Source organism: Mustela erminea, chromosome 9 (assembly GCF_009829155.1).
Source record: "Mustela erminea isolate mMusErm1 chromosome 9, mMusErm1.Pri, whole genome shotgun sequence".
In the NCBI taxonomy this organism is placed as follows: Eukaryota; Metazoa; Chordata; class Mammalia; order Carnivora; family Mustelidae; genus Mustela; species Mustela erminea.
In genome coordinates, this window is record NC_045622.1 from 103,924,255 (window position 1) to 103,993,653 (window position 69,399).

At 54.0% G+C, this 69,399-nt stretch overlaps 3 protein-coding genes and 1 long non-coding RNA gene across 8 annotated transcripts in view; 2 read left to right on the top strand and 2 right to left on the bottom strand.

Moving 5' to 3' along the window:
• Positions 1–654: 654 nt before the first annotated feature.
• On the top strand, positions 655–20,141 carry CD5 (CD5 molecule). 2 transcript variants are annotated; one of them, XM_032358780.1, is made up of 11 exons: positions 656–841; positions 9,269–9,307; positions 11,532–11,837; positions 12,316–12,378; positions 12,651–12,989; positions 14,910–15,203; positions 15,851–15,976; positions 16,690–16,743; positions 17,400–17,519; positions 18,108–18,199; positions 18,477–20,141. In XM_032358780.1, exons 1-10 carry the CDS (start codon positions 790–792, stop codon positions 18,194–18,196), a joined length of 1,482 nt encoding a protein of 493 aa, XP_032214671.1. In that variant the 5' UTR covers positions 656–789; the 3' UTR covers positions 18,197–18,199; positions 18,477–20,141. The 2 variants fall into 2 exon arrangements, with proteins under 2 accessions (XP_032214672.1, XP_032214671.1); XM_032358781.1 differs by lacking the exon at positions 9,269–9,307 and having other exon boundaries at positions 655–841.
• Positions 20,142–22,415: 2,274 nt separating this feature from the next.
• On the bottom strand, positions 22,416–49,388 carry VPS37C (VPS37C subunit of ESCRT-I). 4 transcript variants are annotated; one of them, XM_032358160.1, is made up of 8 exons: positions 49,077–49,388; positions 40,168–40,279; positions 39,833–39,942; positions 29,390–29,487; positions 26,254–26,425; positions 25,369–25,451; positions 24,133–24,751; positions 22,416–23,400 (listed from the first exon to the last, which is right to left on the bottom strand). In XM_032358160.1, the coding sequence occupies exons 3-8, from the start codon at positions 39,921–39,923 to the stop codon at positions 23,363–23,365; spliced, it is 1,101 nt and encodes a 366-aa protein (XP_032214051.1). In that variant the 5' UTR covers positions 39,924–39,942; positions 40,168–40,279; positions 49,077–49,388; the 3' UTR covers positions 22,416–23,362. The 4 variants fall into 4 exon arrangements, with proteins under 4 accessions (XP_032214051.1, XP_032214050.1, XP_032214052.1 ...); XM_032358159.1 differs by having other exon boundaries at positions 22,416–24,751; XM_032358161.1 differs by lacking the exon at positions 39,833–39,942 and having other exon boundaries at positions 22,416–24,751.
• A 5,705-nt stretch (positions 49,389–55,093) lies between these two features.
• LOC116599126 lies at positions 55,094–57,183 on the bottom strand. The gene is made up of 2 exons (XR_004289250.1): positions 57,070–57,183; positions 55,094–55,367 (listed from the first exon to the last, which is right to left on the bottom strand). It is a non-coding gene; the product is annotated as an uncharacterized LOC116599126 (long non-coding RNA).
• An 11,892-nt stretch (positions 57,184–69,075) lies between these two features.
• LOC116600247 (pepsin F-like) overlaps positions 69,076–69,399 on the top strand; it is a 7,211-nt gene continuing 6,887 nt past the window's right edge. Inside the window, exon 1 of the mRNA XM_032360378.1 lies at positions 69,076–69,128. Coding sequence (XP_032216269.1) covers positions 69,076–69,128 — 53 coding nt within the window. The remainder of the gene's footprint in view (positions 69,129–69,399) is intronic.

A 69,399-nucleotide genomic window follows, 5' to 3' on the forward strand; every position in this document is an offset into this window, starting at 1 on the left:
GCTCTTCCTGAACAGGCCAAAGGTTGATTCCAGCCCTTGTGGGAGCAACACTGCATGGAGATCACACATGCTGACATAGAAATCACGCAGACCGATGAGGAGATATCACACACACACACACACACACGCACACACGCACACACGTGCACACACACACATACACACACATGCCCAGCATTCCCGGAGGAGCCCTCTTCCGTGCTCTATGGTAAAATACCACCACCTGGGGCTTCACCTCAAATTCCTACCTCATCCCCGCAAAAAGGAGACAGAGGGTTTCATCACTGGTGTTTTCACCACTGTGCCTTTGGCAAGAACTGGTGTGGCACCCCCACACCCACTTGTCCCCTGCTAACACAGCTCCGTGCCATTTCAGTGAGACCCCTGCCTGGGGAGCTTGTCGCCCGCCCCCCAGTCCCCTCAGAACCACCCGCAGGGAGGCCAGGTCTCCTCGCCCTCAGCAGCCAGGCCCAGAGCTGCCCCACGCTGCGGCCCCGTCCCAGCACGGTGTGGACGGGGCCACTGCCCCAGCCTGGGCACCTCAGGCAGGAAGCTGTCAGAGGCCAGGGCCGCCATTCGAACTGGAGCAGATGGTTTTACCAGGAGGAAGTTGACAGTTCAACTTCAAACACGGCTGACGCAGGCCTCGCACCGCCTGCTTCCCTGTCACACCCCTGCCCGCGCCTGCCCACCCCACCCCCTCCTCCCCGAGAGGGAGACCCAGGACGAGACGCCTTTCGCCCACAGGTGCCGAGCTTGCCAGGGCTGAGGCAGGAGGAGGCCGCGCCCATGGGGTTCCAGCAGCCGTCGCTGGCCGCCCTGTACGTGCTGGGGGTGCTGGGTGAGTACCGAGGCACATACCGAGCTCCTGGGACTCAGGGTTCAAGTGGGGAGATGCCAGTTCTTAACTTGGTCTGCTGCAGGCACAGCACATGTCCCGTCTCAGGAGCATCAGAGAGGGTTGGGGCCACCTTGCCTGTCTCCCCACCGTCCCTTGACTACCTGTCCCAGCTCGGCTTTGTTCTTGTACTGTGGGGGTCTTCCTGCACCCTTCCAGGTGGGACCCAGGCAAAATCAGACTCTCAGCCCCCATCCAGCTCCCCCCGCCCACCTTGAGTGCCCAGACTTGACCTAGATACACCCAGACCCAGGGCACCCATGGTCTGCTGGGTCGTTCTGATGGCACTCTGAGCACAGTGGGCCGCCGCAGGGTGGGGGCTGCCTCTGAGAAGGCAGCTGAGCGTGTGTCAAAGATGCTCCCCTAGTTCCAAGTCCCCCCGACTCTGTCCCAGAGGAGCCGCAGCCCGGCGGGCCAGCCAGGCTGTGAGCGCATACTGGGTCTGCTCTCACTCCAGGCCCAGGGCAGGGGCTCCAGAACTTGGGCCAGTGTGGAAGAATCTGGGACCTCTGAGAAGCTTGGCTGGGGGTCAGGCTAGAGGTGGGCAAGCCTGGGGCCTCCTGTTTGCCGGGAGGGAGTCCATGGAAGCTGGCGGGCTCCCCACTTATGACACGTCGAGGGTGAACTGGATGAGGTCTGACCGCTTCGCAAGGGTTTGGAGGGTCTGCGGGGCGAGAGAGATGCTGACCTCAGGCCAGGTGGGAACAGGTGGGCTATCGCTTCCTGGTTTGGAGAGAAAGGACCTGGGGGCCACTGGCTACCTGATCAGGGAGGCTTAGTCCCTCCGAGACAGGCTGGTGAGTAGGGCGAGTAGGTACGTACGTGTGTGTGTGTATGAGAAGGGGTGTGTGTGTGTGTGCGTAAATGCAGGTTTACCATCCACCGTGCGTCTGTGATGATGTCCCGGTGCACATGTGTTCACACAGCTCTTCTCGCATGAGCGCAAGACACACAAAACGCCTTCTGTCCCCAGGGCAGAGGCCCAGAGATGGGACCCCCCTGAGGAGGTGCTGCGGCCTCCTTGGCCCTGGAGATTCCTCAGATGGGGGCCTTGACGCCACCAGGGTAGGGCAGCTGGCCAGGCTCCCAGCTGGGGATGGGCATGGGGTCCTGCTCCCTGGGCCTCTCATCTGAAGCCCTTCAGGGGTCCGGGCTCCCCGCAGGATCAGGCAGCTCCGAGAGGCCAGCAGAGCCCAGAGTCAGGGAGACTGGGAGGCAGCACCTTCCCCAGGAGTGCAGGAACCATCTAGAACCCCAGGAGCCCATGCTTTCCGGTGCGTTTGTGTGAACTGGCGGAGGGTAAACACTCCCATTGCTCCGTGGCCCCCAGCTTTCAAAATGCCTTTAAAGCCATTTTCTTCTGTAAGCTTCACAACAGCCTAGGAGGGAGGCGGGCCCAGTGTCCCCCATTTTATAGTCAGGAAACCGGAGTTCTAGAAAAGCTGAGAAGCCAAGCTCAGGGCTCAGCATCTAGGGAGCACCAGGGCCGACCCCAGCCCAGCACCCCTTCTCTCTTGGGGGCCCCTACAACCCTAAGAGCTCAAACACACCAAAGCCATTCCCACAAGTAGGAAAAAGGCTTCGAGTCACAATTACATTGTGCAGACATGTCCTCACCAAGGGCAGGGGATGATGAGGGCAGGGGACGCCGAGGGTCAGGGCTGGGGCTGCACGCCAACAGCACGCATACCCTTTGAGCCATTCCGGGAAGGGACGCCTGGCCACTGGAGCCCCGAAGATGCTGTGTCTCCTGGCTGGCCATCAGGGCTGTGACTTGGGGACCTTTGGGGCACAAAGATGCCCATGATGCACCTGGGGTGGTAGTAACAGCTGGTGCCCTCTGTTGCTGCCTTTAGCCCCGACCTGCCTGGGACTCACCTGCTGGGGCAGGGGGTGGGGGGCACAGGCAGCCCTGAGGGTCATGCCTCCCCACCAGGACTGCAGAAGCCAGCCCTGGGGTAAAGCCATGGGCTCTGCAGCTTGGATTCTGGTCTGCCGCTTGCCAGCTGAGTGACCTTGGACCATTCTGTAAGCCTCAGTTTCCTCCTCTGTAAAATGGAAATAATAAGAGTATATATCTCGTAAAGATTTGTAAGGGCTAAATGAATCAATGACTATAGGCTCTGAGTAGGAAAGTCAGTCCGAGTGCAGTTATGTGCCCAGTAAACATCGATGGTCCCAGTTACTATTACCATCATTGTCGCCAGGGTCGGGGTCAGCAGGGAACAAGTCGGGTAGGACGTGGTGGTGAGTGTAGCCAGATGCCAGCCTGGCCATCGAGCCTTCTCTTTCCCAGTCCTCTTCCCCGAGGGTCTCTCTGAGTGTAGTGGCGTCTTTTCGTAGACTCGGAAGCAGGAAGGAGTGAGGCAGAGAAAAGGGTGATGCGTCCCGTAGGGGTTGGCAAGAGCGAACACAGCAGGCAGGATAGGCCCAAGAAGGGCTGGGCACCCACAGGAGATGGCGGCCTCAGGGGCTCTAGCTTCGGGCAGTCTTCCCCGGCCTGCTTTTCTGGCCTGCAGAAGCTGAGGCCCTTGCTGGCTCTGGGTGAAAAGCATCCAGCACCCAGCAGCCCAAGCTCCCCACCCCCAGTGGGGAATAGAGGAATCTGGGGGCTCCAGGGCCGGCACTGGCCCTTCCGGTCACTCTGCCCAGCTCCAGCACTCCAGCGGGGTAATCCCCTCAGAGACCAAGGAGGGGTTTCAACCCCCTGATGGAACTGATTAAACACTAGTCTGGGTGTGTGCATGTGTGTGGGTACAGGTCTGAGCCCAGTGTGCATGCTGTGTGCGTGTGTGCCACGTGCCTGTGAGCCTGTGCGTAGGGGCAGTGTGTGCCTGCCTGTGTGCGAAGGCCTGTGGGGCTTGGGGTCATGCAGACTGGGGCATGATTTCTGTAGGGCCCCTCACCAATGACAAGAATGCTTCTCAGAATCTCAGCCTTCTCATCTATAAAACGGGGATGACCAGGGCGCTCACCTTCAAGGTCAATGCAATTGTAAATCTGGTTCATTCAGTCACCCCAACAGCAAGCCTTTACTGAGCACCTACTGTGTGCTAGCCACTATTCCAAGCGCTGGGGACACGACTGAACCTTCGAAATCCCCGCCCTGGCAGATCCAACGTAAGAGTCTAGGTGTGATGGGGAGACAGTGACGGCATGGGTGCTGGGAGGTCATGGGTGGGGTGGGGCTGGGGGGTTGGCAGTGTCGGGCGCCGTGCTTACCCAGGGAGGGTGCAGGGGGTCTCACGAGAGGATGATGTTTGAGCAGCGGCTTATAGGAAGTGAGTGAGCATGCCGTGGGGGCCCTGGCAGGACGGTAGATGGTCCCCCTTACCTTTCCAGGTCCACACACCCTCATCCCGGACCTCGGGCAAGATGTGTTTGGGAATTTTCCAGTATGGATCATACTGCATGTGTACTGTGTGCTCATCACCCACCAACGCGGTCTCCGCAACACCCGCTAACTGAACGTGTTCCCATTCAGTTGAACGTGAACTCACACCCTAAGAGAGACTCATAAGGGCTGCAAACATCCTCCCGCCAAGTGCACTAGAAAAGATTTCTGGTTTGGGGTTCTGAGGGGCAGATGAGGGACTGTAGCCCCAGATCACTTCCTCCGTCCATACTACCATCACCATCATCATGTCCGGTTCCCACGGGAACCCTGAAACTCCCTTTTCCCTTGGGGTTCCGCTGGGACAGATGCGGTGGGAACAGGATAGGAAATTGGTGGTGACTGTTAGAAGCAAAAAGTGTCCTGGGCCCCAAAAAACACCGATGGAAACACCCAGGGTGAGCCCCTCCCTCTTTTGCCTCAGTTTCCCCTATCTGTACCCTGGGGTGAGCTGGCTCCAGGTTCTCCCAGTGGTAGATTCCCGTAGGGTCCTGTAAAGTGATGGTGATGGGGTTTCATGTCCTGACGCTACCATCAGCAAGCTGTGTGACCTTGGCCAAGTCACTCGGCCTCTCTGAACCTCAGTTTGCTGATCTGAAAATGAGAATGAGCGTGGGCCCTTCCTCACAGGGCCGTGGGTGGAAAAAAACTTTGGGATACGTGAAGTTCTGAACAAAACAAAGAGCTCGTTTCTGTCACAGTGGAGATGCATATGTGGCATGAAATTCATGCAAATTCGATTGGACACAGCAGGCCACCAGCGAGAGAGCAATCACAATGTAGACCGTGACGGCCATAGTGCTTGTGATCGGCTCACATCCTCAGGTTGGCGCAGGCCCCGCAAGCAGGATTAGAGGCCCGAATCTGCCATTCCTTAGGCAGGCGCCAGTCCCCAGGCTTCTCCTGGCATAAGCTCGGTGTGACTCTCTGTGTGTCTTGCCCATAAAGAGACTCCTGATCAAAAACCAGCCAGTGCCTCTGGTGCTCCACGGAGAAGCAGAATTTGGGGCCTTTGTGATCTTTGTTTCCTTCGAGCTTGATACGGACGCAGGGTAGACCCCGCTCTGCTGACTGGTGTCGTTTCAGAAAAGGGGCTTTCCGATCTTCCAAGTCAGCCTCTCATCAGATGATGCAAGGAAGAAAAATCCAGAACTCCCCCAAAAGGCAGTCCGACGTGGGGTGTTCGCGTTGAATTGATGAGACGTTTGCAGACTATTAGACGGACTCATTATTGGAAAAATAGAACATCTGACTTCCAAACCGGACTAAGTCCTTCTGTTTCCTGATCTGGGAGACTGGGTGATGGCAGCCCCCTTCAGTAAGGCTGTCGGGAGTGGGGTCTCCCGCACAAAGGGCTCGCCCTGGGGTTGCACCAAGTAGGAGTGCCGTGAGGGTTCACTCTCACTGTTCCCATCAGTCACATCCCAGCTCCCACCAGGACCCCGCCGCCTTGCCTCTGCTTCCCGGCATGTGGCCACTGCAAAGGACGTGCGCGGGTCCCAGCAGGGTCTGGGAGCGAGCCCGGGGCGGCCAGCCTGGACCAAGCTCTAGCTCTGCCGAGTCCTGCAAAGGGGAACCGCGAACACGGAACATTCGCCAACAATTTCCAAACCCAAACGACTCTGCGGATCTCTGGAAAACGCCTTTGGTGCAAATCCTGACCTGAACAAACAGCAGACTATTTATAACCCCATGCCTCCCACATCATGTGAAAATCCATATGTTCTGCTGCAGAACCCATCACGAGTTGGAAGCTGGAGCTCCAGACACGGGAGGGACAGTAGGGTGCCTCAGAGGTGCTGGCCAGCTCTCTCAGGCTTTCTCAGCCCTGAACGCGGCCTGGGCTCGGCCACTCCAAGCCCGACATCAGGGGACTCCAAAGGGGGGCGGGCAGGGGAGAAAAGGGGCCTTTGGAGGATTCTCATTCCTGGCCCCAGCTGCTCAGCTGCAGCCATGGCTGGCGGATTAGGAAATGGCCATGGCGTCCCTCGTGGGCCTCGGGGTCTCCGAGCTTCTGTTTGCAGCTCCTGTAGCCACAGAGCCATGGGCCTCAGCCACACGCGGGGCTGGCGAAGCCACAGCCCCGGACGGGCCCAGAGAGAACCTGAGCCCAGTCTGCAGGGCTCCAGGGAAGGAGGCTACTGGTCACACCCCTGGGAGGAGCAGCTAAGAGAATGAAAATAGGTCTTGGACAATGAAAACCTGAGCATGTCTCTGGACGGACAGAAAGAAGAAGCATCCAGAAGGCTCCGGGTCAGTCACACATCTCACCGACCACTTCTGCCCAGTCCCTGCCAGCCACTGAGATACATCAGGACCTGAAGGTTATAGAACAGAGAAGTCTGAACAGAGAGGAAGCTGAGGATGGGGGCATCTAACTTCCTCATTTTACAGATGAGGAAACCAAGCCCAGAGAGGTTGAGTGACTTGCCAAGATCACAGAGCAAGTTCGCAGAAAAGGCTCCTGAAGGCATGTTTCACTAACGGAATGCAATTCCAAGTTCACTCCCGACCATCAGGTCCGTACACGGTGAACATACCAAGAGTGGTGAAGGGACGGGAGGCACCTTGGGCCAGCAGTCAAGAGCACAGAGTCTGGGCAGATGTCTTGGCTTTGAGTCCCAGCCCCAGCAGTGACCTGCGGCATAGCAAGTTAGTTATTCTTTCACCACTTCTTCAACTATAAAATGGAGATTAAAATAATAGTGTCTACTTGGGCACCTGGGTGGCTCAGTCAGTTAAGTATCGGGCTCTCGGTTTTAGCCAGGTCGTGATGTCAGGGCCAGGTGTTGGAGCCCCACGTCAGGCTCCGTGTTGGCTAGGAGGTCTGCTTGAGGATTCTCTCTCCCTCTCCAGCTGCCCCTCACCTCACTAGCACATGCTCTCTCCTCCCTCTCTAAAATAAATAAATCTTAAAAAAAAAAAAATAGTACCTACTTCATAGAGCTGTGGTGAGGTTTGAGAGAGTTAACATATGTAAATGCCTGGTACCTATGAACTCTAACAGTGTTTCCGGTGGTGATGATGATGGTGGTGAGGCTGATGGTGATGGTGATGGGTGTGATGGTGATGGCGGTGTTGTTGTTGATGGCCAACAGTCATCATGATGGTGGTGATGGTGAGGCTGATGGAGGTAGTGATGGTGATGGTGATGGTGGTCGTCATGGTGATGGTAATGATGCCGATGGTAGTGACGGTGAGGGTGATGGAGGTAGTGATGGTGACAGTGATGGTGACGGTGATGCTGATGGTACTCATGGTGACTGTGGTGACAGTGACAGTGATGGTGATGATGAAGGAGGGACAATCCAGGAAATGCTGCTCTACTGAGAACATCAGGTACCCAGAGGGAGCCAAAGCCTTGGGATTCCTAGATGCCCTTCCTCAAAGAGCATTTTGGGGATTTTACTTGGTTCTCCAGCTTGTTCCGTCTTTCCCAAGAATGTTCTCTGAAGTAGGTCATCCTGTGTGAGATCTGCGAGAATGGTCTGATCCAGTCCCTGTCCCCAAGGGCTCCAATGTCTGGGGGTTCAAGCGCCTCCTCAGGGGCAGGGTCTGGGCTGTGTTCATCTCTGCACCCCAACTTGGCACTCTGGAGACACAACTAGGTGGCCGCGAGCTTGGTTTTGGAAGGCAGACTCATGGTTTCAATCCAGACCCTGGCAGGTGCTGGCAGTGTCCCCCTGGACAGGGCATTCTCCCTCTCCCAACATCGACACCATGAATATATTCGACTCACATCATGAAGCCATGTGAAGAGTAACAATGATATCCATCAGGAGCGACCCTGAGTGCTGAGTACACAGTAGGTGCTCAATTATTGGTAGCTGCTATTAATAATGAATGTTGACTGGGGAGTATGAAGGTCTGAAGTGGGAAGCAGGAGTGGTGAGCCCTCTTGTCTGGCTCTCCACGCACCCCAGGCCGGCAACGCTCCCTGACTATCCTCCCTGGGCCTGCCCCAGGCCCCTCGGGCTCCAGCATCCCCAGCTTTGAGCACCAGATGCGGAAACCTCCTGGTGCGATGCGGGCGTTATTACCGGGAGCCTTGGCTGGGAGGAAAGGGCCAGCTGGCGGGGGCCTGTCTTCCCTTACAATTCTTCCACCAGCTCCAGAACACTCAGGGAAAAACAGGCTTTTTTAAAACACACTTTTTTTTTTCCTAAACACGCGGCAACAATTTCTCAAAAGCAATTTCAAGCGAACTATTTACTCCCTAAAGTCGTCACCCTGACTGTCCCGGCTCCCAGCTACGGAGCCAGCCCAGGGGTTAGACAGAGGGAAATCAGAGCCCCTACTTTAAGGCTGACAGAGCTAAATGACAAACATGGAGGGGAGCTCTGAGGCCACACAAATGCACCCTCCCCCAAGGCCCACCCAAATCCAACCTCCGTCCGCCCCAGGCACAGACGAGCACTGTGCCGCCCGGCTGTGTTGTCTCGGCACCCCGCCCCCATCTCCGAGCTGACTTCCTCCTCCAGAAGCTGAGCCACTGAAGATACGTTGCTGTCATGTCCATCCTGCCACCAGGATGCTGGAAAGTAGCAAATGATGCTGGCGGCTCCCACTCTTGGTCATTCCTCTGGTTCTCTATAGCTGCGAAGTTCAGACTCTCTTAGACTGAAAGCAGTGCTCACGAGGGTGTCACACTGTAGCCAGATGCAGGGAAAGGGCTCCCTTATCCTCACAACCAACCGTGTATTCTAACATTCTCTCTTCATAGACTATGCACCAGAGGAAAATCCTTTTTACTGATGTTTATATAAAAAGTAAAGCTTTAAAACGGGGAAAACATGGATAGTTGCAACCCACAGAGTTGGTTTCATGACCCACCTGGGGATTCTGATGTGTAGTATGGAACCCGGAACCCCATACCAGGGGGCTGCAGAAGAGACCACTACTCAGGCTGTGGGGGGGTGTGAGATGGGGTGGGGGGCAAGAGGGAAGTGTCTGACCCTCCTCTCTCCTTTCCGCAGTCACTTCCTGCCTCGGGGGGCCCTACCAGGAGAACTCAGGTAAGGAAGAGCCATACAGAGGCCTGGACCAGGGGGTGATGGTGGGGAGCCACGATTCCATCGGGCTGTAGGGGGACCTGTCAGAGTGAACCCCACCCCCACAGAGCGAAAGAGCGCCCCTGCACGCACAGATATGGACACCCACACAAGCGTACACATTTAGATGCCCGCGTGCCTATAGATGCCCTCAATGGCCATAAAGCTCCACCTGAATGCTGGTTCTCGAGGTAATTATTACTGGGACCCACTCACCACGCACAGAAAACATACTGGCCCATAACGCACCCTGCACAGTCCTGTTTCCTACTCAGTCCTGCCAGGTCTCCCTAATCAAAGGCATTGGCAGCTGACGCTGTGGAGAGGGGCTGCTCCAGACTGTAAAGTATGTGGAATGCCCTGCCTTCAAGATCACACGTGAAGAGGCTAGTGTTTCCCCAAACAGGGCTCCTGGAATGCACTGGATAAAAGCTAGGCAACACTGGCGACGTCCCTCACTGGAGACTGACTGCGTATACCGGCCTGGAAAAGGCTCTGAGAAGTCCTGCAGTGAAAAAAAGCTGTTCGATACTTTTTAACTCAGCCGTTCTCAGACTCATTTCACCCCAGACCTCATTCTTTCACGTCTCCTGAGATAACATCATGCTGAATGTGTTTTGGGAGACATGTGCTGGAGGGTCTCACGAAGCCACGTGCAACCAGAAGGAGCTGGAGAGGCCTTAGCAGGCCCCTGTCCAGGACCTCGAGCCCTGCAGTGGCATCCTAGCTCTGAGCTCTACCAAGTACTTTGTCCATTCTAAGCCCCAATTTCCCCACCTATAAAATGGAGAGAACATCTGTTCCCGGGTGAGGATTCGGTGAGTCAGCTCCCTGGGGGGAAAGGGGCAGAATATCCTGCCAATGCCAGGAGTTGGGCAAGCCCCCTTTGTCTCAAACTAGTCCAGTGACCTTGCCAAGCCCTAGCCCTGTGCTCTGGGCCCCAAGCCCAGAAAAAGGTAGCCTGTCTAGAAGTTTCCAACAGGGAAAAACCTCCACCTCCCAATCACTTGGAAAAACCTTTTACATTAAAAGGAAGGAAGGAAGGAAGGAATCATGAACAGGTAACACAGTTGCCTGGCCTAAATCTTTAAAAATATAAAAAGACCCGTAGTGATGCATCTCATTTCCATTTCTGTCCCCCATCTGCCCAGTCCTTCCCCACCCTAACACCCCAGGTAACAACCACATGGATTCCTGTCTTTTCTCTCCTTCTAGAATCTATGCAGGTACAAATATATAGATATCCTTATTTTTTTATTTCATGGAGCTTTATAAAATCACCCTAGTCCCATTCTGACCCACGATCCAACAATTCCACTCCTTGGTATTTACCCAAGAGAAATGGAACACGTGCCCACGCAGACAGACATCGGCTCAGGAACGTCCCACGCGGCTTTGTTCCCAGCAGCCGAACAGTGGCTAGATAAATCGTGGCACAGCCACACAGCGAGACCTCATTCCACAACAAGAGGGAACGTGGTGGGTGAAATGATCAGAGAAACTCCGAATGCCAAAGGAAGGGGGTCAGATGAGGAAAACAGGACAACAGAAACACAAACATGCAGCACGATTTGCGTGATTCCCCATACATAAAATCGGAGAGCAGGCAAAACGCGTCTCTGGCGACAGAAAGCGGATCCATAGGCACCTGAGGCTGGATGCAAGGGAATCGGCCATACCTGGGCACGAGGGAATGTTCCAGGTGACAGACATGTCTACCTCTTGAGTGTGGCAGTAGTTCCAGACCTGCATGCGTTCGTCAAGTTCCCCTGAACAACTCTCACGTGCACACGTTTCACTGGGTCTAAATCGTACTTCAATGACATTGGTTTGAGAAATCAGAGAGAGAGAAATAGAACAAGCACCAGGCCCTATTTCTAATGAAGCAGAGTTTGCAGAGTGGGGCGATCCTGCTGGACAGTGGGGTCCTGAGCACCCCCTTGCCCGCTGCTCTGAGTTTCCCTCTGCTCTAAGGTCTCCAGCCCCAGGGGCCCAGCTTTGGGGGACTGCTTGAGTGTCTGGGAAGCCCCCCTCCTTGCCATGTCCCCAAGGACAAAGCTCATGGGAGCCAGGCAGGCAGCCCCCCGGGATGGAAGACAGCCTGGCTGGGTAGGAGCCTGGCGGGAAGAGGGCAGAGGAGGGTTCCCACGGAGGGGACCCCCCAAACACACACCTCTTTGACCCCCAGGAAACATGGTGAGACTGACAGGCTCCACCTCGCCGTGCCAGGGCCAGTTGGAGGTCCTCCTCGGTTCCACATGGCACACAGTGTCTCGGTGGAGCTGGAACCAGGGTACGAACCGCAGGGAGGACTACACGCAGGCCTCAGAATTCTGCCGGAGCCTGGCTTGCGGGAAGGCCTTGATCTTGGCCCACCTCCCTGACTTCAACAATCCCCAGCAACCGGTCACCTGCTACGGTCGCCTGGGATCCTTCTCCAACTGCAGCTACAGTGAGGCCAGACAGAGGAGCTCTCTGGGCCTGATCTGCCAAGGTGGGTGACTAGCCGGCCACACGGGTCCCCTGGGCCTGAGCACCAGCCCCGGGGGAGGCTGCCCAGGGCCTGGGATCTGGAGCCCAAGCCGGCAGGTGGAAGGGGGGTCCTAATGTACAACAACGATCACCCCCAGACACATAAACTGGTGGGGAACTGGAGGGAAAAGGCTGGTGGGGAGGCTGGAAGAGATTGAAAACCTGGTTCTGCCATTGCTAATGTTAGCATCTCCTCTTAACCCTCACTTACCAACGGTAAAATGGGCCGGCGCTGCCCCCCCCCCAACAGGATGCTTAGAGACAACTTGTGGGTCAAGTGGGCCTAATGAGGCAAGCGGCACTTACATCATGAGCTCGAGGTCTTTCTCCAAACCATCCAGTACCCCCAACCCTCCCCCAACCCTACCTTCTTTCCCCCCAACTTCCAGTCCTCCGTCCCGGGGCTCCTGCCCCTCCCTCACCGGAGTATCTCGTTGCAGAGCCTCCGAAGACACCACCTCCTCCCACGAGCCCCCCACCCACCACCACTCCAGAGCCCACAGGTAAGAGAATTCGGAGGTTCCCGGGGGCAGGGTGCGGGACTTAACCAATAAGAACATGGGATGCCCCGTTGCATTGGAATTTCAGGTGAACATGATGTTTAGTGTAAGTAGGTCCTGAGCAACATTTGGGAGCTCACCACCCCCCACGGCGGTCGGCCAGTCTCTCCTTCGACCTTGTGTTGGAGCTGAAAAGCCGGCAGCAAGCAAGCCCCCTCACCCCCACAGCCGGCCGGGCGACACTCAGACCCGCTCCCCGCTTCGTCCGTCCACAGCTCCTCCCAGGCTGCAGCTGGTGGCCGGGCCCCGGGGCCTGCGGTGTGCCGGCGTGGTGGAGTTCTACTACGGCAGCCTCGGGGGGGCCATCAGCTACCACAAGCGGGACCAGGACCGGACCCAGGACCTGAAGAACCGCATCTGCGCGGCCCTCCACTGTGGCTCCTTCCTGAGGCACCTGCCAGAGGCCGAGACAACCAGGACCCAAGATCCGGGGGAGAGCAAGGCCTTGCCGATTCGATGGGAGATCCAGAACGCCAGCTGTGCGTCCCTGGAGCAGTGCTTCAGGAAAGTCCCGCCCTATGAGGGTGGCCAAGCTCTGGCCCTTGTCTGTTCTGGTGAGTGAGACCGCGTGAGGACCCACGGGGCGCCCCAGGTCGTCCACCATCACCTGTTCCCGGAAACCCCTGCGTGGAGCACAGGGCACTGGGCACCGAGGAGCACGGGAGGGAAACAGAGGGCAAGGCTACACTCCCACCCAAGTCCCCGGCAATCTCCGCAGAGTAACACAGAACGAGCTCAAATGCACAGGTCGCCGCTCGGGAAGGTGGCATCAGCCAGGACTTCCAGGACGAGGCAAGGTCTCCTCAGGGGTTTGTTTGCTGGGACAGAGGAGAGAAGTCTTTTTAGGTGGGAATTGTGACTCGTGCCAAGGATCAGAGCAGGTGGTGCACTGAGGGGGACCAGCCTTCCAGGAGGACAGTTTGTAAATCCCAGAGACAGATGGGGCCGGAGCAGGGGTGACAAGTAGGAGGTCCCCCCAGCACAGCAGGCAGAAGGAGCCCAAGCAGGTCCCCACAGAGCTCCCCGAAGAAGCTCCGGAACCATGACAGGAAGACTGATGAATCTGGGTGTGGCTGAGGGGAAGAGACCCAAGAGGATGGTCTTAGGGACCCCAAAACCAGGATCGCGGGAAGAACAGAGGAGGAAAAGGCCACAGATCAGAGTAAGAACAATCATAGCATGATTCGGGAGGGAGTGGGCTCCCAACACCAGTCCGGACTATAAGAAGTCAGACTTCCTGAGCACTTCCTTGGTGCTAGAGACCTTCCCAGGATGATCGTTCATTTTCACAACCTGAGGAGGTGGGTGCTATTATTATCCCCACTTTACAGATAGAGAAGCTGAGGCTCAGGAGCTTAAATTTCTTGCCTAATATCACAGAGCGTTAGCAGGGATTTCCACTCGAGCAGCGTCACTTCAGAGCCTGCGGTCCAAGCCTCCGCTACCAAAAGCACCAGCTACATCAGGCTGGTTAGAAATGCAGGTGCATTCCGATTTGCATCTCAGCAAGGTCCTAGGGGGGTGTGTGCACACTTCTGGAAGCCTTGCTCTGGACCACTGGTCTCTCCCGCTAGCACACAGGTCCTCACTCCTCAACCCCACACAGCCCCTGGATACCTGGTTTGGATTAGCAAGACACAGCCCCCTCCTGGTAGATGCAGGCCCCCAGGGTCTCTTCCCCTGACCCACCTTGCCTTCCTGCCGTCTACAGCCTGCAAAACCAGATGGGGAGGTCTTGCCTTTGAAATTCTGTTCTAAATAGAACGTTTACTAGGGCCTTTTAGATGGATGTTGCTATGGAAACTGGCCAAGCTGGTGTGATCACGGCTCACTCTAACCTGAGCACAGGTGTGCCTCAGCTCTGGAGCCCAGGCTCCACCCCGACAAGCAGAAATGGATTCAGTCCTTTCATGAAAGCCACCCCGGAGGCTGGACAGAAGGATTCCTGGGTTCTGTCCCACCCCTGAACTTCCAGGACCCAGAGCAGGAAGTGTTTCCCATCCCTGGGCCTCAGTTTCTCCCTTCTGAAAAGCCCTCCCGTCTCCCAAGGAGCAGCAGGAGAAGGAGAGGATGGTTCTCAGAGGGACGTGGACCCGGAGGGAGCCTGCTTCTCATTTCCCTTCCCTTACCCTCCCCTGCCTGGAGGCCAACCCCCTCCCGTGGCTGCCACAGGCATCGCCACTCCGCCAGCTTCTTCCCTGAAAGCACCCATGATGTCACATCTCAGGATAGGTACCAGCAGTTGCCCACACATGCCAGGGAAAGAGCTTCTGGGGGAAATGCTAGAAGATGTGAGAAGGAGGGGAGAACAGAAAGGAAGGTGATCCCAGCAACCCCCCCACCCCAGCTGGGCTCTGCCAGCGGCGGGCAGCTTAGGGGGCGACACATGGCTCCAGTGGTCAGGCACATAGACTAGGGACCAAGGGAGCTCCTTCCAAACCTGCCACCTGCCCTCCATTGCTTCTCCTCTCCAGATTTCCAGCCCAAGGTGCAGAGCCGCCTGGTGGGGGGCAGCAGTCTGTGTGAAGGCTCCGTGCAGGTGCGCCAGGGCAAGCAATGGGAAGTCCTGTGTGACGTCTCCTGGGCCAAGGGCACCGCGAGGTGGGAAGAGGTGTGCCAGGAGCAGCAGTGCGGCAAAGTCAACTCCTACCGGGTGCTGGATGCCGCGGAGAAGACCTCCCACGGCCTCTCCTGTCCCCAGGAGAAGCTGTCCCAGTGCCACCAGCTTCAAGAGAAAAAAACCCGCTGCAAGAGGGTGTTTGTCACATGTGAGTTGGCCACAGCCCCAGGGGCAGAGGGACATTCTGGATTTTCCCTCTAGGACCTAATCAGTGAGCGTGTTTCTGAAGGACGGGCTCCAGGACTAGATAGAGAGTTGCGGAGCCTTAGAAAAGGAAGGAAAGGTGGCAAACTGGGGGGTGGGGGGGACGGGGCTGGCAACAGTGCACAGACAGCAATGGACATGAGCCGTAAAGAGGAGACTGGCCATAATGGATGAGAGAGCTCTCCGTCTATCTTCTAGTCTTCCAGGATGGAAGAGAGAAAAGCAAGGGAGAAATGGTAATCGAATAGCGCATGAAAGAGGGATGGATGGACGGACAGACGGATGGCTATTAGCATATGATGGCAAGGTGATCGCTTATGAGCAACTGGCAAAGGGTAGAACGTTGTCACAAGAGGGGCCAGTGACAGCTGGGTGATGAATTGCTGGATGGTAGGTAGTAGACAGATGGATGGGTAGCAGAGAATTGGAGAGAGGCGTGGAGAGGCGGGTGTATGACTGCCCACGCTGGTGAATTACTACAAGGAGGAGAGGGGGAACAGGGGAAGCCAGGCAGCCGGCCAGCAGCCTTCCTCTGAGCAGGCAGTTCCGATGCCCCGGGCAGGACCGCCCTGACCTCTCTGCCTCCCCCAGGCCAGGACCCAAACCCGGCAGGCCTGGGCGCAGGCACCGTGATGAGCATCGTTCTGGCCCTTGTGCTCCTGGCAGTGCTGCTGGTGGTGTGCGGCCCTCACGCCTACAGGAAGCTGGTGAAGAAATGTAGGTGCGGGTGCCCCAAAACCCCTGCCTTTCAAGCTCCCGGGAGGCGGGAGGGGGGCACCTCTGCTTTGCCACCCGGCCCCGCCCCTCTCCCGCCCTCGCGAACAGAAAGAGAAAGTCAGGAACATGGTAAACGCTGATTGGCCCACACGAAGCACCCCCCCCCAAGGCCAAGGAGAAGGCGTGGCCATTTTCAAACAGGGGCCCGCCCCCAGCCTCCGGACCTGGCTCCACCCCCTAGCAACTGCGCAAGATGCGGATGGAGCCACTTCCTCTCTGAGCCTCAGTTTCTTCATCTGCCTAATGGGCAATTGCACACCTTGTGAATATAAGGGGCTGGTATCCTTGCCTCGCAGAACTCTGGAAAAAACTATTCAGAGATGGTAAGTGGATTAGAGGAGCTGTAAAGAGAAGGCCTGGTGATGGGCAGTGTCGGCTAGGTCCCTAGCGCTAGGCTCTATTCTAATGCCCCATGGTCATTTCTTCTGAAGAGGCAGCCCCCTCAACACGCTCCTTTAGCTCTAGGTGGGTCCAGTTACCCTCTGAGCAAATCAGAAAACTGAGACCCCGAAAGGCTTCAGGGGGTGAAGTCCAGCAGTCCGTCCTTCCGCTGCACCTGCCGCCTCCTGCCTCCCTTCTCTCAGCATCTCCCCATCCTTCCCTCCCCGGATGGCTGCCCACCCTCGTCCTCATGGGCTTTTCCTGTCTCCTAGTCCGCCAGAAGAAACAGCGCCAGTGGATTGGCCCCACAGGAATGAACCAGAACAGTAAGTGTCCTGGGAGGCAAGGTCCTCCCTCAGCCCCAGCCAGTGTCCACGGGGCTCACGGCTCACTGCTGACCATCTTGGAAGCCAGCAACTACCTGAGGCCTCTAATCCCCACTCCTATACTCATCTAAGGTGGGACTGTGGTCAACAGATGTTACCAGGTGGTATCCATGGTCACATAGATTTAGAAATCAGTGAGTTAAGCAACATTAGACTTGGTTCTTTATTTCAGGACTTATTGGAACCTTAATGGGCATTTTTGCAAGATGCGTCCCACTCCCCACTCCACATCCTTCCTTTCCTTTTGGTAGGCAGGATGTGTTGGGAAGTCTCTTACAGTATAAAGCCCCTTCGCTCCAGGAGAGGAGGGATGATATCGCCCTAGCACTTGTGTTCCAATGCCCTGCTTAATAAATGCTTGATCGGCGGAAAGCCCACCCCACCAGACTGCTGGCCAACCCCAAGCTGCTCTAAAAGTCCGGCCCCTGCAAGAATGAACCTTCCTAGGGAGAAAGGAGTAGAGGGATGCATTGAAGAAGCTGTGGGTGCCCTTGCCTTTCCCCTATCCCACAGCGGGAAATTCCAAGCCCCTACCAGGAAGGAGGAGGAGGGGCAGAGCAGGGAGGCTAACGACACTGTCCCCTGCCTCTGCTCAGTGTCCTTCCATCGCAACCACACGGCGACCGTCCGGTCCCGGGCTGAGAACGCCACTGTCTCGCACGTGGAGAATGAATACAGTCAGCCGCCCAGGAACTCCCAGGTCTCTGCTTATGCAGGTAAGCGGCCATCTCCCCTGGCTTCTGGGGAGGAGGCGGGCTGCAGCACGGGTCACGTGATCACTGGGAGCAGGGATGCCCTGGGGGAGAGGGGGCTCTCACTGCCCTTTGCCAGCTGTCCCAGCGGGGTATGGAAGGGATCCAGCCTTCACCGTCCTCGGCTTGCCTTCCCCACCCCCAACCCCAAGACTGTTAGCCGCTCAGCTCGGGAGAAGCGTAGGCTGGGACACCATTAGCCGCAGCACTGTTGCGACCTAACAGGCCAGTGTCTCCGCAGGGCCCTGTGGGCCGGATGGTAAATGAGGCCCTTTGGATTCCTTCCAGGCAGCACAGAGCTGGCAGGGGCCTGTGGAAGCCCTGTACTGAGTGCTCCCTGTCTGGCATGAACAATTAAGCCCCAGGGAGCCTGGAGTTTAGTATCATTAGTGAACAGCGCTGATCTGATCAGAACAGATACGACTATCAAGCCACCAGCTCGTAAAGCCCCTGTGATCTGCAGGCCCCCTCGGGCTCCTGGACTCTCAGGGGCTCTCTCTGGGTCGCCCGGTGGGGTATGCCTGCTGCAAAAGGTCTCTTTCCTTTCTGCAGCTCTGGAAGGGGCCCTGCGTCGTGTTTCCACCCAGCCTGATAACTCGTCCGACAGTGACTACGACCTGCACGGGACTCAGAGGCTGTGAAAGGTGAGCCCGGCTGCTGGGCCCCCGGGACCCCTGAACGGCCCTGCGGAGAAGCACCAGCTCCTTGGGTCCTTGCCTCCTGCCCATCCTGCCCATCCAGAATGAGAGACTCTACACATCTTGACTCTTTTTTTTTTTTTTTAAAGATTTTATTTATTTATTTGAGAGGGAGAGAGCGCAAGCTAGGAAACCAGGGGCTCGGGGCCTATCCCCCACTTCCGTGGACCATCTCCGGGGTATGAGGCTTCCTCCTCTGACCTGTTTCCTTCTCTCCTCACAGAACCAGGCACCAGGCATAAAACATCAAGAGCCAGACCTGTCTCCTGAGAACAGTCTGCATCCGCTGCCTGGAAATGATTTCTGCCCCAGCTAGAACATGGACGGAGACAAGGGGGCCTTCAGATATGTCCTCTGTCCCTGCCACTGTGGGTGTCAGATCCCAGCCCAGGGAAGACCCCCAACACAGCTGGGCTATCCCTCCCCATGTGGGAGCCGTGACAGGGACAGCCCAGAAACAAGACCTTCCCTATGCAGCCATATGGGGGGCAGCACCCGGAGGACCTGATTCTCTCCTCAGACTCTGATCCCAGCGAGCAAGGAAGCTCCGTTCTGGGACGCGGGATGGGGTGGGTGGGGGGGCTCAGTTCTCCAGTTTTTTTTTTAATATGTTCTTTGTAAATAACACTTTTTCTACTTCCTGTGAGCTAAAGGGCCTCCCCTCCGCAGTCCAGGGTCCAGCGCCAGGACCCCTCTGGGGACAGCGGTACAGCCGTGGTCAGAGGGGCTGTGCACCTCAGACAGAGTGCCTCAACCTGGCAGGCAGCTGCCACCTGACGCGGAGCCCCATTTTCACCCTCCGTGAGCCCCCGAGTCCCCCAGCCCCTCGCCCCAAGACACCTTCCGGAGAGCACTAGATCTCTGGGACCCCTGGCTGCCAAGCCCAAGGGCGCCGTGCCAGCCCAGGGCCTGGAGAGGGCGCCTCATAAATCCTAGCCCAGGTAGGGTTCTGTTTCACACAGCAGTTTAAAGTTCAAAGCTAAAGAGGTTTCAACCCATCACAGCTAACTTCTAAGCTGAGAGTCAGAGACCAGGACTGGACGTTTCTGGAAGTTAAATCATTCACTCCCTCAGCGGAAGCAGTCTCTGCTGGTCAGAGCGTCCAGACACACACGGTAGCCTGCGGTGCCCGGGTTTCCTTAGCGAGGGAAGGAGGGTGAGCGAGAGGGGCACATCTCGCTGGGAGCTTGAAGATCTAGAACAGGCAGAGGCTGGGCTGGGCCCCACTAAGCCCTCGGGCACCAGTCCTAGGGAGGCATCCTGGGTCTGGGGCTTCCTCCACACACTCTGCCACTGTTTCCGCCGGGAGCAACAGCTCTTCACAGCCCAAGTCACAGAAGCCAACATGGGAAGTTACTAGAAGGATGTGGGGGAGAATCAGGGGATCCGGGGGTACTATATTGCCTCAAAGGTTCTGGTCAGCCCTCTGCCCACACCTTCCAACCAGGTCTCAGGTCTGCCCCGACCACGCTAGGGATCCAGAAGCAGGGGCACCCGTTCACCTTCCTACACTTGGCAGGCGTGAGGGGTTCCTCAAAGGGGAACTAAGAAGCGGCTTTTAGCGAGAGGTGTTGGGGAGCAAAAATTCTGGTCCCCTCAGAGGTCCTTCGAGCGGGACTAAGAATCACATTGACATGAGACAGTCACGGGAGAAAATCGAATTTAGTAGGAGCGCGGACAGGGAATCCACACAGACACGGAAACTGCAAAGACAGGCCAGATGAGGGCTCTGCGTCGCTCCTGAACAAAGGAGGAGGGGTAGGGCTCTGGGACTGCAAAGGGAAGGAATGTTCCTCACGGGACAGTAAGAAGACCAGATGTTTGGTAATTAGATGTTTGCCCTGCTGTACAGATAGGCTGCTCAGACAAAATTTATCTCTAGAAAGACCTCCAATTTAGATTCTTCTATGTAGTTAAAGGAGGAGCAACTGTTTCTCGTGAGCCCTCGGAGTCTTGATTGCCCTCTGCTCAAACTAGTCGGCCAGCCAAGCGGCCCATCTTGGCAAGGCATGCCCTCGGTCCCTACAGGGCAGAGGCTGTGAGGCGCCCAATGTCGCCTACCAGCACCTTTCTGCATTAAAGCTCTCTGCTCTCCAGCTCGGTCACCGTGCATGGCCTTCACACAACCAAGACCTACTTAGCACCCCCCCCCAAAAAAGGAGCTGCACTGGGGTGCAAGTCCCTTTAGAAAACTGTTTTCCAAGCTGTGGCAGGCTTGGGTGGGGCACCCCACAAAGATGTGTTCGGTTAACAGTTGGATAAGAACCGTCTCAGCCTTGGAGTTGCCTTTGGTCAGGCTCAGGCCTTGGCAGGAAGACTCAGGCCAGAAGCCCCGGGAGGGGGCTGCTCCCCCCACGAGCCACTCATGGGCTGCCTCCCTCACTGCAGACGAGGCTGTGCTGGGGCCTGGGCCCCCTCAGGTCCACCCTCTTGCCTTCCAGCAGAGCTGGGGCGGCCGCCTCTGAGCCGGAGAGGGTAGAGCTCACTGTGTGTCACCCCGACACTGGCCCGTTTGCCTGAATTACGTGACCTACCCGACTGTCAGGGGCATGTGAGCGTGCAGCCTGATTTAGGTGCGTTCTCCTGTTGAGTCAAGGAGCCCGAGGACCCAGAGGAGAAGCTCGCTCTGAGGAACCAGGGACAAGCCTAGCTTCGAAGTCATCATGCCGCTCGGATCTGGAAATCCTGAAGGGGACCAACATGACAGCCAAAGGGACATCTCCAGGGGCCTCACCCCAGTTAACTTGGCAAAGTGTCCTTCCCACTAAGCTAGGAACCTGAACTTGGCGCTTAGGGCACGTCCTCGGGCAGCTGGCTCTGCAGCAAGGGGCCCATTGCGGTCTGGGGGAAGGTGCCCAGTGACCTCATGTGGTGGATGCAAGGCAGGGAGAGGTGTGGGGAGGGCCTAGGGAGAGGGGAGAGCAAGGCGCGGCAGGGGTGCCCGTGCACGGGTGACCAGCCGAAGCTCTCTCCATCAAACCCTCTCAGATTAAGTGCTTCTCACCAGCCCCTCCGGGCCCCCTGCCCCCCTACCAGCACTCTACGACCGGAGGCGAAGCCAGGGACTAGCCTGTGTTGCCAGAGTGCGATTCTTCAGCTTCCTCCGACAAAGCCAGACCGGCTTCTAACTCTCCCTGGTGTCCTGTGTCCTGAACCCCGGACGCATGCCAGGCGCCACCAGAGTTCAGGAGGGGGCACAAGGCAGTAAAAATGTGACTAAAGCCCAGGGATTCTCAACACGGGCTTAGATTTCGCAAGCTTTCTTCAGGGCCGTGGCCTCTTCTGACACCACAAAGGCCTGGCGGGGTGGTGGGGCAGGTGGCCAGCCAGGGCCCAGGCCCGCCACCCCCCAGGCTGTGTGACCAGGTCCCTGACCCCGCCATCCTGCAGTCTCCTCCCTGCTTAGAGCTCGGGATCAAAAGGCTGTGGAAAGGCCCCAGTGAGATGTTGCACGCACGTCGGCGATCCCCTGACAGTCCACAGCATCTCCGCACGTTGTCCACAGGCAGCCTGTCCCTGTCACCTTGCCAGGAAGGAATGACAGAAGGGCTGGCTGGAGGGTCCATCAGAAGCCCCGTCTCCCGACAGCCCCCAAACTGCCCTTCCTGTCGAAAGCAGAAGACGCCCTCCCAAACCTCCTGGTAGAACCAGCTGAGCTCAGGGTGGACTGGGGAGGGGGCAGGTTGGGTGGCAGCCGAAGAGCACTTGGCTCACAGCGGGCTTCGTGGCCCACTGCCCCTCTCTGTCCTTTTAGAGGAGCTGACGGCAGGTGGCAGGAATGCGGCGCCACCCCGGCTAGGCTGGGCCCCGCACGCCCCCTGGTGGCGGCCTGGGGCCTGGCAGGGCCCAAGCTTGGCCCAGGAAGAGGCAAATCCACAGGCCTCGTCGCGCAAAAAGCCTAAGATGGAAAACCAAAGTGTGGGAGAAGGAAAAGGCCACTGAGAGCCAAGCCCCGGGGCAAAGGAGCAGGGGCAGGCAGTCACTCAAGAGAGGACATCCAGGTAGATGAGGCTTTGTGGACATGATCAAAGAGGCCTTTCAGCAGAGCCTGATCCTGACTCCCACCACCCCCCACCATCACCCCCTCCAGTCCCCCAACCCCACCCCAACCCCCGCCCCAGCAGCCACAGGTGCACTTCGCAAACCCACCGGAGCCGCCACACCATGTGTAACTCATCAAAGTTTATTATGGCAATGAATTCTACAAACACCGGCGATCGTTCACCCGGTCCGGAAGCTCTCGAACCAGCAGAGTCCATTAGTGATTTCTCTCTATAAATAACTTATGAGAAGCAAGCACAATTGGCAAGCAACCGAGGGCGCGGATGGAGAACGCCCGCTGATGGCGCGGGCCGGGGGCAGGCACCAGAAGGTCGAGTTTCCCCGCAGGCCCCCGGCACCCCGGGCCCCACCAGACGCTGGGTCCTCAAGTAGTGGACATTGCAAGGCACGTGTGACTTCCTAGCTGATAGCAGCTCCGGAGTCTGCCCTTGAGACCCGGTTCATATCCCCAACAATCCAGTTAATGCTTCATTCATCACATCCCTTTGGTCTACTGCCTTCATTATTACTGAACGCGCTTAAAACCCCCAGCTGCCGGGGGCCGCGAGTGGCACGGAGTCACAGTCCCTGCCCTGTACATTCCGAAGACAAGAGAAAAGCCAAGAAACGGACTCCGTCGACAGAGCGATGGTGTCTGAGAAAGCACCAGGTGGGAAGTCACTGTTGGGCGTCCTGTGATGTCTGAGGAGGGGTGCTGGGGTGGGGGGCGGGCAATGCCAGGAGCCAGAGGACGGAGATGAACGGGGCGGGGGGCGGGAGGGGGGCTGCTGTGGATGAGATTCAAGGCACTAGAGGAGTGGATGGCTGGGGGGCTGGGAATCCCAGAAGTCAACCCGAAGCGGAGGGCCCCAAGAAGAGCGTGGCAGGGAGGTGACCCGGCCCTCCACTCCTAAATGAGTCCGGCATGACCACTATCTCCTGGGCCAGAGCTGCTCCCTCCCATCCAGGCAAGGCGACCCCTTGGATTCTCCAACCAGTGCGAGCAAGGTCTGGGCTCCTCCTTCACAGCCCCCAGCTTTCTCACTGCCCTGGCTCCGCCGCCACCGTTCAGACCAGCTCACAGGACACGCTTCTCTGACACGGGCCTAGCAGAGTTCAATTATGGCTTTATGGGACTTAAAAGTCAGCAAGTGTTCTTCCTAACTGCACCCCCCCCCCAATCCAACCCCAAACATGATGCGTGGGGCAGGCCATCCTTGAAAGGACCAGTAGACACGGAGTGGCATCCCAGGCTGTGGGCACCAGGATGAGCCCGCCAAATCCCAGGAGAGAGGGAGGGGGCGAGCAGGGGCCAGAGGCCAGTCCCCGCCTCACTGAGATCACTGCATTTGGTTCCAGTGTCCGCGAGCGCAGGCACAAGTACATGTCCTCAAACACGTACTCCTGCTCGCTCACAGGGACACTCCCGAAGAGGTACCGAACTCCCCGCCTGGCTAGCACCAGAAAACCTAAGTCAGTCACTAAAAGGAGGTGCTCCCTTCCCGCAACCCCCAACCCCTGCCCTGGGAGGCCAGGGCGCTGGAGCGCTGGGGTGGCGGAGCCAGTCACCCTGCCTGGTGTTTTCCAGGCCTCCACGCTCCCAACCAGGTCCCCGCAAGGCCCCCATGTACTGACACAAGTCCACTTCCAATTTAAACTCGAATCTCAGTGGCGGGTGGGCCAAGGGCTGTGGGACAGGTCGGAGGAGAGAAGGACCGAGGGCCAGGATGCTGTCTAATACCCAGGCCAGGTAGGACCCTGAGGTGGTGGAAACCCATAGGGAGGCGCGGGCCCAGTGGGGTAGGGTGGCTGAGAGGGTCCTGAGGGCTGGGGCTGACCTGGGAAGCTCGGGAGCGGGGGCTGCGTTGGGTAGGGAGGTCTTCCTCCTGGCGAGAGGTAGGGGGCCTGTTGCGGATAACCAGGACTGGGGGCCCGGCTCCCCGCCAAGGGGTACCCGGGGCCAGAGGCAGCAGTGGGGGCCACGGGATAGCCTGGCCGGGGAGGTGTGCTCCGCTGTGGGGACCAGGGGTAACCCGCAGCACCCCGGGGTCCCGGGTGGGCTGCCGGGTAAGGGGGGCCCAAAGGCCCCGCGTAGGGAAACGAGGGCTGGGACAGCACCGGGAAGGGGGCCGGCTGGAGCGGGCCCTGGGCGGTGGGGCCCGCGGGGATGCCAGGGGACGGGCTGTAGGGCAAAGGGTAAGGAGGCACTACTGAAGGTGGCGGGGACGGCTCTTTGGCCACAGGGGGTGTCGCCGGAGGGGCCGGGCGAGGTGGGGGCGGCGGGCGTGGAGGAGGGGCGTCACCAGCCGGCTCCTGGGAAACTCTGGGCTTCCTCATCACATCCTGGAGCTTCTCCACGCGCACCCTTCGCAGATGGGACAGCATCCTCATGGAGGAAAAGTTCTCCAGAAACGTTTCCAAGGGCACCTCGCCCTCCAGGAACTTCTCAGCCATGGCCTAGAAGATAGACGGTCTGGTGACAACAGGGTACTGCCTGGGATCCAGGCTGCCTGTGCTCAGCCCTCCCCCTCAGCCCGAGGCAGGGGCTCCCTGCCTTCCCTGGTCCCCACCGAGGACTTTCTCCTTGCGTCCCTTCTCACCGCTGACACATTCTACCTGCACTCGCTGGGGTCTTCCGTCTCCCGCACCAGAACGGCCACTCCTGGACGGCAGGGGCTGTGCTGACCACTGCTGTCCCCCGCCCCGGCACCGTGCCAGGCTCACCGCGGCTCCCGCATGTCCGAATAAATGGACGAACACTAGCTACTCGGCTGCTCGTGCAGGGGGGCCCCGCGCTGGAAGGCCCTGGTGGCTTCCTCCACCCAGAGCTCGGAGAACTGGAGGGAGCCCATCCGCCCACAGACTGAAGACATGGCCAGAGGCAGGCAGAGCAGAGGCCAGGCAGCTGGGGCGGGGCTGCGGGCCGAGAGGGCCTCCCCCGGACTAATGGTGTCCCCCACCTCTGCTAACCCCCCTCGTCCCAGCTTTGCAGACATTCAGCGCTCACCCCAAAGGGCTCCCGCTCCGGGGCCTGACCCCCCCCACGGAAGAAGGCGCAGCGACGGCCGCCTTACCTCAGACTCTTCTTCGATCTTCATGCCTTCGATCTGCAGGAGGTCTAACAAGGTCTCTGGCTGCAGCGCCGAAGAAAATTTCTCTGGGAGGGAGGGCAGAAAGATCCACATTCTACAAGTGCCTTTCAATTCCACATTAGGAGCTGAGCTTTCAACAAAGACCCTCGGAGCGTTCTCTGTGTGCTCAGAGGCCGAGCCATGGCTCCCAGGGGGTCTGCTGCGGAGCCCCGTGGAGCCCGGTTCTCTGAGGTCACCTTCCTGAGCAGAGAGGGGCTCTCTCTCTCTCTCCCCCAGACCTCGGCTAGCCAGCCTTCCCAATGCCAGCAGGATGAAGGACTCGGGCATCAGAGCCCAGCGAGCAGCCCCAGCCCTGTGCTGCCGCGCAGCGGGGTTGGCAAGGCTCCCACAGGGTCTCGGCACCAAGCTTCTTCAGGGCGGGGACCAGGACGGCGCTCCCCGCCGCCGCCCCCAGCACTTCACAGACGGCAGGTCCCAGGACACTGAGAGCCCAGCACAGCTGCTCAGGGCACAGAGGCCGAGTTGGCGGTGTCGCCCAGCGACAGCACGGGAGGCAGGCTCTCGACTCCAATCCCAAATCTAGCCCCGGAAGCCTGGCCACATTCCTCTCTGAGCCTCATTCTTCTCATCTATGAACCAAGAAAAACAAGACCCTCCCTTCCCGGCTGTTGCGATAAAACGAACGTAAAGCACTCAGCACGGGGCCGGCACGGGCTCATCCTCACGGCTGGCCCTCTCCTGTCCCCGGGAAGGGAGAGGGAACCCATCCTTCCGCACCATTCCGGGAGCTCCTCCCAGGCCAACCTCGAGCGGGGCCCCCAAGTTAACAGAGGAGCGCCCCAGACCAGACTCCCAGGCCGCCCCTACCCAGCTTCGCCTTCTGCTCCTGGCACCGCTCCACGAGCTTCCGGAGCTCCTGGTACTTGTCCGAGAGGTTGGAGCGGCTGATCTCCAGGGGGCCTTGGAACTCCAGGTTGCGCTCCGCCAGGCTCCGGTTGGTGGCCAGTGCCATCTCCCGCTCCAGCTGCAGGTCCTGGACCTGGAAGAACAGGACGCTGACCGCGAGAACCTCACCACCGTCACCCCGACACACCTCATGTCAGGCTACACCCGGGGCCTCTGGGACTCATCGACCCTGATGGGAGAAGAGGGTAATACCCGCAACTAGGGCCCGAGGGACCTGGGTTCAAACCCTGAGCCATGCGCTCTGAGCCGGGCGCCTCACTGAATCCCGAACCCAACACCCCGGGCCATGGACACAGCCGGGACACGGCTGAAGTGAGCAGCTTGCCCAGGTCACAGGAGGAGCAGCCAGGCCCACCGCAGCCCTGCAGAGCTCCAGCAAGCCGGGGGACCACTAATGTGAACAACTCAGAGGCTTTCCAGGAGGGAAGGGACCAAAATCCCAAACTACTTATCCCCGAGATTCTGAGGTGAGAGGCCTACTCTCGTGCACTGAGATGGCCTGAGTCAGAGCACAGGATGACTACTCAGCGGCGTGAGAAGGGCATGGCCAGACCAGGACGCTGAGTCCGGGGAGACTTGTCCTTGCTTCCCAGGCCACACGTAAGTCCTGCAGAGAAGCTGCGCAGATGAGCTAACAGCGGGGCCCCCAAGAACTGGAGGGGCCTCACAGCCAGCGGGAGGCCCCCACCAACACAGGCAACCTGAGGCCATACACCAACCTCTGCCCCTGGCCGTGTCCCCCTAAAAGCATGTCCCCAAGCAAAGCAGCGCCTTCCCCTCAGCCAGGTCCCTTGTGACGATTAGCAGGGGAGGCGACAGCCCCAGGAGCCCTCCCCAGACCTGTTCGGGCCTGCAGCTCCATCCTCGTGCCCAGGAGTCCTCTACCAAGGTGGGGTGGACAGAGGGACCTACCACTCCAAGACCGTGACCGTGCATCGAGACCCCCGTGTGGCACAAGAAGAGAGCGCTCAGCACCCAGGAGAGGGCTGAGGGCACGGCCATGCACGAGCACCTGCCAGGCAGGGGCCGCCATGGTCAGCGCGTGAGGAAGGGACCGGCTCCGGTGCCCCCCCAGTCCTGGCCAGGGGTGTCCCCGTAGCCTGCCCTCCTGCTGCTCCCAGCCATGGAGCCTCGGGCTCCGAGCTCTGGGGCGGGCCTGGAGCCTGCTCGTCTCACTCCATACCTCCCTCCCCTCCACAGGGCGGCTGCCGGGGCCCCGGGATCGGGGGGCCCACCAGCCCTCCCAGGTGCCGACTTCTCCCTGGGTCTCAACCAGTAACTCAAGCTGTGTCACTCAGCCCTGCGTCTTGCCCTGCACATTCCTGCCTGTTCCACGTCCTCGCCCGATCTCTCTCCGTCGGGATTCACTCTGACGCCCTCCACCAGTCCCTGAGGGGAGGGCAATACTTAAGACAGTTCCGGCACCCCGCCCAAAAGAGCTCACCGGCCTGCCTGGACCCCCCACCCAATCACTGCCCTCTGTGGAGAGAGGCCCCCTACCAGCCAGCTTGCTTCTCTCCAAGCAACGTCCACACCGCATACCGACCAGCTCCAGTCTCTGCACGGCCGCGCGGCGCTGTATAAAACTGGGTTCCACTGACCACAGTGGAAACCTCACCAGAGAGGTTCTGCAAATCTAAGGAGCTCACCCTACGTCGCTTCCCTTCGATCCCAGGGGTGTTCTTGCCCTCCAAGAACTCCCATCGACTGGTCGGGCTGGCTGCACGCCACAAAATTCAAGTCGCTTTCAGCCCCAGGGGTTGTCTGCGCTTACATCTCCTGCCATCCTGTGCTTTGGCATCAAGTCTACAGCCGCCCGGCTTGGGAGTCGATTAATTACACTGTGTCAAGGCTCACTTAGCCAAGTTACACATCCTTCAGAGCAGGCCTTGGAATTCCCAGAACGCCGTGTTCACGGCAGAGTCAGGAAACACTCGGTGCTTCATTCACGACAGATAAATGGAGGATGTGGGAGTCCGGCTCGGTGCTGGCTGGGCCAGATCCTGGCCGGGTCACAGCCTGACTGACCGCTGAGGCAGGCTTGGCTTCCAGTCCTCACTGAGCGAGGCTCAAGGCAGCAGAATGTGCCGCACCGAGTCCCCCTACCTGTCCTCCCAGCTTGCCTCCTACTTCATCCCCGCCCCCTACTCTACCCCACTCCCCACCAGCAAAGATTGCTCACTTGGTTGGTGGGGCAGCTGGGGGCAGCCAGAGCACAAGGCAGGAAGGGGCAAGGGAACGTGGCCTCATGGGGCATCCCTTACAGAAAGCGGGGAGAAGCCGGACGGGGTAGCCTCCCTCGTGTTGAGAACACAGCGTGAACCCCCAGCAGAGACACACCATACCTGTTCATCAGTGAAAATAAAAATCTATTCCGAACGCTAATCCGATGAGCTTGGCATTGCTTGTGCTTGTGTCTGTCCCCAGCATGAGGGGCACCAGGGCTGGCTTCCAGAGCTGGGGACAGGCAGGAATCACTCAAGGTGGGACGGTGGGTATACCCAGCTCTTGGCTACATCCAGCCACCTGACCTCGCAGGGGTCACGGGGTCAAGGAGACGGGAAGGCAGGGAAGGCCTTTATGACGCATAAAGCTCTACACACTCGGGGTTATTTTACTCCCATGGGGACTGGGATGGGCTGAATGGTCAGGTGCCAGTGATTACAGGAAATGGGGTCAAACAAGAGATGAGCCCATACCCCAGGCCAAGGACGGCTCCTCCCAGAGCTGAAGGGCCCGACAAGGCCCTTAGGGAAAGGCAGCCACAAAACAGTACCAGTACTTTCAGAAACCGCCTCAGGGTCAGGCTGGAACAATAGTGGGGACTCACAAAGGAACCCTGGACACCCCAGAACTCCTAGAAAGCCCAAGAACTGGATTCAGATCTCGGAGACTTCTCCGGCTTGGTCGAAACCGGGGGAAGGCCACAGAACAGGAAGGAGCACATGGCCCCAACTCCCACTGAGCCGGTGTCCCGAAGCAGGGCCGCAGTCCCATCTGCCAGCCTTCCTCGGGCCCCGTGACAGCCTCGCTCTACCTCGGGGGCCTCCTGGGCCAGCCGGTTAATGGCCTCCGGGTCATTCTGCATCTCCTCCAGCTCCTCCAAGGTCTTGTCTTTCAGAGTCTCCATCTTCCCTGTGAACACAGAACGGAGGGAAAGACCACACTGCAGTTTCTCACGATGCTTCCCCTCAGCAGGAAGCCTCAGGGAGGGGCAAGGGTCCCACCAAGCACTGGGCCACCTGGTCATCCCCTGTCTCCGGGAGACCAGGGAGCCACTCCTTCCACCAAACCATGAGCAGCAGGATAAGGGAAAGCCCTCGGCAGCCAGAGGCAACACCATGACTCCTTGGGGTACTAGATAAAGCCGTCCGAGGAGCACCCAGGAAAGGGTAGGAGGAAAAGCCAGGCCATCGGGGACAGAGACCAAGTTGGGTCCAAGGCCACCTGTGGACCCAGACACCAGCAGGCCCTCTTGGAAGCGTCTATTTCTTTTTTTGCAGAGAGCCCGATGCAGGGCACGATCCCAGGACCCTGAGATCATGACCTGAGCCGAAGGCAGACGCTTAACACACTGAGCCACCCAGGCGCCCCGGAAGCGTCTATTTCTGCCTGAAACACACCTGGACCCTCACTCTTGGGGGCCGTGCGGCTTCAGCATCCCAGGTTCAAGGGCATCGCTGCCTGTTCTGCTTAGTGCCCCGACCCCCTGGGCTTTCCCTCGACTGTGCTCAGCGACCACGCTCTCCACGCGCCATGGAAAGGGACTGTCACGTGCAGGGCCCCCTCAGAGAAGAACAACAGAAGTCATCAAACTGGCCCCCGAGAACTCGGAAGGCAAAGAAAACCGACCAATCCCAACAGAACAGCCGCTGTGACAGAAGAGCTGGTTTCAGCGCCCCTCCCCCCCATCACTCTGCCAAGAGAGCCATCGACAGTCTGTGTGATAGGGGGTCACAGCCAAGCTCCGGCAGGGAGCCCGGGGACGAAGGGGAAGAAGCGCAGATGCGCCGAGGCCACTCTTCCTTCCTACTCACGGGATCTTCGGCCGTCTTCGTCCTTATAGCCCTGACGCCGACCTTCCTCATTACAGAGTGACGTTCGCTCTCAAAAGATTCCAGGTTCCAGAGACCGAGACCAGGAGGCCCCCGTCCTCCCTGGCACCGGCACTCAGCCTGCAGGAGCCCACGCTGCCTGGCACTCTAGAATCAAGGACCAACGTGGCAACTGTGTGGCCAGAGGGGACCTCCGGGTCCTAGCTTCCCCATCTGGAATGGAAGGCAACGGCCTCTCCGAGGTCATCAGAAAGAGGAAAGGAGAAACTGACCAACAGTGACAGCCTCCCACGGGCCACCAAAGTGCTGGTTTACTCCTCTTATGTAGGCATAGCTGTGACCGGTGCCCCCTCCTCAAGCTCAAAACGAGTTTCTTGACAACAAATTATAGGGTCACCCCACTGAGAAAGGGCTAGCCAAACAGAGCGGCCACCACCATCTCTGATCTCCTAAGGCTCCATGTGGTCCCCAAGCTCTAAGGCAAGGAATAGCGAGCGAGTTTTGCTCATGCGGTCTCTCCTGATCGCGGGGGGAGGGGACAGGCAACTGTCCCTTTACAGGTGGACATCAGAAAGGTTAGTAAAGAACAGAGTGAAAATCCAGACCTCCTTTCTGTCCCCATCTTACCCTGCTGCTCAAAAACCCTTGATCTGAAAGCTAGAGCAGGGGAACGGCCAGCTGAACGAGCCCTGGGAAGGAACTCTGGGGCACACTGCTTCCCACCCTGTAGACCGAGGGAGTCCGCCATGAACCACACCAGCAGGGCAGAAGTGGACAAGTGGAGCAGGACTCTGGAGACAGACCTGGTCTGAGTCCCGGCCCTGCCCTTCCTAGTGGAGGGGTCCGCCTACAGCTGGGACCTCCCTGAGCCTCGGGTTCTCCATCAGCAAAATGGGCTGGCGTAAGGTTCGCAGACACAGTGCGGGCTTAGAACAAACGCTGGTGGAGGACTCCGACACCACAGAAATCACGTACTACTACGGCCGATGGCGTGGCCCGGATCCCACGCCAATCCAGGCTCCATCACAGAACCAGGTGTCCGCAGGCTCCCACAGTCGGGGCTCAGTGCAGACAGCTCAGCTCAGGCCCGGGCAACTGGTTGACCACACACCTCCTGCGCAGTCAGCGGGGTGTCTACGGAGGCCCCGGTAGGTGCACTCCGACACACAGAGCACCTGTCCCCAGGCCCCTCCCACAGCGGTGTCACCGTCCGGGCTCCGTAAGTCCCACACAAGGCAGCAGAGCCTCGAGCGGCAGATCACACACGTTCTGGTCTCAGGACACTTTTCACCCCTAACAGTAATGAGGAACCTGCAGAGGTTTCCCTCATGTGGATTTTAGTATTAGTACTGGCCGTCTTAGATATTAAAAGTGAAAAATTTTTTAAGTTTATTTTGAGTGTTCCTAGCAGCTTTCACTGGACTTGCCTGGAACTGGAAACAACCCAAATGATCTCCAATTAGCCAAGAGTCTTAAAAGCGGCACTCCGGCTACACAGTAACGCTCGGCTCTCCGGTAAAAAGGGAGAAATCATTGTCTGCAACTTGAATGGATCTCAAGGGACTTTTTCTGAGTGAAAAGTCATTTATGGAACATTCTGCTTATATAACATAGGATTCTTTTTATATAACCTTCTTAAGATGAGAAGGTTGTTGAGATGGAAAACACGCTCGTGGTTGCCAGGGGGGAAAATTGTTAAAATACAAGACCACGCAAGCACCCATATGCCGGAAGCCACCAGAAGGATGACATGATCGCATTCTGTGTCCCCTCTGAAAACCACTGTATATTCATGCAGGAAGCACAGGAAAAAGCAAAATAATGCCTTAGATTATGAGAATCATTCTGATCTCACAGGCAGCCTGCAAGGGTCTCAAAGAACCCCCCCACCCAAGGGCCCCCAGGAACACACTTTGAGAACCGCTGGCCTTGAGGTTAGGAGAATGGACTCTGCAGCCAGACGGCCTGGGTCTGAATCCCTCCCTGTCATTTACTGTTTGACCTCTTCGTGCCTGGGTTTCTCTGTCAGAACCGCCGTAGCTGGAAGGCAGCGAGAGCACTGAGTAAGCACCTGCATTACAAGGACCCTCGCCACCCGCTTAGGTGGCGAGTACTGCCACCTTGACCTGACCTCACGGAAGCCTGGACAGGGGAAGTCCCTTGCCCGAGGTCATGCAGCCGGGCAGTGGCAGGGCCCTCCCCGCGGGGGCTTCGCACCATGCCCCTCGAAATCGCCAGAGTCCCGAGTCCTCCTCCAGACGCAGAACTGTCCAGGACTCCTCGTGTGACTTTTAACAAGTTTTCATTTCAACTAAGCTACCCAGGGCCCAACTCGTATGGCATCTGTGGCCTTTCCTTGCCCTCCGTCCGGCACTCTGACAGAGGAACAGCGAAGACCGCGGAGAGGAAGGGGCTCGTCGAGCGGTCCGTGCGGAGGAAAGATGCAAAGTCAGGGCTCGATCCTGTGTTGTCGCTCCTGAGCGACCTCTGTCGGGACCCCGGACATACGTCTCTCGGGTGCTTGTGGCTTGCCTCGTGTAGGCAGAGAGTGACCGGGCACGGGATGGAACTGAAGCTCCAGATTTGCAACCCCATAGCGGGGGGGCCAGGCAAGGCAGTGTAGACACGGCAGCGTCCAGACCAACCAGCAGAACATCGAGGCTACAGCTCCTGAGAAGACACCCCAAGCTCTGGCCAGCTCTGTGGGGAGCTCCACAGAGAGCACGCCTGCGACACTGCAGGGCTTTTAGAGGCCAAGAGACCCACTCTCCCCAGGGCCCAAGTCAGGGGAAGACCAAGGGGAGGGTCTGTGCTGGGCTCGAGGCCCAGAAGGCACTGGGGGCACCGGGGACACTGGGAGCCGCCTGACCAGAAGGCAGTGACGCAGAACCCACCCTTCAGCCAACCGAGAAGACAGGCTCGTCCTTCCCCAGCCACTTTCTTTCTCTTTCCCTCAGAAAAAGGAAATATTTTCATTAGAGTAAAGTCACCAGAACCAGAACAAAAACTTTGTAAAGCATTCAAGCATTTTGTACCATTCTGAACTGTTTCCTCACTGGGGCTCCCCGAGGCTGTCACTGGCATCTCTGTGAGCCAGCGCGTGTGTCCATCCTGGGACCAGCAGGGCGGGTGCGTGTGCAACGGAGGTCTGTGGAAGCAAGTCCCCTCCCCAGGTCACACGAAGAGGGGCCCAATGTCACTAGAACTGGCGTGGGGCTGCCGCTGCTTTCACGAAGGCTGGGGTGGCAACAGCACCAAGCATGTAACTTAGCAGCAAAGCGGCAGTAAGTGCCTGCAGACATTTAGCTAGAAAGGGGACTTGGCTGGGTTAAAGAATGGTGGCCAATCAAGAAATCAGAGATAATTCTGGGGCACACTGAGGGTGCAACCCCTCCACCCACCACCCTAAATGTCAGTCTTCCTCTCCAGTCTAAAGCCCCACGCCTGGTTCTGTTTGACGGCCTTGAAATCCCAGAGACACAAAAACCCTAGAACTTCCAGATTATGATCCGCATAATCACGGTCTTTCAGCCGGCGAGAACTCTCCCCAAAGTGGCAACAGAGGGATCTTCCTCTCCCACCGCACGTCCCTGGTCGGGGAACCCCATCCCCCGTGGCGCACTCCGAGCTGAGGTCACCCCTGCCTGCACTTGGAAGATCAAAGGGTTGGGAGAATGTTCTAGCTCCTGTCTGTGACTCCCTGACTGGGAAAAGACGACCGCCCCCACATGCAGGAAAGAAACATCACCTGGGTTAATCCCCGTTCACAGCAGACTTCACAACGGGCCACACACAGTTTAAATGCCTCGAGAACTTCAGGTCTGAAACACCTCCATTTCACCGTAGGTCAACCCCCGTTAGCCGGAAACTCCCAAGGGCAGCCTGGGTCTTCTGGCATCCCAGAGGCGACAGGAAGTGGGCCTCGGCACACGGCAAGCAGGAGCGGCCACAGCGGCACGCGGGCCATGGCACTTCCCACTCCACCCTCTCTGGTCCCTAACTCAACTTCCCGATATCCGGGCCGCTTCTACCACGCCCATTCCACAGCTGGTGACACTGAGGCCAAGTGGCATATATCTCCCTTCTGTGCTCACAGAAGAGGGGACACCCGGCCTGGGAGCCTGACCCTGGCCTGCTGCTCCTTCCACACCAGGCTCCCCACCTCCCCTGTGCCCGGGCCGCCTCACACCACCTCACGGTCACAGCAGGCACGTGTAAGAGCCACGTATCCCCACTTCTTCCAAAAGAATCTGTGTGCTCGGGAGTCCACACCCAAAAGTGCCACACATCGCTTTCAGGAACTGGACTTTCCTTACCTGTGAAATGGGTATAAACAGTCCCTGCCAGTCACATGGCTCCTTTCTTCTGAAATCAAAGCCCTTTGCAAACTCCGCCATTAATTTCTGTAACTGCTCCAGGAACTAAAGCAAATAGAAGGCTTAATTACCTCTATCTCAGAGATGAAATGAAACCCAGAAACAAATAAGGATATTGCCCAAGGTCCTGTAAGCTGCTGAGGTCAGACCACTGGAGATCCAAGTCCCCTTCTGTGCCTGGTGTTTGAACAGCACGGGTGTCTGCCCCACCGGCTCCGCCCACCGCAGGAGAGCCATGAAGACGGTTTATTTACAAGGTTGTCCCAACTGCAGAGCTTCCAATCCCGCGCAAGCCCACTGGTCACCCACTGATCACCCAGGCCCATCTGGTCGCTGCCTCCAGGACGGAGGTGGCTCACATCCTCGCCCTCTGACAACAGTTCCGGGCCTGGGCTTTACTGGGGCATCGCCCAGCCCTGGAAGTGACCGATGCCTTTCCTTCCGAAGTCACAGAGACCTCTCCTGATTCTCAGGGCCTCCCAGTGAGGCAGAACGCAGCACACCCCTCCCTGAGTTCGTAATTCAGAAAAGGCGGGAGAGCACAGGACACTCTGCCCGAGGCCCACAGAGCAGGCACCCCTGAAGCCTGGGCACCCGCTGCCAGCAGTGTCCGCCTCCCAGTCACCCGATGTGCCAGAAAAATCCAAACCAGCACTTCTCAAAATGGCCACAACTGCCAGGGATGTCACCATACAGAGAACTGGGACATGACTGAGAAGTTACCTGGGGACCCACGGCCCAGGGGCTCTGTCTCTGGAGGGATTGACAAGTACAGTGACCAGGCCCCTGACAGCTCGTAGCAGTGCTTGCAGGAAGATGCACCGAGGAAGGGAGGGAGAGACTGAGGCGAGGAGGGCCTGAGGCAGGGAGGGAAACCAAGGCAGGGAGGGAGACTGAGGCAGGGAAGGAGACACCAAGGCAGGAAGGGAGGAAACAGGCCCATCAGCTGGCAGACAAGTCAGACAAGACACGCAGGCGCAGGAACGGGGCTCTTTCCCCTGCGGCACGCTCTCCTTCATTCCTGCAGGCCCTCCCGGAGCCACCACTACACGCCAAGAAGTGCACGGACCCCGTCAGAGCGGGCAGGATGGAGGAGGGCGGACGGCTGTGAATAAACGCCCGGTTCCTACTGCGAGCCAGGCACAGCCCGAACACGCCAACACTGATGCTAACTCCCCCAACTCAACTCCGTGGTAAAAACCAAAAATCATCACCAACACTCACAGCGAGGGCAGGTGCGAAGGGGTGGGACGCGGGGGCAGGGGGCGGTGGAGCAAGAGGCAGGGAGGCAGGGGTTCTGAGGGCTGGGGCATGAGAAGCCTGCCGGGCCTCGCTGGAGGCCCTGCCCTTGTGCAGGGACAGGAGTCACGGGCCACCGGCAGGTGAGAGCAGGGCCCCAGGAGGAGCCGCTGCAGACCCACACGGCTGGGAGACGGGCAGCGGGAGGCCGCTGAGGCAGGCAGGCGGCCACACAGCCCTCACAGGTACAGGGAGACAGCTCCTCTTCTGGGGGGTGATACCTTCGACGCAAAGGAGATCAGACAGGGAACAAAGTGGGAAAGATGATGCATGCCCTAATCTGTGTTCCCTCCGCAAGAAGAGAAAATCGCAGTTTCCCTGCCAATAAGCCAAGAAGGAAAACAACGTTCTTTTTCTTCTGGCTCCTCTGCAGCTCTCCCTACGGCAGAGGTCATGAACCTGGCCATCTACAACGGCCAGGCCGGCCAAGGCCAAGCCACAAGGTAGGGAGGGTGTCCCTCTGGAAAGCCAGGGGCCTCAGTCCAGCTCGGGCACTCGCCAGGGGCAAGAGGGCAGCCGGGCTTGGCCAGACCTGCCAGGTCTCCCAGGGAAGAGAAAACTCCAGACCCAAGTGACTGCTCTCCACTCTTAAATTTCAGTCGCCAATTAGAACATTGTAAAACAACAACAACAGGCAGGGTGTGGCTTGTCAACACGGCTCCCTCCAGGACAGACACGTGGCTGCCCCAGGACAGATTCCACAGGAAAAAAGAGGGGTGGGGGGGCGAGGTGACAAAGACCTTTCCCAGGCATCCTGGGGCTCACCTCCTGCCACCAAGCTCTGCGTCTGGGGGCGGACCAAGCTGGAGCAGCAGCAAGCAGAACCAAGGGCAGCCTTGGGGCTGCAGTCCGTGAGCCTCTCCAGCACACACTTCCACAGAGAGGGAAGTCCCAGGCCACTGGCCCTGCAGCTCACGGTCTCAACTTCCTTCTATCACTTGCTATCTTGACTCAGTCCATCTCACATGCCTGGAGCGTGGGGAGCAGGATCTAGCGAGGATAGCAGACCCAAAGGCGACTCCACTACACCCCAGGGGCCTTAGGCCAGAGGCAGTGCCCTTTCCCACCACTCCCCGGGGTGGGCCGGAGGGGACGGAGAATGGAGCTGTGGATGGGGGATGCTGGGAAGGGTTCAAACTTTGGGCCTTCTTCCAGATCTGTCTTTAATGGGGAGGGAGAAGAGGGGAAAGCAAGGTCTTGGATGGCGCTTGCCCAATGTGGATCTTTGCAGGACTGTTGAGCTCAAAAACAAACAGCTTCAATGGGTATTAGATCCTTTACAAGGATAAAGTTAAAAAGTGAAGACAGAAAGCAAAATGCAGTCTTTTCTAAGCTCAGATCCGAATAAGGTGTGTCAGCCCCGGAGACGGCTGGCGATGCCCAGGGCCCCTTGCCTCTGTCTGAACAGCCAATGCCAGCTCTCCCCCGACGGGACGGAGAGAGAAGCACAGAATGTGGACTGATGCCTGGGGTTTGTGCTTTGGCTCCACAACCCTTTAGCTGTGTGACCTTGACCAAGTCTCTTAACCTCAGTTTCCTTATCTGGAAAATGGGCACCACGACGGTAATCCCACCTTAGGGGCTGTATGCCTCAGAAGAGCAAACGGCCCTGGAGAGAGCTTTGAATCCTCCTGAGCACTGAACAAATATTAATTACTCTGCCTCTTAGGGGTCATCCAGTGATTAGGGGTAACTCGTGATACTCTGAGGGCTCGATATTGAGTCAAGCAAATGTGACGGCTTCTACTGATTCAGAAGATGGAACTGGGACTGAGCAGGAGGCCTCTGTTTCCCCAGCTCCCCTGACAGACAAAGCACAGTTCCGATCACTCCTCTCCTCACCGTTAGGAGACCATGCTGACCCGCCAGCTACTTCAAGCCCAAAATCACACTACAGGGAGAGCTGCAAAGGCTTTGGGCTTCTTGTAAATTTCCCACATCCACTTACAGCAGCATAAGCAGTTCCCACAGCAACCTGCACAGTTCAGTTTGCCTGAGTTATAGAGACCTGGCCCCATCCCACCCCTCCTGTCCAAAACACCTGCGGTTCCCATAGAAACTTTCCTATTCCCGCTGCTTAATGAGGACAGATTTGTTGACCTGATCTAGTTTTCTTTCCCTAGAATGATTCTAGCCATGCACCCAAGTATCAGGCCGGTCTTTCAGTCACCTGACTTCCCACGGAAGTTAATAAAAACAAATCAAACCATCATGGACTGCTCACCTGGTCCAAAGCACCATGAACCTGACCTTCCCTTTAATTTGAAAAGTTGCCATGTAAGCACAAGAAGGGAGCTTTCTTAAGTTTTCTCTCTAGGGAATTCCTGGGATTGGGGCGGGGAACTCCTCCCCACCCCCCAGTGCTGAACAGTTAAGACAGCAGGAAGGGAAGCAGAGGGAGTTCAGGGCTTAAGACCCAAATATTCCTGGATGGAATCCCAGCTTGACCTTTTACTAGCTCTGTGACCTTGGGCAAATGATTCCATCCTTCTTACTCTGCTTCTCACTGGTAAAATGGGGCTAACACTACCAACGTCATGGGCGGTTATAAGGACTTAAAGAGAAAAAAGCGAGATAACTCTAGAGGGGCTAGAAAAACCACCAAGCGGGCACTAGGTAGCATTAATCCGCACACTCATATCTTACCACCATTGCAAAATGCTGCCCGACACCCCGGCCAGGCACCCAGCTAGGCTCGGGAGGGAGGGCAGGTCCTCAGGACTGCAAAGCGTGTGGCTTTCCGAAACAGGCTCCAAAACGATCTGCACAAAGATCCCCAGATACAAGTATGCCAACACACCAGTGAGGGGGTACACAACCTCTAAGGACAAGGCTTTTTTGAAAGCAATTGTCGTCTTTACATAAATAATTATGTAACAACCACATGCTCCTCAGGTCCACTGAATAACTCCATCCAACAGCCCCCGTTCCCCCCGAGGCAAGCCGCTAAGCGAGGAGACCCAGGAAGGATGAGCCCCTTTCCTGTGCCGAACACAGAGACACTCTGAGTGGCACCAAGACTTCAGCCAACTGCTTTATCTACTGGGTGGGCCGCTGGCCAGGCCAGGGCGGTCCATCAGTAGCGGACACAGCGCAGACCCTAAGCCCGAGGGCACGGTGGGCAGGGTGTGGGCGCCCCCCCCCCACTCACAGTCCTTGGACGGCCCAGCCCACCCCTAAAGGGGCCCCTCCCAAGCCTGATGATGTCCTCCCCTCACCCGCGTCCCAGGGGTGGCTCCACTCCACTACTCACCTTTCCCTTCCCCCCAGACCACCTGCCCCGCCCGCCTGCCCCCCATCTCCATCACGCCCTCAGCTTCATGCCCTTGCTCCCAATCCTGCAGGCTACCCCGACACCTCTCCTGTCCCATCGCCAGGGTTCATCTAGTCACTGCTCCCGCCACCTGTGGAGTCATTTTCGGAAGCACTGCTTCTAGCTCCCTCTGCCTCCCGGGAAGCCAGCCACCTCCTCCCCTTCCCTCATCCCCACCCCTCCGGCTGTCGGACCTCTTTACCCACTCGCCTGGTGTGCCCTGTTGTTTTCTGAGTTTTCCCGTTTTCTAAAGGAGTTCTCCTTTAAAATATTACTCCAAACCCCCAGAGAACAGAACAGACGGCAGAGACCAGGCGTGGGGTGGGGAAAGGAGGGAGCCTTCCTCTTCCAGCTCAGTCTCCCCCAAAGCCACCTCCTCAGAACCCCTCCCTCCAGAAGCCCCCCGCCTCGACTCTCTTTCAGCTGTGAGAGCTCACCAGCAGGGCACAGAGAGAGAGCGGGTGCTCCTGGGCACTTCCAGAGCCCTGCGGGGGCCGGCGCAACTCTCAGAGAAAGAGCAAGGGACATGTCCCAGAGGAGCTGACATCTGAGGGACAGACAGGGGTTTTTCAGGACGGGGAAGGCCCAGGGCAGAGCATTCCAGGCACACAGAAGGCAAGAGCAAAGCCTGGGTGCTACAGCCTGGAACGCCTCGTTGACAGGAGCAAGCCAGGCTTTCCTGCCACCACTCGGCTCCCTCCCCAAGGCTCTCTGGGCCACCAGTGAGAAACAAACAATGACAGTCGCCACATATCACATGCCGAGCACTTACGATGCTCCTGGCCGTGTCCTAGGCACTCTGTCCGCAGCAGCTGGGCTGATCCTCACACCGGGCCCTCGTGGCTGTGTGGCCTTCGGCTTTCCTCATTTTACGCATGAGAAACCTGGGTCAAACAGAAGACTTGCACGTGACCCCAGTCTCATGACAAGGAAGTGGCAGAGCCCAAATTTCACTGCGGTGGTCTGGCCCCGGGGCCCTGACCCTTCACCGTGGCACTGTGCCAACCCCTCAGTCAAGTGCACGCCCATGCAACACAATGCCCAGAACTGGGGACAAGCTTAGGACGTGGTCGTTCTTGCTGACATCTTTCCATTAGACTTCTAAAGGGCAGAGGCTGGCCACACAAGACCCCGGGGCTCCGGATCTCCCAGCGCCTCCTTTAGGCCTTGGCCTGCAGGGAAAGAAAGCCCAGTGGCTAAAGGCTCTGGGAGACAGACCCGTGCCCTCGGCCACTACTGGCTGGGGAGCTTGGGTGGGCTACTCCATCTCTCTGGACCTTGGTTTCTCCTCTGACACGGGCCTGTTTTAAGGATGAAATGAATCAGTGCATTGGGAAGTCCGATGCCCGGCTCTCAGGCCAGGCTCAACACGGGGGCAGAACCACCTTCATCACCGCGGCGGAGCTCCCTCCCAGCCCACTCCCTCAGCAGAGGCGGAGGACAGAGAACTGGACATTCTTCTGGAGGCAGCGTCAATCAATGATGCCAGAGAACTTCAGGGGCGGGATGTTAACACAGATCAGTAATGCTCCACTTCAGTCAATACGATGGCCAAAAAACAGGTTATTTAATAAGTAGCCCATTCTCGAAACTTCCTGATAGTAAAACACAAGTGGGACACCTTGCAAAGTCTCTTCCTCCTGTGGCCCATGGCTCAGCCTAAAAGAAAACCATCCTAAGCTACTCCATACCCAATGGCCACTTTGTTTCTCCTTTGCCCCAACTGTTCAGATGACTCAGAAAGGATCTCGGGCTGCAGCTCTCTGCCTTGTCCCTACCCCTGCCCCACACTTCCGAACCTGCGCAGGGCAAGCTGAGCACGCAGGTATGACCACCCCTTTAGGAAGGATCAGGATTAAGATCAAGGCAGACACCCAGGAGTCTGTATGAGGTCACTTAGGGTCTGTCTGTTCAAAGGCCAGGACAACGAAACCACTGTTCTCACTGGTTTGAGGCCATCCCAGGCTGGTAGAAGGTGAGGCACCTGTAGACCCTCCCCCTGCCAGTGCTGTCTGATGCTATGAACTTCTGGGTTCCCCAGAGGCAGGCAGGTCCATTGAGGGCAACAGTGGAGCTCCAGAAAAAGAGAAACTAGGCCAGAGCCTCCTCGTATCTGCTCTTGACTCAGGCAGGGAGCCACGAATTCCATTATCAAACCCGCAAGGGCCATTATCAAACAGGCAGACTCCCTATCAGCAGCTACACTGGGCTCTGGACTCAGTTTCTTTCTCCAGCAAAAGGCCTACTCTGAGCCAGCCTCTCCAGCAGCTGCCTGCCTGGTTCTAACAGACTCCACCCTCTCCAGCCCTCCCACACAGACCCCAGGAATCGCTAGAGAACACAGCCAATCAGAGTGTGCACATCCCTGCTTAGAACCTTCCACAGCTCCCCAGTGCTTTAGTATTACATTCAAAATCTTGTGCTTCTTGGCTTGGCATACAAGGCCCTATATCAGCTAACCCCGAACCCCCCTTTTCGGCTAGATCTCCTTCCACACCCTCAAGGACTGCTCCCCCCACCCCAACTCTCTGTGCTACCTACTCTTCCCAGAACAAGCAACATGCTTCCAATCACTTGACCAAAACTCCCCCCCACACACACAAAAATAGGTCAGTATGACAGAGATCCTGCCCCTCAGTCTTTGCTCTTACCATTCCCTCTGCCTGGAGTTCTCCTTCCTATGCCTTCTCCAGCTAGAAAATGCCTGCCCATCCTTCAGATATCAGCCCACCCTTCCACGATGGTCTGTAAGTACCACCTAGAATGTAGCACATAGGAACCGGCATGCTTCTCCAGCCAGACTGTGAGCCAGCTCGCTCAGATCTGCACCCCAGCACGAGGTCAATGCCTAGCAAACACAAGGCACTCGATGAGTGCTGACTGGACAGAGACACCCACTCTGTGCCAACACAGAGGAACAAGGACCAGATTTCTCTCCTGCCTCAACCAACCTAAAAACCAGACAAAATAAATGGAACAACAGTTTTCAGACATTGGACATCAGACATTGCAGGAGAGGGATTTTTGAGAGGAAAGAACAAGTGACTGGTCCCCAACACCACCCGCTGACCTGCTCACTGCCCAGAAAGAAGTTCCAGGCCATGATAGAGGGACAGAGTGCCTAGGCAAAGCCTGATCATCTCGGAGCCCGACAGTCTCCCCAGGTTGGGGAAAGGAAGTTGGGAGTCCTGGGAGGCCAAGGCAGCCAGACTTTATGGTGCCTAGACCAGAAAGGAGACAGCAGCACAAAGAGAGGACTCTGGAAATCTGCAAAGGGTCTCCCTCCATTTTTCAGCTGAGTGCTGAGAGTACAGATCAGGATTAGGGGGAACAATCCTTGGACTGCAAATTGAGCCAAGAATAATCTGTATCTCAGCCAGAGTGGAAAAAGACAGTAATCCACAGGGTATCTGTGGAACACTGAAGAAGGTGCTGTCTTGTTAGTGGGGAAAAATTAACCCTGGCCTAAAGATTGTTCTGATCCAGGTAACAAAACTTAAAAGAAAGACTTTAAAGAATGAAATTGTTTCCAAGTAACTTAACAGTGTCTTAAAACAACGCCAAGAATATACACAGATATACAAAATATCCAGCACCCAAGGGGATAAAATTTGCACCACCTGACATTGATCAAAAATTACCAGACATACAAAGAAGCAAGGAAGTGGAATCCATAACCAGGGAAAAATCAATCAACAGGAACAGACTCAGAAATACAGATAACAGAATTAGCATAAAAGGACATTAAAATGGTCACTACAACCATATCCCACATGCTCAAGAAGCTAAAGCAAAAATGGAGTGTGTTAAGTAGAAACATGGAAAATATAAAAAAAGACCCAAATCGAAGCCACAGAGACACAAACTATAATGTTGAGATAAAAAAACATACTGGATGGAAGTTACAACAGACTAGGCACTACAGAAGAAAAGATCTGTGAACTTGAAGAAATAACAATATGAACTACCCAAAACAAACCACAAAGAAAAAAATGAGAAGACCAGGGGAGAAAATAAATGAAGCATCAAAGAGTTGTGGAACAACTTCAGGCATCCTAATACACTTGTAATTGGAGTCCTGAAAGAAAAAAGAGAAAGGATAATAGAGAAACTAGCTGAAGAATTAATGGGCTGAAAACTTTCCATATTTGATGAAGGCTATAAACCCATGGATCCAAAAAACTCAACTAATCCAAGCACAATAAACATGAAGAAAATTATACCAAGGCACATGATGATGATTAAGTTGTTTAAAAGCAGTGATAAAAAGGGGTGCCTGGGTGGCTCAGTGGGTTAAGCATCTGCTTTCAGCTCAGGTCATGATCCTAGGGTCCTGGGATCAAGCCCCACGTCAGGCTCCCTTCTCAGTGAGGAGTCTGCTTTTCCTTCTCCCTCTTCCCACCCCCTGCCACTTGTGCTCTCTCTCACTCTCTCTCTCAAATAAATAAAATCTTAAAAAAAAAAAAAGTGATAAAAGCAGAAGGAGAAAGGGCACACTCGAAACGGAACAACAAAAAAACAAAAAGGACAACTGATAATTCACATCAAACAATGCAAGCTGGAAGACACTGGAACCACATCTTTAAGTAGAAATTAAAAGATCAGCTTAGAATTCTATACTCAGGGAAAACACCTTTCAATAACAAAGGCAAAATAAAGACTTTCTTGGACATCTAAATGCTGAAAGAATTCATCACCTGCAAGAAATATTAAAGGAAGTCCTCAAGTCAGAAAGAACATGAAATGAAATGCATCTACAAAAGAATGAAGAACACCAGAAATGATAAACATGTAGGTAAATATAAAATGTTTTCTTTTTTATCTCTTTACATAATAATTGACTGTTTATGGCAGAAATAATAACAACGTATTGTGGGATTTATAACATATGTAGAAGTGAAACATGTGACAAAAGTACAAAGTCCAGAAGGAAAGAAATAAACGTATACAAAATGGTATAATATCATTTGGTGATAGACTGTGACAAGTTAAAGATGCATACTATGAATCTTAAGGCAACTGCTAAAAAAACAAACAAAAAAGAGTTATAGCTAATAAACTAGCATAGGAAATAAAAGGAAATAATAAAAATTACTCAACCCCAAAGAGATCAGGGAAAAAAAAAAAAGGAAATGGGAAGAAAGAAAATCGGACAAATTGAAAACAAACAGCAAGATAATAGTTAAGCCCAATAACACTAATAATCATATTAAACATAAATGTTCTAAACATCCCAATTAAAAGGCAGAGATTGTAAAACTGAATTTTACAAAATGCAAAACCTATTTATGTTGCTTACAAGAACCCATTTAAAGACACACATAATTTAAAAGTAAAGGGATATAAAGAAATACATCAAGCAAATGTTGATTTTTCTAAACACTATCCATTTTCAAACTGTGACAAAACATATATAATATAAAATTTACCAAACTATTTTAAAGTGTACAGTTTTGTGGCATTAAATACATTCACACCCCTATACAACCATCACTACCAACCACCTCCAGAAATTTTTTATCATCCCAAACTGAAACTCTATTCTCACGAATCACTAACTCCCCATTCTTCCCTCCTCGGCCCCTGGCAGTCATCATTCTGCTTTCTGACTCTGTGAACTTAACTACTCTAGGAATCTTATATAAAAGGACTTATGCAATATTTGTCCCTGTGTGATTGGCTTGTTTTGCTTTGCATTATTCCTTCAAGTTTCATCCATGTCGTAGCACATGTCAAAATTTCCTTCTTTTTAAAACTAGATAATGTGGATGTACCACATTTTGTCTGTCCATTCATCTGTCAGTGGACACTTGGGTTGCTTTTACCTTTTGCCTATTGTGAATGCCGTTGCCAGGGACGCCAGTGTACAAATAAATTGGTTGAGTCTCTGCTTATACTTCTTTAGGGCATATATCCATAATTGGAATGGCTAGATCATATGGTAATTATATATTTAATTTCTTGAGGGATTGCCATACCATTTTCCACAGCAGTTGTGCATCTGACATTCCCAAGAGCAATAATAAGGGTTCCAATCTCCCTGTATCCTCTTGCCAACACTTCCAGGTTCTTCTGATAACCACCATCTTAACTGGTATAAAGTGGTATCTCATTGTCATTTGGATTCGCATTTCCCTAATGATCAGTGACGCTGAGCATCTTCATGTGCTTATTGGTCATTTGTATATCTTCTTCAGAGAAATGTCTATTCAAGTCCTTTGCCCATTTTAACCAGCCCATTTTTTTTTTTTAATTTTGAGTTGTAGTTCTGTACATAGCCTGGATACCAATCCAATAATTTTTAAAAGCTGGACTGGCTATATTAATATGAGATGAAGTAGATTTCATTACCAGGGATTAAAAGGGTCAATTCATCAAACAAATGACACTCTAAAATGTTTATGTACTTGATAACAGAGCTTCAAAATACATGAAGCAAACACTGATAAAACTACGAGGAGAAATAGACAAATCAATAATGACATTCATAAATTTCAATGACCCCTTTTTCACTAATTGATAGAACAAGCAGACAGAGAGGCAGTAAGCAGTTAAGACTTGGAACAGCACCACCAACCAACTTAACTGACAATTTATATGACACTCCACTCAACAAACCAGGAAGCACATTTTCCCCAAATATTCACAGAGCATTTACCAGGGGACCATATCCTGGGTCACAAAACAACTCTCAGTAAATTAAGACATCTCTAATCATACAGAGTACATCCTTTGTTTACAAAGAAATTAAATTAGAAATCAGTGTTTACTGGACAGAAAGAGAAAGTTTCACTATAATGCTGACTTTGTATCTTCCGCTACTTGTAATCCTGCCAAGAAAGGAATAGATACATTAGCAGTGGGACTAAAAGTTATTTAAATGTCTTCAATGCTAGGCATACCTGACCTGGGCTATCTGTTTGATAACCTGTTCATGGTTGAGTCTCTCCTTTTCTCCTCTCCTGCCCATCCTAAGCCCCAGGGGCCCCACTTGTCAGCACCAGCTAAATCACGACAAACCTGTTTTGGGGTTTGCTCAAGTCTCTCACAGAAACCAGCCAAGGGGAAAAGAAATGCAGCAGGAGGAGAGGACCTGGGAGGTAAACATGCCTGACAAAGCACCCAAATGCTCAGAGACCTCACCTTACAGCGATCTCTGAGTTACAGGGCAACTACCCCGGAACAAACTGGAACCTTATGAAAACTCTAGAGTCTAAGCAGAAACTAACAGATTTTCAGAACAACAGAGATCGAGCAGGATTAAAAGAAGTTCTTCAATGACCTGATTATGTCAGCCTGGAAAAACCCTACTGGTACTGGCCAAAAGTATCCAGAAATGCTTCACATGGCTAGTTAGCCCAATGCCCTTTCAATGGCTGATTTATGCCAGATTAGCAAATTTCACAGCAATAACTAAACAGAAAACGAGACTCCTTAGAAACAATGTCACTTCCGAGTACAGAAAAATCTACAAACTCTTTAAGGTGGTGCTTCCCAAATTTCACTTTCAAAAAGAATCACTCATTGCCTATGTAAAAAAAAAAAAAAAAAAAAAACCTGATTTCTGGACCCCTCCTGACAATTTCCAGAGGTTTGGCTCCATATTTTTAACATCTATCACAGACAATTTTTTTTATTTTTTTTTTTAAGATTTATTTATCTATTTGAGAGAGAGGGCAAGCGTGAGAGAGGGGAGGGGCGGGGGGGGGGGGAGACAGAGAGAGAGAGAGAATCCTCACGCAGACTCGCTGAGCATGGAGCCCAACACAGTGCTTGATCCCAGGACCCCAAGACCATGACTGGAGCTGAAACGAAGAGCCAGATGCTTAACCGACGGAGCCACCCAGGCTGTCCTAAGCATCACAGATGATTCTTAAGGTCCAGTAAGAACATTAGCTTTGAGATGAGACTAAGGGGTTAAAAATCCTGACTTGAGGGGTGCCTTGGTGGCTCTGTGGGTTAAAGCCTCTGCCTTCGGCTCAGGTCATGATCCCAGGGTCCTGGGATCGAGCCCCGCATCAGGCTCTCTGCTCAGCGGGGAGCCTGCTTCCTCCTCTCCCTCTGCCTACCTCTCTGCCTACTTGTGATCTCTGTCTGTCAAATAAATAAATAAAATATTGTTTTAAAAAATCCTGACTTGACACTTCCTGGCCATGTGACCCAATTAAGTAACATCTCTGCCACTCCCTTGCCGTCTGTAAAATGGGATCACCACCTACCTTGACATGTTCTCAGAATTCACTATGTTCACAAGGCCCCTAAAACAGTGCCAAGAGCACATGGCAGTCAAGCAAGAAATCAGAGCTACTGCTACCTAAAAACCAGCCAGCAGAAGCTGCCCAGATGAAGAAATCTAAAATGAAATGTTCTACCTAATGGAGATTACAAAGGCAACAAGCCAGTTTCCAAGATAATCAAGGAAAAAAGCCCTTCTGGGCACTACGACCGCCAAGAACAAAAATTCTCACTTCAGCAGCAAGAAGTTCACCCAAGCCCTTCCTCCCACCCAGAACCACAAGGTCCAGGCCTGGGCAGGGCTGCAGCTTTGCACAACAGCCGAAGAAAGTCCTTCCTCCCCAACTCCCTCTGTCACCGCCACCTCCAGCTCTAGGGCCAACAGTCCTAAGGTGGCGGCATCCTGGGGACACCAGTAGTAAACAGAACTCCTGGAAAAGAGGCAAGGGGCCAATGAAGAGAGTGGAAAAGGCCTGACTCAGCAACAGGATTAGTGAGTGAAGGGAAGTTGAGTCTGTGAGGTTTCCAGGGCCAAAGGAGGTATTTCTAGGGTGGGTGAGGCCAGACACTGTACTGAGAAGGCACTGTCTCAGGGACTGAAACCCCAAGATGCAGGGTCAACTCTGCCAGTAACTCACAACATAGCCCCAGGTCACTCCTTCTCCTACCCATAAGGTGGGAAGATAAGCACCTTCTTGGCTGCGGGGAAGAAAGGAGGAGGAACCAGGCACCCAAGGGAGATACCACTGACACATAAACGCCACACTGTCATTTGTACCCAAGGGGAACTGGATATATACTGGTGAGAGATACAAATATATACAGATACACGGATAGACACACGCGCACCCCAATGCCCTTTGTACCCAGCAGGTCCAAGGGTAGGGTTCGGTCAGGACGCTGGGCACTCCTAGTCTGGGTATAGAAAAAAGGAGAACAGAGCCCCGAGGCTGAAAGCCTCTTTCTTTCACTGTCCTGGGGAAAGGGCACAGGCAGGGAGTCACAGATCTGAGTCCCTGTGACCCTATCTGCCACAAGCCTCCCCGTGTGACCTCTGGCTCCCATCTGTACAATGGGCGATCTGGCTCTAACGTCACTAGAACTGTGCCCAGCAAGATGCTCAAGTATGGGGTGGGGGGTGGAGGGGGGCGGTAAGAGGTGGAGAGGGGCGGTGAGGGGCGGTGGGGGGCGGAGAGGGGCGATGGGGGGGCGGGGCGGGGCCCGAGGCCCCACCCGCAGGGGGAAGGGAGGGGAGGGCACTAGGGGCAGGGGCGCCGGCCTCCCTCCCTTCGGCGGCGAGGGGCAGAGGCGCCGGCGGCAGTCACGCGCCCCTCGCACCCAATCACCGGCCTCTGCCAGAATGAGGCGGACAGGCGGGGGCGCGCCGGGAGCCACTGCCAGCGCCACCCCCTTCCCCGTCCTCGCCCCTCCCCGGGTCCCGCTCACCTGCCCCCGGCCGCCGCCGCCACCGCTGCCGCCGCCACCGACGCCGCTGGTTAAACCACGGCCCGCGCCCACACTTCCGGGGCCCGCAGGCCCGCCCCCTCCCGCCGGATGTGACTCCGCGCCAACGTCCGGGACAGGGGACGGGGTCCGCGCCGCGCTGGACGGCCCGCGGGTCCGAGTCACCGCGACACCGCTGCCCCCTGCACTCCCCCCCACTACACACACTCGCAGCACCCCCTGGGCCACACCCACGGGGGTCCCCGCGAGACCCTCCCGCCAGCGGCGGACGGACGGCCCCGCCCCCTAAAGGCCTCCGCCCCGCCCCTGGGAGGGGCACCGCCCATTGGGCGGAGACCGACCGCCCTAAGCGAGTGCGCCTGCGCCAACATCCCGCAGCTTCTCAGGCGGGCGAGCAAGGGGTTGCGTTGTTTTATCCCGCTCGGCGTTGGGGGAGACTGCTCAGAGCGGACCAAAAGGGGCCCGAGAACAAATGAGTGGAATCTCAGCACCTGGGGAACGCCCTAGGTGGTCTGAGCTCAGGCTGAGGATCCTTCACGCCAACCATACGCCCGTGGCCCTGACACCGTTTGGCCCCAACACGGGAGTAACCACGGACCTGTCTGTGTACACTTCCCTGGCTAAGAGCAGTGCCTGTCAGTCTGGAACTGGCTGGTGGGTTCCTCGGAACAACTCTGCGTAGTTTCCGGAGGCCCTAGACGGCACTTGGAGTCCATTCCGTGTGGGGAGTGCATGACAGACGTCCTTATACATCCTCCCTTGCCCGGAATCACGAGACTGATGACCTGGGAAGAAGGGCCTGATGCCGGTCAGCGCTCTCCTCCCTGGGCAGCCTGTACTGAACAGCCAGGGGAATCCCCGCCCCTGGCTCAGGAGGGTCCACGACAGCAGTGTTGTAGAAGTGGGATCCCAAGAGGAGAGCTTTAGACCAAGGAAATCGTAGCACCCAAAACTCGCAATCTTATTAGGTACTGAATTAAGACCAACATTGCTAGTGAAGGAAAGCCAACTCAAACCAGTTTCTGCAGACTGGGAATGATTGGGTCACATAACCACAAAGTCCAGGGGGATTGGTAGCAGGGGGCACAGCAGGATTCAAGGCTTCATCCTCCTCATTTGACTCTGCTCTTTGTGTGTGTGTGACATCAAAACTCCTTTCAGCAGGTAGTTTCAAAATTTCTCTTTCTAATTCTAGAGAGAATGGATCTGGTTGGCTCTGGTGATCACCACCAGGCCTGTCGGGCAGAGCTTCTTCTTTCTTGCCTCTCCTGGCGGCCAGGTAGCCTATGAATTAATGACCACATGATCACACTTTGCTCAGAGATCATCCCTAGAGAGCAGAAGGATCATGAGGAAGGCAGTCTCAGCTACTGGTTTATTTGAGGGATATCCTGGTTGGGTTTTGCAAACATCTAGCTTTGAACCTGTCAGAGCAGCTCCTCTTGACAGCAGCTGTCAGAAAGTGGGTTGAAACTGTTTTTGATTGGTTGGGCGGGGGGACCAGGGCACATGACCTTCACTTTGTATCATAAACCTTTTGGGCTATATAATAGTTAATCTTTAGCATATGTTACTTTGGTGGTAAAAAAGTAACAGGAACACCTGGGTGGCTCAGTTGATTGGGCGTCTGCCTTCGGCTCAGGTCATGATCCCAGGGTCCTGCTCTGCCTGCTGCTCCCCCTGCTTGTGCTCTCTCTTTAAAAAAAAAAAAAAAAAATAGAAAACACAGGGTGCCTGGGTGGCTCCGACGACTGAACATCCAGCTCTTGATTTCAGCTCAGTTGGTGATCTCAGGGTTGTGAGATCTAGCCCTGCATCCTGCCGCAAGCTGAGCAAGGAGCCTGCTTGGGATTCTCTCCCTTCTCCTTGTGCCTCCCCCCTGCCCCCCGCTCACATGCACGTGCATGTACACTCTCTCTCTCTTAAAAAAAAAAAAAAAATTAGAAAATACTACTGATGGAGTAACTTGAGTTTATATTCATAAACTTGAGTCTATATTCAACAATCCTTTCGCTCATGGCACTGTGTTAGCAGGTGAAATAAGGGAAAGTCCTGAGCCCTGACACCATGGAGCATCGTGACCCCACTGGGTGCTCGCCTCCGGACTCTCACAGGAGAGGGAAGTAAACCACCTTGCGTAAGCCACACTTATTTGGGAATTCCTGTCATTCCTGCCCTTTGGGTGTTAGACCCATTTCTGGAAAGCCCCCAAGGATGGATAAGTGTCCTCTTGTCTGTTCTTCAGATACCCCACACTTTTTCATTTCTTAGCATTTACTACATTTTTGTGTAACTGACCGTTCATTCCCCCTGGACAGTGACTTCCAGAAGGACAGGCAGAAACTATTTTATACACCATTTTCTGCAAATGCTAGAAATTCCTAAAACAATGACACTAACCACTTGTGAAGGGGACAGACAGAATGATTCCACCCAGAGTGTCGAGGGGAAATGACACACGGCTGCATACTTTCCGCATCAAACGGGACTTTGCCAAGTCATCTGGGTTTGCGGTGTGGGCCCTTCTGAATAACCAAAGATGGAAAATTAGGGCAAAGGAGGGAGGGAGGGAGGAAAAGGTGGCAGGAAATTCAAGTCATCCGAGGCCGGTGGCACCAGAAAAGGGTGCTCTTCCTACTGTGTTTCCCCCATTTTTCCACTCCTGGCTCTTTTCAGCTGCCCATGGCTCTAGCCTTTGGTCCTGGTGTCCTATCACTGGCACTTCTGTCCCCTATATCGTGCCTCAGTTATCCCCCACTTCATTCATATTTCAGAATCAGCCTGACAGATGCAAAAGACACACACACACACAGAGCGAGAGAGAGCGAGCAAAGAAGACAGCTCCTTCTTCTCTCATTTTTTCACCCCCATACATTCACTGCTAAGAACTACAGACAGAAAGGTGCACAGACACCATCTCCAGCCTCAGGGAAGTCACATTCTTGGCTGGAATTTGAGAGGACACAGGAGCTCTCTGCTCCCCCAAATATCTCAGCAAAGTTGAAATAGTCATTGTTTCCTCTCTAACCTCTTCTACAAAGTGATTGTTTGTTTGGTTGGTTGGTTGGTTGGTTGGCTGGTTAGCTCCTCAGCACTGGATCTTGTTATGCCCACTTATTGGTTGGAGAAGTCATGTCAGAGGAAGTGAGGAGAGCTGGACAGGTCAGAGTCGAGGTGTAACAAAGAAGATATTTGAGAAGCTGAGGTATTGGGGAGTGAGGGATTGGGAACTGGATGGAAAAGCAGTTTTTAAAAGAAGTTTCACCATGTGGTACACATGACCCCCACTTCGGTCTTCAAGAGATCTTCAGTGAAGACTGCATGTTATTTTTTTTCTGGACTTGCATGTCAGGTTGGTCTGGCTGGTTTCCCACTGGGTGCCCACCCCCCACGTCACCTCTGCACTCAGCACTTCTGCCTGCACGAGCCAGAAGGGAATTGTGCCACTGAGGCAGGGGCTGGTAGCTGCCAACAAAGTTATCCACTCTCTGGCTTTCCTTTAAAATTAGAGTATATTTTATTTCATAGCAATGTGCCCAGTAGCTAAAAAAAACAAAAACAAAACCAAAAACAAAACAAAACACCTGCGTTTCCCAAACTCCTTCGTTGTTGATTATGACTGGGTAACTAGGGGCGCCTGGATGCCTCAGCTGATTAAGCATCTGACTCTTGATCTCAGCTCAGGTCTTGATCTCAGGATCGAGAGTTCAAGCACTGTGTTGGGATCCCACTGGGCGTGGAAACTGCTTAAATAAATAAATAAATAAATAAATAAGTGACTTTGTGATATAAGCAGAAGGATTGAGAAGAGTTACTTGGAAGTCTGCTTTAAAGGAGCTGAGTCAGCTGAGAGGTGACTCCTCTTGCCTTCCCCACCTTCTCAACTGTTGCTTCAATTTCAGATGTGATGCCTGGAACTCCTGCAGCTATATTGGACCATGAGGTGACATAGTGGAAACCGTTCAGGCTCTGGATGGCCTACCCCCAGACTGGTTTAGGAGGGAGAGGGAAAAAAATCCAGTTTTATCTTGACATGGTCACTTTAAATCTTTTGTAATGAGTGCCCAAACTGAAACCTGATATGGCTATGGTTAATATGGCACTGCTTTATCATTATTTGGTTGGGTTTGATAAACAAATATATATTTTATGGATTTATTTCCTTTATTATTTTATTAAATTTGCACAGAAACTACACACACACATACACACACAGAGACACACATACTCTCTTCTGTCAATGCAAAATTGCAATTATACATGCTTTTTTAAAGTATGGTTTGGGATTCTTTTTTTTCTTTTCATTTTTTGCCCTCGGTTTCCCTACTTATTAACAGCCCAGTATATGTCCTCTCATATAATCTCATCCAAATCTGAATCTGCTGGCAGAAGGAGGCTGAGGGGCAGGGTGGGGAGAAGCCAAGAAAAGTGTAGGCACGTGAATGAAGGTGGAGACCATAATGGCTTGTCATAAATATTCCAGATGGATCACACTTCCCCACCCCCCTCCAGCCCCCGCCCCAGGTTTGCAAGACTGGTGGAATCTGCTTTGGCCACTGCAATGTGCACTGAGGTTACTGTAGGTCACTTCCAGGTAGACACCTTCACAAACCAGAGTCCAGTTTGGCGCCCATCCCCTTCCCTTGCATCAAGAGGGCACATCCATCAGCTTTTCTCCCTGAGTGACTGTGATGAGCAAGGCCCCCTGCTAACCTATGTCAGATGTGAGGGAGCAATAAATCTTAGTTGTGTTGACCCATTGAGATCTGGGGGTTGTACGTCCTCACAGTGTAACAGCTTATCTGCATTGAACTAGGAGAGCACAGCAGGGGATGTTAATTGTCTCCTTCTTTCTTCAGTAATCAAACCCCTAGTCTAGGGCCACCCAGCTAAAGAGTACATTTCCTAGCCTCTCCTTCACCTCAAAGTACTCCTGTGATTTCATTAGAGCCAATGAGATATGAGTGGAAATCATATTTACAACTTCTGGCTATGTCCGTTAGGAAACGGGGTACATCCTGCTTCCCCTTCTCTACTTCCAGCTGGCTGGAATGCAGATGCAATGACAAGAGCTCAAGCAGCCACACGAGACCAAGAGACAAATATCCCACATTGAAGATATCAAAGCACCAAGAAAGAATTTGGGTCCCCATCACAAGGGAGCCACTGGAGTATTACATGAGAGAGAAATGAAATTGTATTTTATTTAAGCCTTGGTTATTTAGGCCTTGCTTACAGAAGGTGAGCCTGTAACCTACTACCCAACCCATGTGCTTGCCTGTTTTGACAATTAGACTTTGGAGAATAAAAATCATATCTCGTGGGGCAGCTGGGTGGCTCAGTTTGTTAAGTCTCTGACTTTTGGTTTTGGCCCAGATCATGATCTTGTGAACATGAGATCAAGTCCTGCAGCAGGCTCCACGCTGAGCATGGAGTCTGCTTCAGAATCTCTGGTCTTCCCCCTCCCCCTCTGTTCCACCCCCCACTAGCTCGCACTCTCTTTCTCTCCCTTTCAAATGAATAAATAAAATCTTTTAACAACCAAATGTCTTTCCATGGACTTGGGAATGAGTCAAATGAGATTCCTGCCCTCCGGAGCATGTGGTCTAACAGGGGTTTCAGAAAATCAAGCACGGGCAAAGCTATATGGCAGAGAACACTTCAGGATGTTCTAGGAAGATATAGGAGGGAAACTTTCTTTTTTTTAAAGATTTTATATATTTATTTGATAGAGATTACAAGTAGTCAGAGAGGCAGGCAGGGAGAGAGGAGGAAGCAGGATCCCTGCTGAGCAGACAGCCTGATGGGGCTCAATGCCAGGACCCTGAGACCATGACCCGAGCCGAAGGCAGAGGCTTTAACCCACTGAACCACCCAGGTGCACCTAGAAGGAAAACCTAAATGGGCCGAGGTCTCGGTCCATCAGCTGCCTGAAGAAGAAGACGACCATCTTAGGTCTTTTCAGGTCAGTCTCCCCAGAAATAGGCCAAAAGATGAGGTTTCATGTCGAAGAAATTTATTTCAAAGTTGCTCTTGGAGAAACCATTGAGGGGCAGGGGAAACAGGACGGGGAAGGGACCAAGCGCAGTCTGGCTGTGACTCTGCACAAATCCTACGGATGGAAGCTCCCAGCTGCTCCTGCAGGGAACGAGGGAAGTCTGGCCTGGAAAAGGCCCAGCCCCAGGCAGGGGAGCTGGGCTCTCTCCTCTGAGAGCTGCGCAGTGGCCTCGGGGCCATTGTAGTCCCTCTTCCCAAGGCAGGTCACAGGCGCTACTAGAAACAAAAGCAGCACCAAAGCCAGGAGAAATGCCTCCTCGGATAACGTGGGTGTGTCCTGCACCCCCTCCGCTCTCGCCAGCATTGGCTCGAGAATCCCACCAAGGCTAAGAGCCTCTTCTAGTTTTGAGAGTGAGCCCTTCTGCTGAACTAGGGGGGAGCCCTCAGCTGGACCAGGAGCACGTAGCACTCCGGCATTAAATGCCCCCACACCCCCCCACAGTCACACACACACAAACACAGGCGTGTGCGCACACATTTACACACTTTCACACGCATGCATGCACACACACGCCAGTTTTTTTTTAAAGCAAGAAGGAGGGTGTGGTGTGATTGCCGGTGATGTGGTCAGCAAGACAGGCCAGGCTCGGTCTCCAGCTTGGGCCCCCGACCTTTAAGCCTTGGTGTCTCACTGCAGCTCCCCACACTTTTATCCTCACCGGCCTTGGGATGGGCCATGATAAGGGCCCGGGCAAACACAGCTCCCCAGGCCAAAGGGCCAGCTGGCGTCAGAATGAAAGGATAACCTCTCCTGCAGGCAGCCGACCCTAGGCAGACCCCACCAAAGTAGGGTGAGACAGCTTCCGGCCCGAGACCCACAAGGCAACCCATTCATCCCAGGCTAGACACACCCCCAGAACCAACATCACACAGCTAGGGAGAAGCCCACTCCGGCCTCAGACATGGGCCTCACCATGCCTCTGAGCTCCAGTAAGTTTTGCCACTCAGTGGTCTGTCTGGGGTGACCTTGGCTGAGTCCTTGCTGTTCTCTGGGTCCTGATTTCTCATCTATAAAGCCAGAGATAGAACCAGATGGCCCCTCAATCATAACATTGCACTAAGTGACAGCTCCCTCTTAACCCCTGAATCCCGAACAGGCTTCCCACCCAGAGCTGTCTAACATGTATGAATTAAGGTCCAAAATACTTTATGTGATAGTCACAGAGCACCTACCAAGGGGGGGTAAGCATCCTACACATATTAAAGCATGAGATTCTGTTAGTATTCCCTATTTAAAGACAGTGACAGGCACCTGACTCGGTAGAGCAAGGGACTCTTGATCTCAGGGTCCTGAGTTTGAGCCCCACGGTGGGCCTAGAGCCTACTTAAATAAATAAATAATAACAAAGTAAAGATGGTGAACGGGAGGCAGAGAGAGAAAGGAAGTAACTTGTCCAAGTTTGCACGAGTCAAGGCCAAGCTAGGATGCAGACGCAGTCCATCTGGCTCCCCGCACTGGGTTCTTAAGTGTTCCACTCTGCTCCCTCTCCTTTTGTAAGCAATGTTACATACTTTCATTTCCTTAACTCAAGCTCAATCTTTCCTCCCTTCCTGGCCACAGAATCCAGTGAGATTTGCAGACTATGGTGGGCTCAGGAACAAACGGAGGTGGGGTCCAGACAACATGGGGGTTACCCGAATAGCCAGAGCTCCCCCAGCTACGGAGGGTGACATGCCCATGCCCTCTGTCTCTGGGCAAGTCACACAGGTGCCCCCCACCAAGTCCAGCCCTTGGGGGTCCCACCAGCTTCTCTGAAAGCCACACGCTCAGCACCCACCTACCCCAATCACTGCCCCTCCCTGCAGAGCTGAGCAGGAGGAGAAGCAGCCTTGGCTGTGCATGGAAACCACCAGCCCCCGTGGTCCCCAGAGAGGGCTTCCCCCTTCTTCCCATCCTGGCACCCGCTTCTGTGCCCACCTGCCCGCCGGTGGGTGCTCTCCTGTGACTTCACTTCCCAAGCCGGGGCTGGGGCGGGAGCTTTCTGCAGAGTGGTTCTACACCACGGCAAAGCTGTCATTCCTTCTCTCCTGCTGCTGGGAGAACAGGAAGGAAATTAACATTTCCAAATATTACACACAGGCTCCTTTCTGTGGAAAGTGCTTGGCAAATAGTTCAAGTAACAAGGAGAAGTTGATAACAGAAGGTGTTACAAAAAGCAAGTTAAATCTGTCCTCTCACAGTCTGAACTTGGTCCTTTTCCACTGTGAAAATTCACCATAGAGTAGGTCTAGTCCCTTGTTTTGGCGAAAACCTTTTAGATTTGAGGTTGTCCTTCCACTTCACAGAAATCTTGATTTTCCAGGGTCAGCAGCCCCCCAGGACGTCTGTGCCTTCTGCCTCTTCCCCGGCACCCCTCCCTCTCCCCCCTCTCCCACAGCCTGTCCACACCCTCCCCCACCCATTTCCACAGCCGCCAGGCTCTGTCTTGCACACTCCCTTCCTCCTAAGCTCTTTCTTCTCTTGCAGACCTGTCCTGGTCCATTCTCCTTCACTCTCCGCGGTCAGGCATCTCACTCGTCTACTCAGCGCTCCCCAACACGGGGGGGTAAATCCCACACTCTTGAACATAGCATTCAAGGCCCACCCATGACCTGGTCTTTGTCCTCCTTTCCCGAGTTATCCCTTCTGTCATTAGGGCTGCCCTCCTGGGTTTTTCCTGTCTTCATTCTAAACGCATGCTGGTCCCTTGAAATTCAGTGTCCCTTGAAATTCCATGGTCCCTTGAAATTCAGTGTGGCCATGTGACTTGTTCAGACCAATGAAATTCAAGCAGTAGCCAACACCTATCACTTCTGGCAAGGGCTGTGACGGCAGTGTGCGAGCTGGCACCTGCCCTCTCCCACCCTACCCCCCCCCATGGCAACTGGTGGCACTTGTAGATGGTGAAGTCTCCATCTTTCTGTGTCCCCAAGTGGTAGCACCTCCCATCACAGCCCCCCATGACCTGTAATGGACACACAGGAAGACCAAGAAAGAAACATTTTTTTAAAGTAGGGGTGTTGGGCGCCTGGGTGGCTCAGTGGGTTAAGCCGCTGCCTTCTGCTCAGGTCATGATCTCAGGGTCCTGAGATCGAGGCCCGCATCGGGCTCTCTGCTCAGCAGGGAGCCTGCTTCCTCCTCTCTCTCTGCCTGCCTCTCTGCCTGCTTGTGATCTCTCTATGTCAAATAAATAAATAAAATCTTTAAAAAAAAAAAAAAAGTAGGGGTGTTGCTAGTTGCTGCTCATTCTGACTGATCTAATGTGTTCCTTGGGCCTATGACCTTTGCTAATCCCACCTTTCCTGGCTACTGACCATCCCTTGGGTTCCCTGGGATGCCCAGGCTGCCCTCTTTGACTGACATTCTCTGCTCCCCATGCTGACTCAGCAAAATCCTCTCATCCACTGGGACTCAGTGCAGTCGCCACCTCTGCCAGGAAGGCTTCCTAACTTTCCGCCCAGGGCACCTGAAGGGAAGGAAAAATTCTTCTCTACCCCCGTGGTCTGCCTCATGGCAGGACTAAGAATTCAATTTACATGAGACAGACTAATAGGAAAAATAAAAACCAAAAGATTTATTATATGCACACAGAGGCCAAATAATGAAATTGAGATCCAAAGAAATGACCAAGACAGGCAGTTTCTCTACTTTTTAGGGAAAGAGAAAATAAATCTGGGAGGAATTGACGGGACAAAGAAAACTTAACTTTGAGAGCTTTGCTTAGGAATTCTAAACAGGGGGCACCTGGGTGGTTCAGTCCTTAGTGTCTGCCTTTGGCTCAGGTTGTGCATCTCAGGGTCCTGGGATCAAGCCCCACATCGGGCTCTCTATTCAGCGGGAAGCCTGCTTCTCCCTCTCTCTCTGCCCCTCCTCGTGTTCCTCTCTTGCTCTATCTCTCTCTGTCAAATAAATAAATAAAACCTTTAGGGGGAAAAAAGGAATTCTAACCAGAATTTGGGCTGGGGTAAATTAGTAAAAAGGAACAAGGGTCATTAATACAGCCTTCTTGGATCTAAATTTCCCACCTCTGGGGACAAGGCTCTCTTTAGCTCCTAGTACAGGGCAGGTATCTTTTACCTTTCACCAGGAAGAGTTATTTTCTGCTTTCACAGGGTCAGGGGAGGGTGTGAAAGCCCTTCTTACACAGACTGTCTCTTAAGTAACTTTTATTTAAAATAATATGCTGGGGGGGCATCTGGGTGGCTCAGCGGGTTAAGCCTCTGCCTTCAGCTCAGGTCATGATCTCAGAGTCCTGGGATAGAGCCCCACATTGCATTGGGCTCTCTGCTCAGCGGGGATTCTGTTTCCCCCTCTCTCTCTACCTGCCTCTCTGCCTACTTCTGATCTCTGTTTGTCAAATAAACAAATAAAACCTTAAAAAAAAAATAATATTCCGGGGTACCTGGGTGGCTCAGTAGGTTAAGCTTCCAACTCTTGATTTCAGCTCAGGTTGTGATCTCAGGGTAGTGAGATCGAGCCCTTCATCAGGCTCTGTGCTCAACATGGAGTCTCTTGGAGGTTCCCTGCCCCTCCCTGCCTGCTCTCCCATGCATGCCCTCGCCTCTAAAAATGAAGTGAAGGGAACACCTGGGCGGCTCAGTGAGGTAAGCCGCTGCCTTTGGCTCAGGTCATGATCTCAGGGTCCTGGGATCGAGCCCGGCATTGGGCTCTCTGCTCAGCGGGGAGCCTGCTTCCCTCTCTTTCTCTGCCTGCCTCTCTGCCTACTTGTGATCTCTGTCAAATAAGTACAATCTTTTAAAAAAGTAAAAATCTTTAAAAAATGAAGTGAAGAAGAGTCTCTAACATATCTAATAATTATGTCCTCCGTCTCCCATCCCCCGCCCCCCGCTGTTGGTCCCCCACATCGTTTTCTGACCGCTCCCTCCCCCACACTGGGCCCAGCACTCTTTGGCAGCAGAGCAGTCAAGAGCATGAAATTTGCAGTCAGGCCAACCTGGGTTCAAACCACAACTCTACTACTCGCTGTTTCTCCTCGAGGGAGTACTTGACGCCCCAAGCCTCAGTTTCCCCATTTGTAAATTGGGGACAATCTCGACCTCATAGGGCGTCCGTGGAAAGCACCTGGGAGAACGTATGCAGGATCTCTGGGGCTCGTTGATGGAATCAGGCTCTGGGCCTGGGAGACTGGAGGGGCCTCGGAAGCCCTCGCTGAGGAGGAGGCAGTGGAGATGACCCCTGAGAGGAGCAGAAGGAGCCAGCCAGGCCAAGGGCTGGGCGAAGAACATTCCAAACAAGGGAAGTGCAATTACGAAACCCCAAACTAACCAAATCCCATAAATGGCCACTTTTCTGCCTCCCGTCTTCCTCCCACACCTGGACAACCCACTGCCCGCCAGGGGACATCTAGGCCACACGTCACCCAGCATGACCCCGTCACGCACTCCGCACTCCACTTGCAAGTCAGCAGCACTGAGCCATCCCTTTCCTCCCCAGAACCTCTGGGGCTGCTGCAGACCGAGGCGGGAAAATCAGGGCCGTACTGCCAAGTGGGCTCGGGGCCCGGGTTGCGTGGATAAGCTGGCTATCGCAGGGGACCCGGGAGACGTCACTGCCACCAGCAAAGACTGATTCTCTCGGTTTGCTTGTCTTCCTGGGCGGAACCTCCCGCGCACCGATAGGGCCAAGAGGAAAGTAAATGCTTTTGTCTAATCTTGCCCTGTGTGATCACGGGGTCACCACAGGTGGCCGCTCCCTGGGCAGAATCCGGTTTCTCCATCCTTTCTCCAAAGGCGGCCACAGGACATCAGGATCAGCACCCAACCCTGAGGCCTGCAGGCTGGAACTCAACTCATAAGCCGTTGGGACCAATGTAATGCCCAGGCTGTCCTTACGGGTCTGCCCTTTTCCACATTCAAGACCCACACAGCACAGCCCCCATAGAGCGGGAGCAGTGCCATCCCCCATCGGGGCCCTCAAAGCTCCAAGGTCTTTCCTGAACATCAGACAAGTCCCTTGAACATAGGCTTGTCGGAGCCTCCTGACTGGGCCACCTGGTCCCTGAAGAGCGAAACAGACATAGCGTCGAAGTTGCAGAAGGCTGAGCAGAAATGGTTCATTGCTCTAAATTCAGGCCGGTGCTGTGCAATCCGTCAGGGGCGGTGTTGCCTGCACGAGGAGGGGGGCCGCGGGGCTACAGAGGGGGCATGAGTCAGATGCTGTAAACGCTGCCTTCTGGTGCCACTCCAGACTGGACCCACTGTGCCTGGCACCTGGGAGAGCCAGCTCCCAGTGCCACTTTCGTGCTGTCCGGAGAGCAGGGCTGGAGCCAGAAGCCGACCAGACTCAAGAAGGAAAGAGAAGGACCTCAGCCCTGCACCTGCGGGCCTCTGAGAGTTGCCCACGGGGGCTGGCAGCAGTGAGCCCTCTCTGAGCTGTCCCAGTTCAGCGCTCTCCCAGCCGGAGGGAGGACCAGATGCCTTGAGTCCCAGATGCCTTCACTAATTCACCTTGCAACCTTTTGGTAAGGGACACTGCCTGGCTTCCAGTTTCTTCCTCCCTAGAATGAGGGGACGGGACTTGTTCCAGGAAAGCAGCTGGTCCAGATGGTGTGCCAATGCTGGTGAGCACGACGAGCGGCTCGGGGTACAGGTGGCTCAGGACAGCGAGGCCCCATCTAGTGCTCAGACGCCCTAGCAGGGTCCGCCCTGCCCTGGGGGCAGCAGTGGTCAACCAGGTGCCACCACAAGCAGGAGGACCTCGGGGCCCCATCCTGCAGAACATTCGGCCCCTCGGAATCTGTGGGCTGAGATCAAGTAGTTAAAAGGCAGATGTTACCGACTAGAAGACTGTGGATTCTTCAGCAGAAACCCGGGTCAGGCTGATGAATCACCTCTCCTAAAGGAATAAATTCCAATAAAAGGATTCTGGGGACAAGATGCGACAGGATGGTCAGCTACCTCAGACAATATTTCAGATGTTTCGGGTCACCTGCCCTCTTGCTGTCCGGCTTGAGAGGATGCCGACAGCCAAGGAGCGACTGGAGAGTCACGGACGGTGGCTGTCCCTCTTCCCTGGGACTCAGTAGCAGGGAAGATGGCTCTTATCACCCCCATTCCAGCAGGATAGGATGCCACCTCCAGCATTTGCTGGGAGACCCAGCGGGGACTGGACCCCTGATCAGTACATTCCTTCCCCAGGACTTCTTGCACGTCCCAGTCCCTCCTGGGTCCTGCCCAAGCTGACCCCTCTCTGTTACCCCCTCCCCTCCTTCCTTTCCAAATCTCCCCCAACCCCTCACCTCAACCTCTCGGCCCCCTCCCTACCCAGGCCTTTCCCTCACCCTGAAGACGACCCCAAAGAAGAGGGGCCCAGGGGCTTTAGGAAACAGCCCTGTTGGGTTTTTCCTAAAAATGGCATTCCTTCCACATCTAGGAGCCAGCGTGTCTTCTCATAGTCTCCAGCTGGATGGCCAAGCAGCCCCGGGTAGGAGGGACCGGGACAGTTCTCAGTGGAAGAGCTGGAGGGATGAGCCGTGAAGGCTCCCAGTGACTCAGTCAAGCGAGGTCCCATCCACGTCCGCTCTTCTTGGGCCCCTTGGGGTAACACTAAATGCAGAAATTTCAAAAGGCAAAATTGTCAAACTTTTGATTACATAAAATATTTCAAACGTAACAAAAGTAAGAAAAGGATAGTGTCGTGAACCCCACAATACCATCACTCGGTGTCAAGAATTACAACACTACTTCCTAGCCCAAGCCACCATAATGGAAGACCATACGGACGGGAGGCTGGAAATCCCAGATCAGGGCACTGGCCAATTCCGTTCCTGGTGACAGCCGCCTTCTTAGCCTGCGGACAGCCCCCTTCTCACTGTGCCCTCACATGGTGGGGGGATTGAGGAAAGCTCTCAGGGTTCTCTTCTTCAAAGGCACTAATGCCATCCCAAGGGCCCACTTTCATGGCCTCAGCTAAACCCAACTTCACCCCAAACAGCCCACCGCCAAATACCATGGTATTGGGAGTTAGGCTTCAACGTATGAATCTGGAGGGCAGGGAGGGAGACACAACACAGTACAGAGCAATTACACAAATCTTTGTTTTATCTAGACCCTCATTTTTTTAAATGTTGCTATTCATTCACTTTTGGTGGTACATTTTAAGGCACAGATTACCATTTATTGTACATCTCCGAGAGGTAAGGATTTTTTAAATATACAAAATGTATGTAACCACCGTACACAAAGATAAACTCAAAATGGATAAAAGACCTCAATGTGAGACAGGAATCCATCAGAATCCTAGAGGAGAACATAGGCAGTAATCTCTTCGATATCAGCCACAGCAACTTCTTTCAAGATATGTCTCCAAAGGCAAAGGAAACAAACGCAAAGATGAACTTTTGGGACTTCATCAAGATCAAAAGCTTCTGCACAGCAAAGGAAACAGTCAAGAAAACAAAGAGGCAACCCACGGAATGGGAGAAGGTATTTGCAAATGACAGTACAGACAAAAGGTTGATATCCAGGATCTATAATGAACTCCTCAAACTCAACACACACAAAACAGGCAAACATATCAAAAAATGGGAAGAAGATATGAACAGACACTTCTCCAATAAAGACATACAAATGGCTATCAGACACATGAAAAAATGTTCATCATCATTAGCCATCAGGGAGATTCAAATTAAAACTACATTGAGATATCACCTTACACCAGTTAGAATGGCCAAAATTAGCAAGACAGGAAACAACATGTGTTGGAGAGGATGTGGAGAAAGGGGAACCCTCTTCCACTGTTGGTGGGAATGCAACTTGGTGCAGCCTCTTTGGAGAACAGTGTGGAGATTCCTCAAGAAATTAAAAATAGAGCTTCCCTATGACCCTGCCATTGCACTCCTGGGTATTTACCCCAAAGATATAGATGTAGTGAAAAGAAGGGCCATCTGTACCCCAATGTTTATAGCAGCAATGGCCACGGTCGCTAAACTGTGGAAAGAACCAAGATGCCCTTCAACGGATGAATGGATAAGGAAGATGTGGTCCATATACACTATGGAGTATTATGCCTCCGTCAGAAAGGATGAATAGCCAACTTTTGTAGCAACATGGACGGGACTGGAAGAGATTACGCTGAGTGAAATAAGTCAAGCAGAGAGAGTCAATTATCATATGGTTTCACTTATTTGTGGAGCATAACAAAAAGCATGGAGGACATGGGGAGTTAGAAGCAGACTGGGGGAAATTGGAAGGGGAGGTGAATCATGAGAGACTATGGACTCTGAAAAACAATCTGAGGGGTTTGAAGTGGCGTGGGGGCGGTAGGAGGTCGGGGTACCAGGTGGTGGGTATTATAGAGGGCACGGATTGCATGGAGCACTGGGTGTGGTGAAAAAATAATGATACTGTTATGCTGAAAATAAATAAATGAAAAAAAATGTATGTAACCACAATGCTGTTGTTCCCCAGACAAAATTACCAATAACTTTAATATCATCTAATGTCCAGTCCATGTTCAAATTTCCCTAATTTGCTCAAAATGCCTTTTAATGGTTTATTGATTTGAATTAGGGATCAGGATTTAAAGAATCTACACGTGTTGCATTTGCTTATTATCTCTTAAGACTTTGAATAACTAATAGTCTTTCCCCTTCTTATGTTTTTTTTTTGTTGTTCAAAAAGTGAGGGAGGGAGGGGTACCTGGGTGGCTCAGTGGGTTAAGCATCTGACTCTTGATTTCAGCTCAGGTCATGCCAAGGTAATGAGATTAAGCCCAGTGTTGGGCTCCAAGCTCAACTGGGAGTCAGCTTCTCACCCTCTGCCCCTCCTCCTGCTCTCTCTCTCTCTTTCTCTCTAAAATAAATAAATAAATCCTTAAAAAGGTTTAAGCTGGGGGGGGGGTCACTTATCTTACAGAATGTCCCAACTACTGGGTTTACATGATTGCTTTCTTGTTCCTTTATCTACATACTTCCTGAAGCTTGTTACATTCAGACTTAAGCTGAAAAATTTTTATTGGAATACTTCATAGATAGTTCTAGGGATCTCTTACTACATCATTTCAATAGGCACAAAACTGATAGATGTTAGGGTTGATTCGTGGGTCCTGGGGCTCTCCCCTTCATCCGTTGAAATTCCCCCTACGGCTTCGCGTCTTGCGGGTCCAATATCCACCAATGCTCTTCCCCTAGATCCCTTGTTTTATTAGGAACTGCGAAGCAGTGATTTCTTCATTCAACCATTCCTTCTGACTTTCCTCTCTAGAATTCTTCAATAAAGAACTTTCCTTCAGCATTATTTGTAGTTACCTGAAATATACCTGAAATATTTGCTCAGACCTAAACAGCATAAATATTGACGATGATTTCCCTTCCTCTATCATCATAATCATGAGTTGTATATTTGATGTGTTGCTCAAATTGTCCCACTTTGGGCCCCTGGAAGCCTCTTCCTACTGATTCCTGCACCTTTGGACAGGATTCCAGAGAGCTTTTCTGGACCCTTGAGACATCCTGGGCATTTCTTGGTGCAGCCCTGGAATCAGCCATCTCTTCAAGAATCCCTGATGCTCTCGTGGTAAATGGTATCTGGAGGCCACAAGCCGGGCCTCAGGGTACTGCCTGTTATCACATATCATGGCTTCTAGGTTTTTCAGCTGCCAGAGCCAAGAGATAGGGTCAACTCGTGAACAACATGGGTCTGAGCTGTGCAGGTCCGTTTACACACGGAATCTCTACGGTCCGTCTGCTGCAGGGCTGTCAATTTTTCCCTTCCTTGTGAACTTCTTAATAACATTTTCTTGTCTCTAGCTAACTTTAGTGTAAGAACACAGGACATAATACACATAACATACAAAATAGGTGTTAATCGACTTTTTATGTTATCAGCAAGCCTTCTGGCCAATGGCAGGCTGTTCGTAGTGAAGTTTTAGGGGAGTCAAAAGTTCTTTGTGGATTTTGGGCAGCCTGGGGAGAGAGGGTCAGTGCCCCTAAACCTCACATGATTCACCGGTCAGCTCTATGTATTTTGTTAGAAAGAGAAAAATAGTTGATGAGTACAAACTTAGACTTCCAATTCAAGTTTTAAGACGATGGGGCTGTACTTTAACTTTTTTGTCATGGGTTTCCATCTTTTTTTTTTTTCTTCCATGGAAAGCCTTGCAGCAGGAAAACATTCGCATAATTAATAACCTACTGGTTTTTTAAAAAATATTTTATTTATTTATTTGACACAGAGACAGAGAGAGAGGGAACACAGGCAGGGGGGAGTGGGAGAGGGAGAAACAGGCTTCCTGCTGCAGGATTCGATCCCAGGACCCTGGGATCATGACCCGAGCCAAAGGCAGACACTTAACAACTGAGCCACCCAGGCGCCCCTAACTCACTGGCTTTACCCTCTAACTTAGGGTTTCAAAATAACCGTGGGCATCTGGGTGGCTCAGTGGATTAATCCCCTGCCTTGGGCTCAGATCATGATCTCAGAGTCCTGGGATGGAGCCCTACATTGGACTCTCTGCTCAGTGGGGAGCCTGCTTCTCCCTCTCCTTTTGCCTGGACTCCCCCTGCTTGTGCTCGCTTGCTCTCTCTCTGTGTCAAATAAATAAATCTGGCTTTTGTAAATAACGTTGCAGTACAGAGCTCGTGCACACGCCTTTAAAAAAAAGAAAAAATCCCAGGCCCAAAATGGCATCACTTAGGCCAAGTCCCCAGTGGAAGCTTCAATACATAATCTAACTGCAGTGTCAGCCTCCCCCAGGAAGGCATCTTAACTGGTCAGTCAGGAATTTTCCGACACGCTCCAGTGAGTCAACCCAATGGGCCCTCTCCATCCCCTCAAGGAAGATGAAACCATCTGTCTGATAAGACTACTTTGTTCCCCACCAAGGGAAAGCAGTCTCACCTGGAAAATCTTCTTCTTTTGCTGGTAACTTTCTTACCCCACCCTCTTTCCACGAATACTTTCCACATTGTACACATGCCTTGGGAGTTCCCCTCTATTTGCTAGAGGGTGCTGCCCGATCTGCGAATTGTCTACAAAAGCCAATTAGAGCTTTAAAATTGATTTGGTTGAATTATTTCATAGGAGTTTCTTATTTTTGTCAAAATGTATCTTTGGGTTAGAATCCTAGAGGTAGAATCGCTACATTAAAAAGGGTGTGTGTGTGTGTGTGTGTGTGTGTGTGTGTGTGATTTGCTAGATGCTGTCAAATCCCTTGGACCCCAAAACTAAGTTTTAACAATGTGGAGGATGGAGGGGTGAGATGGAGTGCCTCCCCAATTCCATCTGCCCCCCAGGCCTGGGACAAGGCCAGCCTCCTACTCAACGGTCAGGCCTGGACAGATCTCACAGAGGAACCCCAGTGTCCCCAATGGTCTTGGAAGGAGCCATAAAGTGTCATTCTCCTTACTTTGGCTGGAATGATAGTAGTTTTATAGGTAGCCTTGTTCATCTCAGGCCAAGCAGAAGTTCTGGATACTCTTTTCTTTCTTTTTTTTTTAACCTTCTTTGATTGACCAACTTAAAAATTAGTTTTTCCTTTGTGCACTTGGTTTGGCAGACAAAATGGTTCAAGGTATGGATCCCATGGGGAGCTATGTCAGGTGCTCAGCAAATGGAGGTTACTGGTAAGTCTGTTGGTTGGTCTGACCTTGGTGGTCTTGCTTTACAAATGCAAGGAAAACTCACATGGCTGGGATACATTCAATTTCTCATTCATCCCACCAGCATGAACTGAACAGGGCTTCCTCAGTCTGCACTCTACTCCCGCCTCTAGGCTGGAAATAAAAACCTGTAGAGCCTACCTGGTGATTGCAGCCCACAGCTGTTTGAGTTGGCTCATGCTACGTTTGCGGGTCTGTTTTCGTTTTCTGGGTTTTTGGGTTTTTTTAGGGAAGTAGTTGCTTACATTTGAAGATAAGGATTTCACATCAACATCCAGACTCCTGACATCTCTTGAAAACATGGCCAGCCTGGCATCGCCAGCCAGGCGTGGCAACTGCTGGAGGGAGCAGGGGAGAGACCTCCTCCTTGTTGCGAGGCACGTGCTACCCGGTGCCCATGATGCCCGTCCAGCCCTTCCATTCATCTCCCTCGCCTCCTGGATCGTGAGTTCGTGTCCTTAATTGCAAGCTTCCTGAAAGCAAGGACTACTAGTGTTTTGTGGGGTTTTATGTTTTTGCTTTTGTTTTTGGTAATCTCTACACCCAACGTGGGGATCAAACTTACAACCTCCCGAGATCAAGCGTTGCCTGCTCTCCCAACTGAGCCAGCCATGTACCCCAAGGACCACTTGTGTCTGGTTTGACTTTGACTTTCTAGCCTCTAGCCAAGACCCCAGCACATAGCGGGGCCCCAGTAATTGTTTGCTGTATGAATAACAAGTCTCCTGGATGCATGCATTCCTTTGCTTCTAGCATTAAAATTGTGCAATGGTGACGTGCAGACTGGCACCCTGAGTGCCCGTCTGTACTATCCCACCACCTAAAGTCACCTGTATGCTCAGCGTCTTCGTAGTGACACTTGACCCGCACCCACCTTCCTCCTAGCAATCTCCTCTCCAAACGAGGGTATCAGTGCACACCTCACGGGCCCTGGGGAGACTGCACAAGATCAGGAAAGTCAAGCATGGCACCTGGCACTTACTTTTAGCATGTTATTAGCAGCACCTTTATCTCCAAGATAGAAAGAGTCTCCCCACTCTTTGTTAGAATTTATGGTTCAGGATTGTTTGTTTGGTTTGGTTTTTTATTCCCCCCACCCCCAGCCAAGCCCCAAGGAAGAGATCACAATAGAAATCTCTGTATTCTGTGAATTTTCTAAATCCCCTCCTCACAAACACTGATGGGGATAGAGATCTTATCAGAGAGGGTCATATGTCTTATCAGGTTCATTTAGCAACCCTCAGGGGCACGACTAAGGCAGATCACAGCATATATAACAAGCCACTCATGCTGGCCATTGCATGCTCAGAACCCGAGAAGAAAGCATGAGGTGGTTTGGGGTCCTCGGGCTGGTGGCCCTTTCAGAATGCTTAGTCACGTAAGTACAGGGACTGCGGTTGGCACCAGCTCTCTTTCTGGGCTCTTTCTTGCCTTCTTATTCTCCTGCCCATCCATGGTAGTGGAGAGAATATGATGATTCCCAGACTATCTTAAAGTTCAAGTTTCCATTTATTGATCAGTAGCTTACTACGTGCACTGTGAGGTCCGGATGTCTTGAGGCAGGCCTGAAGGGTTGTACAGCTCCAGGAGTGCCAGTCATATATTATGAGCTGTGAGAAATGGCACCCCTTGGAATTGTTCAGTGTACA

Bases quoted from the DNA above. Each gene is read 5' to 3' on its own strand.
- CD5 (XM_032358780.1), top strand. From the start codon at position 790: ATGGGGTTCCAGCAGCCGTCGCTGGCCGCCCTGTACGTGCTGGGGGTG. The intron at 842-9,268 runs GTGAGTACCGAG...TCCTTTCCGCAG, and splicing joins GTACGTGCTGGGGGTGCTGG to TCACTTCCTGCCTCGGGGGG. The intron at 9,308-11,531 runs GTAAGGAAGAGC...TTTGACCCCCAG, and splicing joins GCCCTACCAGGAGAACTCAG to GAAACATGGTGAGACTGACA.
- VPS37C (XM_032358159.1), bottom strand. From the start codon at position 39,923: ATGTCCCTTGCTCTTTCTCTGAGAGTTGCGCCGGCCCCCGCAGGGCTC. The intron at 26,426-29,389 runs GTAGAGCGAGGC...CTGTTCTTCCAG, and splicing joins TGGCCCAGGAGGCCCCCGAG to GTCCAGGACCTGCAGCTGGA. The intron at 25,452-26,253 runs GTAGGGGCGGCC...CCTCCCTCCCAG, and splicing joins GGAGCAGAAGGCGAAGCTGG to AGAAATTTTCTTCGGCGCTG.